The sequence below is a fragment of the Lissotriton vulgaris genome, chromosome 2_1 (assembly GCF_964263255.1).
Source record: "Lissotriton vulgaris chromosome 2_1, aLisVul1.2, whole genome shotgun sequence".
In the NCBI taxonomy this organism is placed as follows: domain Eukaryota; kingdom Metazoa; phylum Chordata; class Amphibia; order Caudata; family Salamandridae; genus Lissotriton; species Lissotriton vulgaris.
This window is the reverse complement of record NC_141687.1, coordinates 1,457,644,329-1,457,716,417: the sequence shown is the minus strand read 5'-3', so window position 1 is coordinate 1,457,716,417 and position 72,089 is coordinate 1,457,644,329. Positions and strand designations below refer to the sequence as shown.

Genomic DNA, 72,089 nt, shown 5'->3' with positions numbered 1-72,089 from the left:
GGATTAAACCAAGATCTGTGACTGGGGTGAATGATTTGCCATTGTGCCACATTCTGTCTATAAAGTGTTCTTTTTGCATTTTTCACCCCTAGTGGGACGGGTATGCTCCGACGTGAGTCCCGTGCTCTCCATGCCACTGGAATCAAGCTATCGTGGTTGATGATGGCTGATAGCCAAAAACTGGTCCTAGGAAGCTTGATTCTGGTCCTAGGAAGACATGGCTTGGCAGTTAGTGCTGGACTGTTCCCATGAGGCACAGGGTCAAGACTGATTTGCATATGACAATGTCTGAGCTGGGGTGGTGCGGAGACCAAAATAACGATGGCTTAAGCTCAGATCTGTGGCTGGGGGCGAATGTTTTGCTATTGTGCAACATTCCATCCATCATTTGTTGTTTTTGTATTCGTCACCCCAAGTGGGACGGGTATGCTCAGACGTGAGTCCATTGTTCTCCATGCCACTGGAATCAAGCTATCCTGTCTGATGACGGCTGATAGCCAGAAACCAGTCCTAGGATGCTTGATTCCAGTCCAGGGAAGAAATGGCTTGGCAGTTCAGGCTGGACTGTTCCTCTGAGGCACAGGGTCAAGACTGATTTGCATATGGCCATGTCTGAACTGGAGTGGTGTGGTGAGCAAAATAACGATGGATTAAACCCAGATCTGTGACTTGGGTTGAATGTTTTGCCATTGTGCAACATTCCGTCCATCAATTGTTGTTTTTGCATTTGTCACGCAGAGTGGGATGGGCATGCTCAGATGTGAGGCCCTTGCTCTCCATGCCACTGGAATCAAGCTATCTTGGCTGATGATGGCTGATAGGCAAAAACCGGTCCTAGGATGCTTGATTCGGGTCAAGGGAAGACATGGCTTTGCAGTTCGGGCTGGAATGTTCTCATGAGGCAGAGGGTCAAGACTGATTTGCATATGGCCATGTCTGAACTGGGGTGGTGTGGTGAGCAAAATAACGATGGATTAAACAAAGATCTGTGACTGGAGTGAATGATTTGCCATTGTGCCACATTCTGTCTATCAAGTGTTCTTTTTGCATTTGACACCCCTAGTGGGACGGATATGCTCAGACGTGAGTCCCGTGCTCTCCATGCCACTGGAATCAAGCTATGGTGGTTGATGATGGCTGATAGCCAAAAACTGGTCCTAGGAAGCTTGATTCCGGTCCTAGGAAGACATGGCTTGGCAGTTAGTGCTGGGCTGTTCCCATGAGGCACAGGGTCAAGACTGATTTGCATATGACAATGTCTGAGCTGGGGTGGTGCGGTGAGCAAAATAACGATGGCTTAAGCTCAGATCTGTGACTGGGGGTGAATGTTTTGCCATTGTGCAACATTCCATCCATCAATTATTGTTTTTGCATTCGTCACCCCGATTCGGACGGTTATGCTCAGACGTGAGTCCAGTGTTCTCCATGCCACTGGAATCAAGCTATCCTGTCTGATGGCGGCTGATAGCCAGAAACCGGTCCTAAGATGCTTGATTTGGGTCCAGGGAAAACATGGCTTGGCAGTTTGGGCTGGACTGTTCTCATGAGGCACAGGGTCAAGACTGATTTGCATATGGCCATGTCTGAACTGGAGTGGTGTGGTGAGCAAAATAACGATGGATTAAACCCAGATCTGTGCCTGGGGTGAATGTTTTGCCATTGTGCAACATTCTGTCTATCAATTGTTGTTTTTGCATTTGTCACCACTAGCGGGACGGGTTTGCTCAGACGTGAGTCCCGTGCTCTCCATGCCACTGGAATAAAGCTATCCTGGCTGACGACTGCAGATAGCCCGAATCCGGTCCTAGGATGATTGATTCCGGTCCAGGGAAGACAAGGCTTGGCAGGTCGGGCTGGACTGTTCCCATGAGGCACACAGTCAAGACTGATATCCATATGGCCATGTTTCAACTGGGGTAGTGTGGTGAGCAAAATAATGATGGATTAAACCCAGATCTGTCACTGGGGGTGAATGTTTTTCCATTGTGCAACATTCCATCCATCAATTATTGTTTTTGCATTTGTCAACCAGAGTGGGACGGGTATGCTCAGACGTGAGTCCCGTGCTCTCCATGCCACTGGAATCAAGCTATGCTGGCTGATGACTGCTGATAGACAGAAACCGGTCCTAGGACGCTTGATTCGGGTCAAGGGAAGACATGGCTTGGCAGTTCGGGCTGGAATGTTCTCATGAGGCAGAGGGTCAAGACTGATTTGCATATGGCCATGACTGAACTGGGGTGGTGTGGTGAGCAACATAACAATGAATTAAACCAAGATCTGTGACTGGGGTGAATGTTTTGCCATTGTGCCACATTTTGTCTATCAATTGTTGTTTTTGCATTTGTCATCCCTAGTGGGATGGGTATGCTTAAGCGTGGGCGGAAAATCCGTTCCGCTCGCGGATTTTGCGGATTTTCGGGAAATCCGCAATCCGCGAGATTTGCGGATTTCCCGCAAAATCCGCAAATTCGCACGCAGCGGATTTTTTTGGCGGCGCGCGGCGTTGGTGATACAATTTTTGCGGCGCGCGGCGTTTATCATCGTTTGCCGAGTTGTTTTTTTCGATAGTTTGCGAGTGCTGCGCCATTTTGGATCTTGCTGTGTGATCCCGCGGGAATTGGCGAGCGCGATTACGTCATCGCGGCTTGCCAGCGATAGTTTGTCAACGCGAGTACGACGAGATCACGTCTCGCGGTACTTCGCAATTGCGAGATTTGAGATGCGGCGCGCGAAAATATAAATTTGCAATTCTGCACAAGAAATCCACCAGCAAGCAGCATAAACCTTCTAGAAATGATGATTTTTATGTGAATAACTCCTTAGTTTGACATTTGCCTGCACTTTTTTAGCGAGGAGTCCATTTTGGGGAGGGGGGCAGGGGGGTGGGAGGAAGGAAGTGCCCCATAGTCTTCAACTTCCTGTTCCTGTTCAGCAGGCTCCTCCCAGTGCTTTGTCCATCTCCTGGTCACTTTTCATTCGGATGTGGACCTGGAAGGATTACCTTTTGTGGATGCTGCTGGATCTTTGGATTTGAGGCCTTTTTGACTTTCTTTGGATCACTGTTGGATTAGAAATTTTACAAGTAAGTTTGTTTGGGGCATTACAGTTGCTGCAACTAAAATTTTGGGATTTTCGATTTTTGGGCTGTTTTGGGGCCTTTTCCCAGGGGTACTCAGTGGTGGGTGGACTGATTCTTTCTGTGGGTTGTCTTGAACTTAAACATCATGGAGGCCATAGATGAATTGGGATTGTGCTGATTTTTCTGTGTTTTTCGATTTTTTTTTTTTGTAAAATTTTGTGTTTTTCGATTTTTGACCTGTTGTTGGGGCCTTGACCAGGGGTATTTGAGTCTAGCATGGGCCTAGTCTTTCTGTGGGCTGTCTTGAATTTAAACATCATGGAGGCCATGGATGGAATGGGATTGTGCTGATTTTGCAGTGTTTTTCGATTTTTGGGGGTGTTCATGGGGAGGGACATGCCATGTGGCTGGTGGCCATTTTGAGTGCAGCTACAGGCACTGGCCATGTGCTGGCAGGCAAGTGGCCATTTTGAATGCAGGCTTTGTTGTTAGGCCTCCAACCATTTTGCCTACTTTTCAACCTTTATTTATGCCAGGGGTAGTGAGTCTTGCATGGGCCTAGTATTTCTGTGGGTTGTCTTGAATTTAAACATCATGGAGGCCATGGATTGAATGGGATTGTGATGATTTTGCAGTGTTTTTCGATTTTTGGGCCTGTACTTGTGGCCTTTTCACCAGGGGTATTTGAGTCTAGCATGGGCCTAGTCTTTCTGTGGGCTGTCTTGAATTTAAACATCATGGAGAGGCCATGGATGGAATGGGATTGTGCTGATTTTGCAGTGTTTTTCGATTTTTGGGCCTGTACTTGTGGCCTTTTCACCAGGGGTATTTGAGTCTAGCATGGGCCTAGTCTTTCTGTGGGCTGTCTTGAATTTAAACATCATGGAGGCCATGGATGGAATGGGATTGTGCTGATTTTGCAGTGTTTTTCGATTTTTGGGCCTGTACTTGTGGCCTTTTCACCAGGGGTATTTGAGTCTAGCATGGGCCTAGTCTTTCTGTGGGCTGTCTTGAATTTAAACATCATGGAGAGGCCATGGATGGAATGGGATTGTGCTGATTTTGCAGTGTTTTTCGATTTTTGGGCCTGTACTTGTGGCCTTTTCACCAGGGGTATTTGAGTCTAGCATGGGCCTAGTCTTTCTGTGGGCTGTCTTGAATTTAAACATCATGGAGGCCATGGATGGAATGGGATTGTGCTGATTTTGCAGTGTTTTTCGATTTTTGGGCCTGTACTTGTGGCCTTTTCACCAGGGGTATTTGAGTCTAGCATGGGCCTAGTCTTTCTGTGGGCTGTCTTGAATTTAAACATCATGGAGGCCATGGATGGAATGGGATTGTGCTGATTTTGCAGTGTTTTTCGATTTTTGGGGGTGTTCATGGGGAGGGACATGCCATGTGGCTGGTGGCCATTTTGAGTGCAGCTACAGGCACTGGCCATGTGCTGGCAGGCAAGTGGCCATTTTGAATGCAGGCTTTGTTGTTAGGCCTCCAACCATTTTGCCTACTTTTCAACCTTTATTTATGCCAGGGGTAGTGAGTCTTGCATGGGCCTAGTATTTCTGTGGGTTGTCTTGAATTTAAACATCATGGAGGCCATGGATTGAATGGGATTGTGATGATTTTGCAGTGTTTTTCGATTTTTGGGCCTGTACTTGTGGCCTTTTCACCAGGGGTATTTGAGTCTAGCATGGGCCTAGTCTTTCTGTGGGCTGTCTTGAATTTAAACATCATGGAGAGGCCATGGATGGAATGGGATTGTGCTGATTTTGCAGTGTTTTTCGATTTTTGGGCCTGTACTTGTGGCCTTTTCACCAGGGGTATTTGAGTCTAGCATGGGCCTAGTCTTTCTGTGGGCTGTCTTGAATTTAAACATCATGGAGGCCATGGATGGAATGGGATTGTGCTGATTTTGCAGTGTTTTTCGATTTTTGGGGGTGTTCATGGGGAGGGACATGCCATGTGGCTGGTGGCCATTTTGAGTGCAGCTACAGGCACTGGCCATGTGCTGGCAGGCAAGTGGCCATTTTGAATGCAGGCTTTGTTGTTAGGCCTCCAACCATTTTGCCTACTTTTCAACCTTTATTTATGCCAGGGGTAGTGAGTCTTGCATGGGCCTAGTATTTCTGTGGGTTGTCTTGAATTTAAACATCATGGAGGCCATGGATTGAATGGGATTGTGATGATTTTGCAGTGTTTTTCGATTTTTGGGCCTGTACTTGTGGCCTTTTCACCAGGGGTATTTGAGTCTAGCATGGGCCTAGTCTTTCTGTGGGCTGTCTTGAATTTAAACATCATGGAGAGGCCATGGATGGAATGGGATTGTGCTGATTTTGCAGTGTTTTTCGATTTTTGGGCCTGTACTTGTGGCCTTTTCACCAGGGGTATTTGAGTCTAGCATGGGCCTAGTCTTTCTGTGGGCTGTCTTGAATTTAAACATCATGGAGGCCATGGATGGAATGGGATTGTGCTGATTTTGCAGTGTTTTTCGATTTTTGGGCCTGTACTTGTGGCCTTTTCACCAGGGGTATTTGAGTCTAGCATGGGCCTAGTCTTTCTGTGGGCTGTCTTGAATTTAAACATCATGGAGAGGCCATGGATGGAATGGGATTGTGCTGATTTTGCAGTGTTTTTCGATTGTTGGGCCTGTACTTGTGGCCTTTTCACCAGGGGTATTTGAGTCTAGCATGGGCCTAGTCTTTCTGTGGGCTGTCTTGAATTTAAACATCATGGAGGCCATGGATGGAATGGGATTGTGCTGATTTTGCAGTGTTTTTCGATTTTTGGGGGTGTTCATGGGGAGGGACATGCCATGTGGCTGGTGGCCATTTTGAGTGCAGCTACAGGCACTGGCCATGTGCTGGCAGGCAAGTGGCCATTTTGAATGCAGGCTTTGTTGTTAGGCCTCCAACCATTTTGCCTACTTTTCAACCTTTATTTATGCCAGGGGTAGTGAGTCTTGCATGGGCCTAGTATTTCTGTGGGTTGTCTTGAATTTAAACATCATGGAGGCCATGGATTGAATGGGATTGTGATGATTTTGCAGTGTTTTTCGATTTTTGGGCCTGTACTTGTGGCCTTTTCACCAGGGGTATTTGAGTCTAGCATGGGCCTAGTCTTTCTGTGGGCTGTCTTGAATTTAAACATCATGGAGAGGCCATGGATGGAATGGGATTGTGCTGATTTTGCAGTGTTTTTCGATTTTTGGGCCTGTACTTGTGGCCTTTTCACCAGGGGTATTTGAGTCTAGCATGGGCCTAGTCTTTCTGTGGGCTGTCTTGAATTTAAACATCATGGAGGCCATGGATGGAATGGCATTGTGCTGATTTTGCAGTGTTTTTCGATTTTTGGGCCTGTACTTGTGGCCTTTTCACCAGGGGTATTTGAGTCTAGCATGGGCCTAGTCTTTCTGTGGGCTGTCTTGAATCTAAACATCATGGAGGCCATGGATGGAATGGGATTGTGCTGATTTTGCAGTGTTTTTCGATTTTTGGGGTTGTTCATGGGGAGGGACATGCCATGTGGCCGGTGGCCATTTTGAGTGCAGCTACAGGCACTGGCCATGTGCTGGCAGGCAAGTGGCCATTTTAAATGCAGGCTTTGTTGTTAGGCCTCCAACCATTTTGCCTACTTTTCAACCTTTATTTATGCCCAGGGGTAGTGAGTCTTGCATGGGCCTAGTCTTTCTGTGGGTTGTCTTGAATTTAAACATTATGGAGGGCATGGATGGATTGGGATTGTGCTGATTTTGCAGTGTTTTTCGATTTTTTTGTGCTCTATAACTGAACTGATGTTCCTCTGTCTTCCATTTTTTTTAGGTGCACAAGACTCAAGAGAACCACCAGTGCCAGGAAGAAGTCCTGCAGCGGTGTGTGTGTGCAGCATAACGTCACGCGACGTCACGTCTGGCCTCAGACAACTCTACAATTCGTGCAACTGCGGCCTGCTGTCTGACCTGCTCTGAAGAAGATGGCCCCAAAGAAAGTTCTCCGTAGCTCCTCTAGCAAGAAAGTTGCTAGTAAGGAGCAGAAGAAGCAAGTTACCAAGGAGGCTGGTGTGCCACCCGCCACTTTTTTTGGGAGCAAAAAAAAAAGTACGCCTGCAGCAGCAGGATCTGCTGGGGACCAAGCTGAGAGCAGCACCCCTGCTCCATTGGGTTCAGTGCCTCCACCACCACGCCAACTTAAGTCAAAGCCCTTGAGTGCTTCAGAGGCAGTCAGTGTACTTCTCCAATCACCATCGACCAGTGATGTTGGCTCATCGCAAGAAAGTAGCAGCAATGTCCCTGAATCAACACAGGTTGTTGTAACTCATCTGACAAGTGTTGAACAACCACAGCCGCAACAACACCATGTGCAAGTACACGCCCAAGTACATGTGGAAGGAGAGGCAGCAAAAGGAGATGCGCAAGCAAAGGTGCATGGAGGTTCACAAGTGCCCACAATAGTTGTTCCTCCCGAAGTAGGGGCACATTTGGAAATCGACATTGAAGCTGAGGTATCATTGGAAGCCACTCCTCCTGATGATCATTCATTGTCTTCCACATCCCTAGCAAGGAAAAGATCAAGGGGGGTGTCTACATCTTCTTCAAGCCCACCTCGTTCTGGTGCAAGTGATCTGTCTTGGGAACCACAACTGCGGTCTGACAGTGAGGCAGAGGCACACCATGATCTGACACCGGCACCTAAGCGTAAAAGGAAGGTCGTCCAAAAACTCAAACCTATGGAGTGTGATGAGGCTCAACAAGAAGTGACAGATACTGCTGGTGATGAAGCCTCTCACGATGACGACGAGCCAGTCATCACAAAGGTCACTGCAGCCCCACCGGGCATGCAGCAAAGAGACATTTTGACCCTATCCCGAGAAGCTGCTGAGCGTGATGATGATGTCGGCGAGGAGGCAATGGAAATGGAATCATTAGATTTGGAGTTAAGTAGTACACCAAAACCTACCGCTTCCATATTTCTTCGCAAGAAGGTACCCACCTCGTCCTCGACCTCAATTCGTGGTGGTGAAAGTGCAAAACGTACTGAAGTTCGGCAATCCACATCCTCCACTTCATCTGTCATTAGCAGCAGGACCACCACCACCAGTATCGCCGCCTCCTCCGGCCCCCGAAGACATTTCAAGTCTCCAGTTTGGGACTTCTTTAGTGTTTGCCCAAAAAAGGAAAACGTAGCCATTTGTAGCCTTTGTAAGCTTCGATTTAGTCGTGGTAAGCTTGGTTCTAACTATGGTACCGGAGGCCAGAGAGGTCATCTTGAGAGAAGGCACCCTGTCCAATGGTTTCCGCACCTAGAGGCGATCAAGAAAGCCGGAATTGCACGTAATGAAAACGTTGATTTGTCATCTGCTGATGACGAGGAGGTAGAAGAAGACGATTCAAACACTTCACTTACACCCAGTTCCCATGTCAGCAGCACACCCCATGGGAGCCACACTAAGAGTGTGGGAGAGAGTGAGACATCAATGCGGAAAAGTTCATCAGCGAGCGTAACTGGGTCGAAGAGATCATCATCATCCCGTAAATCATTGGTCCAGGGCAACATTAAAAAGATGTTGTTTACAGAAGCGCAATATGAACGCAACCACCCAATGACCCGTCTGTATAACACTAAGCTGGCTAAAATGCTAGCTCTGGACCTTCTCCCTTTTTCTTTTGTAGAAGGGGTTGGTTTTCTAGAATTAGTGACAGCGCTCTGCCCTAAATGGAAGGTTCCTAGCCGGTTCTATTTTGCCCGAGTTGCGGTTCCAGCACTACATGAAGATGTTCTGAAGGTGATTGGGGCAGCTTTGCAGAAGAGTGCTGTTCACACTATACATCTGACAACAGACATGTGGACCAGTGGCGCAGGCGCTGATTACATGTGCATCACTGCACACTGGGTCTCTTTTTCAGGGGCTAAAGCAAAGCTAAACTCAGGTGTTGACACTAACATTGTTTTTAAAGGTGCTCGGAAACATGCAACACTAGCCATGTTTGGTTTGGAGAAATGTCACACAGCAGAAAACATTTTGGATGTCTTTAACACAAAGGTCCTTAACTGTCTGTCCCCACTAAAACGCAAGGTTGGTTATGTTTCCACGGACAATGGCTCCAATATAGTTAAGGCCATGAGGGACGGTTACTATTTCAGAGTGCCGTGTTTGGCGCACTGTATAAACCTGGTTGTCCAAAAATTCTTGGGTAATAAAAGCAGTGCAGCGTACAGTGTATTGGAGAACTGCCGAAAAATTTGCAAGCATTTCAGGCATTCTTTTAAGGCCCGCAAGCAGCTGAGGAGCATGCTATATCAATGTCAAATGCCAGTGAAAGCACTCATCCAGGAGGTGGTAACACGTTGGAACTCAACCTTCTACATGCTTGAGCGTCTGTATGAGCAGTATACGCAACTCGATCAATATTTCTTGAAAGAGGGTATAGAGGAGCTGAGGATGGGTGGGCCGCAATGGAACATAGTTGAAAGCCTAACACGCATGCTTCGTCCTTTTGAGGTCTTCACGCGTGCAGTCAGCAAGGAGGACTCTAATTTGGGAAAAGCTATCCCATTGTTGTACATGCTGGAGGACCAACTGAAGGAGGTGTGTTCTGTGTTTCGAAAAGATGACAAAAAGAAAGACTCTTTGCTTCTGGCTGAGCAATTATTAGAGCTCCTACAAGGTGATGAACGTCTTCAAAAGATCCACTCAGAACAGCATTACATTTGTGCTACTATTCTGGATCCACGCTACAAAAAGGCGCTGGCAGGCAGAGCATTCTTTCCTTTTGGTGATGAAGATGTTACAAAGTACAAACGTTGGCTAGCCTTGTCAGCCAAGAAGTTTGAAACAGAACGGCTGGAAATTGAAGGAAATGGCAGTACATCAGCAGGCCATCCCCAGTCAAAACAATCCACTTCTGCACCTGTGGCTGTGGCACAAGTGACCTCTCAGCCGTTAAAGACACCGGCAACCGGATCATCTGCACGAAAGACAACAGAAACATTGGAGGCTGAAGAGGATTGGCTAGCTCTGCGTGGGTTTGGTTCTCAAAAGGTCAGAGGCACAGCAAGAGCTACGCAAAGTGGAGGAACCTTGGAGGAGGACCTTGAGTCGATGGTGAAGGACTATCTGAATGACTCCACAGAGGTCTATGTTAATTCTGACCCATTGGCGTATTGGCATGGGAAAAAAGAATTGTGGCCACAGCTCACCAACCTGGCTATAAACTACTTGTCTTGCCCACTCGCAAGTGTGTCTTCTGAACGGGTTTTCAGTGCGGCTGGTGGGATTGTAACTCCCAAACGGAGCCGCCTCTCGCCCAAAAATGTGGAGAGGTTAACAATGATCAAGATGAATCAGCACCTCATACCACCAGATATACGAGTACGAGAGAGCGTGCCGGATGAAGAGGAGGTGGCCAGCACCATAGATGAGGGAATTTCTACTCTGTCAGGTGGCACTGACCTCACCCGGGCTGAATTCGCAGAGTATGATGACGAAGCCTTATTCTTATTCCTGGACCGTGATACCGACTTCGAGCCCTGAAAATGAGACAACGAATCAATAACTTTCTTTTTCATCCTTATTCACTTTTATTCCTGTGTGTCTGTCTTTCTTTGTTGTGCACAGTTAATATAATTCAAACTTTAATCAGATAATCACAAAGACAAGCCCATCAGCAGAACTGTCTTCACTTGTTTGCTAATTTATTTGAAGGTGCCGCAGTCTGCATTCCTCAGGTTCACAAGTTCAGAAGAACATGCTCCTCTATCCTCCTCCTCCAGACTCCTATTTCCATCAAAGCAGAGGGCTGGTTTACGCCCAATGAAGAAAGACTCAGCACTTGTGGGGGTGTTGTTCTACCTCTTTGCAGGTGAGTTGACGGGTCTGGGGCCATTGCTGGGAAGCACTAAAAGTGGTTTGTGCCAAATCCGAGGCGGAAAATTTTTTGTGTTTTTGATGACTTGCTTGCCTTTGAGGTGCTCTTAGGGGGGCTTCCTGGTGTTTGTGGGTGAGTTTCGTGGTCTGAGAGCATTGCTGGGACACTCTAATCTTGATTGCATTTGCTTTTCAGGAAATCCGTCGTGCCAACCCCGACTTATGGCCTAGCTACGCAGCGCGTTTGGACCGAAGGCCCAGAAATATTGCAAGTATGAGATTTTGCTTTTGGCCTGTTTGGGGGTGTTATGCTTCTTGGCGGGTGGGTTGCCGGGTCTTGGGGCATTCCTGGGAAGGTCTAATACCGGGTAGAAGTGGTTGGGACAAAATCCAGGCCGATTTTTTTTTGGGCTATTTCAGACATTTTGCTCTATGTAGCGTTTTCGGGGGCCTGTTTGGGGGGCTTCCTGGTGTTTGTGGGTGAGTTTCGTGGTCTGGGAGCACTGCTGGGACACTCTAATCTTGATTGCATTTGCTTTTCAGGAAATCCGTCGTGCCAACCCCGACTTATGGCCTAGCTACGCAGCGCGTTTGGACCGAAGGCCCAGAAATATTGCAAGTATGAGATTTTGCTTTTGGCCTGTTTGGGGGTGTTATGCTTCTTGGCGGGTGGGTTGCCGGGTCTTGGGGCATTCCTGGGAAGGTCTAATACCGGGTAGAAGTGGTTGGGACAAAATCCAGGCCGATTTTTTTTTGGGCTATTTCAGACATTTTGCTCTATGTAGCGTTTTCGGGGGCCTGTTTGGGGGGCTTCCTGGTGTTTGTGGGTGAGTTTCGTGGTCTGGGAGCACTGCTGGGACACTCTAATCTTGATTGCATTTGCTTTTCAGGAAATCCGTCGTGCCAACCCCGACTTATGGCCTAGCTACGCAGCGCGTTTGGACCGAAGGCCCAGAAATATTGGAAGTATGAGATTTTGCTTTTGGCCTGTTTGGGGGTGTTATGCTTCTTGGCGGGTGGGTTGCCGGGTCTTGGGGCATTCCTGGGAAGGTCTAATACCGGGTAGAAGTGGTTGGGACAAAATCCAGGCCGATTTTTTTTTGGGCTATTTCAGACATTTTGCTCTATGTAGCGTTTTCGGGGGCCTGTTTGGGGGGCTTCCTGGTGTTTGTGGGTGAGTTTCGTGGTCTGGGAGCACTGCTGGGACACTCTAATCTTGATTGCATTTGCTTTTCAGGAAATCCGTCGTGCCAACCCCGACTTATGGCCTAGCTACGCAGCGCGTTTGGACCGAAGGCCCAGAAATATTGCAAGTATGAGATTTTGCTTTTGGCCTGTTTGGGGGTGTTATGCTTCTTGGCGGGTGGGTTGCCGGGTCTTGGGGCATTCCTGGGAAGGTCTAATACCGGGTAGAAGTGGTTGGGACAAAATCCAGGCCGATTTTTTTTTGGGCTATTTCAGACATTTTGCTCTATGTAGCGTTTTCGGGGGCCTGTTTGGGGGGCTTCCTGGTGTTTGTGGGTGAGTTTCGTGGTCTGGGAGCACTGCTGGGACACTCTAATCTTGATTGCATTTGCTTTTCAGGAAATCCGTCGTGCCAACCCCGACTTATGGCCTAGCTACGCAGCGCGTTTGGACCGAAGGCCCAGAAATATTGCAAGTATGAGATTTTGCTTTTGGCCTGTTTGGGGGTGTTACGCTTCTTGGCGGGTGGGTTGCCGGGTCTTGGGGCATTCCTGGGAAGGTCTAATACCGGGTAGAAGTGGTTGGGACAAAATCCGCGTGGAAAAGCCTTTAGTTTTGGCACTTTTTGTAACTTAGGGTTCGTTAGGGTTAGCCCTAGCAGCAGGATTGCATGTGTTTCGGGGTGTTCTAGATTTTTCAAACTGAGTTCTGGGGTCTTAGAGCACTCGTGAGAATGTGTAATTTTGGTTGCAAGTCATTTGAAGAAAATCCATGGTGGGAAAGGGGGGATTTGGCATAGTTAAAGAAAGCCTTTGCCACTATTCTTAACTTAGGGTTCGTTAGGGTTAGCAGTATTTCTATTGCATGTGTTTGAGTGGGGGGGATTTCGAGTCTTGGAGCGATGCTGGCTATGGCTACTTTTGCTTGGTTGCTTGCAAGTGGTTTGAATGCAATCCACGGTGGGTAATGGGTAATTAGGGTACTTCGGCCTACTTTTACTTTCAAAGTAAGTTTTGTCACCAGTTTTCTGCTAGGCCTCGTTTTTTGAGATTTGATTGGGGGTCTTCTACATTTTTGCGACTGGCTTTAGTAAGGGTCTGGGTGGGAGCACTGCTAGGAAGATCTAATTTTGTTCTAAAACACAGTTTACGGTACACCTAGCTTGAGGGGCAAGATCCGATACATTAATTTGCCCATACATCCTTCAAAAGGTGACTCAGAGTACGCACTTTCAAAAACATTGTACTGTCTACTAGGAAAAACAAATTGTGACTTTTTGCACTCCACAGCCTACATGCCTTATATTTATTTATCAGTGGTGTTGTAATATTATATCACTTCCTGTTTTTCGTTGAATAATTACAGGCCGGGTTTCAGTCTCTGCAATGGGGAAAAAAGGATGGAGTCAGGCTTCACAGTAGCGAGCCACAATTCAGCATCAGGCAGGCAGTGGACAGGGTGTCTTCTGGTGACCAACATCGATGGACGAAGCGTCGGCTGCAATGGAGGAGTGCCGCTAATAGGAGGATTTTTTTTCTGCGGGCAACTTACTTACCACTTCCAACAGGACCACTACAACCACATAGATACAGTATCCCTTGCCTTTTTCTCTGACTGTGACTGCATTTCTTGGCTCTCTCTCTGCTTCTACATTGATCCCTTAACACATCACTTAGTCCACTCCACTATCACATCTGCACCACACATAGTCATTTGTAAGTGCTCCTACGTAATTCGCAAGTCGCAGCACGCCCCAGGCCGTAGAGGACTGGGATGGCCCCAATGATGAAGCATGTCACCAAGGGGCAACCCTGGTGAGTGAGGGGACACCTAGAAAAAAAGCAATTTCTCCTTTTCTATCTACTATACCTTCTTCTTGTATGTTAGGACAGCACTTCACTGATGCCTGTCTTGTCTTCTGTTACAGGTATCCTTTCCCTGCTGACCCTACCTTTACCCATCCCACATTTTTTATTTTAGTTTGTTATTTTTCTCCCCCGCCTAATGCCTCGAACACCCTGTGTTTACACTTCTGGGTGTTGGTGACATTTGGAAGTGGAACCATATTTGCATCGACTGGATCACGGGGAGTAAACCGGACACCTTCCAGACCAACCCCATTGAGTGTTGTTGTGAATGGATTTATAGTGACCAGCAAGGCTCTCGGGTATCTGGCTACAGAGACCTTATGTTGAATATCGTTATCAATAATTCCACACAGGCCCTGTACTGTCGCATTCTTTCTTTCCACAGTTGTCGATGATATATTCTTACTCAGCTTGACAAAGAACCATTGCTAATGTGAAAGAACTTCAACCGAATTAGTAGTTATACTTTACCATTTGTTAGGCTACAATGTGGCACTGCTCTACTGTACTTCTGTCACATGCTATATTCTCAGTTGTACCGTTGAATTGCTCAGGAGGAAAAACCAGATTTCATTTTCTTTTTTTTCATAGGCATGCAACTGCCACTGTGTCACAACAATAGTACCACCGCTATGAGGAAATTTTATCCGACCAAGATTGCCAACGTTATTCGGTGTTTCCCGTGGAGCCAGCCCTGGGTCTAGCCCTACTTTCAAACACAAATTACAGGTAAGATAAGCGTTTGGTGGTTTGGGGGTATAATGGAGTATTAGTACGAGAGACGAGAGACTGAAGGTAGTACTACTAAAGTCCTAGGACTCTTGGATTCACTTCACTGAGTCTGTGAGAGGCACTTAGTGTTGAAAACATTTGGGCATTTACACTTAAAGGAAGAAAATGGAACTAAACTTTCAGGAAAACAGTCAACGTTAAACCCCCACCCACCAGGCAAGCAGTAAAAAACAGGTATGCTCAGATAATGTTTGAAAAAGTATATTTATATCCCTAACAAAATAATCTCCCGCAAGACCCTCCCTAACCCCAACGATTGTCCTTCAAAAGTCCCCAAAAACCCAACTCCCAATTCCCACCCCCCAAAAGTCTCTAAAAAAGGGGCAAGGGACACTATGGGTGGATGCTGTTCACTTTTTGGGCCAGGGCATCATGCTCCTCGCGGAGCAAGGCGAGCTCCTGCTGAAGGCGGGACACCATCAGGGTGGTGCGGCGCAGGCGTGCCTTCACTGCCTTGCAGGTGCAATGCCTGTGAGAGGCAGCTGTTGGCCTTGCTGCTCGGTGGTGGCGTTTGCCTTTGGCAGCCCGGCTCAGTCTGGGTGGACCACTGTGCTGGGTGGCAGCCCGTGGGGCCACGGAGGCCGATGCAGACGACGTTGTTGTAGTTGTCGACTGCACACTTTCCACGTCCTCCAGGGCCACCAGCCGCCGATATTCCGCAACAGTGGCCTCGATCCTCCGTTGCCGGGCCGCTCTAGCCAGCTCCTTCCTCCTTGTCCGTTTGGAAGGAGAACCTATATGAAGAAAGAAAGACATAGTCTGTAACCAATGCTCTTTTAGATTAACTCAATCATTCAGCAGAAATTTGTGTTGCAGTACAACTAGCAACTTGCAAGCGCATTACATAACTATTGAGGCCAGTATCTATCTAACCTCACACTTCTTCATCCTTGCTCTAACATTAGTGGGAGTTTAAGGAACAAAGTCTACGAGCACTGTGGACTTCCATTGGAGTCGACTATGAAAGTACACCAGTCTTATTCTTCTTCTTATCTCTTGTTTTGGAAAATTGGTACGTTATTTTCTGCAAGCCGGCATAATGCCAGCGCGGTAAACTTGCACCCGAGAAAAAGAGACGCACGCCATGAGGAGTGACCTAGACTTGCGTTGCCGTTGCGTTACTGTACCCGTCCAGTACATGCAGGTGGTGAATCTCTTACTTTTCTAGTACGGGTGGCACTGAGAATACTCTGTTACAACTCAAGGGCTACTGCTTAATTAATTTAACTTTCACCCTACAGTGGAAATGAGTACTAGAAATGGAAAATTGAAGAAGATAAATAATCTGATTATCTATCACTTCACATGGGATGTTTTTGCTTATATATGGGATGACTTTAGGTGCTTTGCTTTTTATTGAGTGACCAGTGATACATCCACACATGAATGACTGAGTACTACTAAACTTATTAAGAGAGGTAGGGAGTGGCCACCATAATAACCGGATCTATGCAGTGCTTGCAATACAAACTACTGCTACTATTTATGGTAGTATTTGGACAAAATTAAAAGTTCTTTTCCTTGCCTTTCCTACACTGGAACGGACGTGCGGGTGCAGTGTTAGTGTTACATGCTCTTCAAAGTTACACTTAGTTCATCCACTGACCGTCTACTCTCTCTAGATCATGGGTACTCACAAACTTTCTCTCAGGGGCTACATTTACAGTGTAGTTTGGGGCCGAGGGCCGCACTGGTGGGGGCGGAGTCAGAGGGGGCGGGGCTAAAGCAAAACGATAACTTGTGACCATGAGGTTGCACACAGGTCCCTGCAGCAGATGCCCTCATCCACTGAGCCACCAGACCCAGCATTTACATACATCTCTCTCCCTCCTGCTCTCCCTCCTGCCCTCCCTCCATCTCTCTCTCCCTCCTGCCCTCCCTCTCCCTCCCCCTCTGTCATCTCACTGTGTGTGTGTCTATCTGTGTCAGCCTTCAGCCCGGGTTGAGACCGCTTCCTCAACGCGCACACACAGACAACAACACCAAAGTACTTAACAGGTCTTTAAAAGACCATTAACATATTATTGAGGCTTTGTTTGTTTTAGCGCCCCTGCTTCTCCACCCTGACAATCACTGCTTGCCCGGCCCCACAGAGCAGAGGCTTAGTTCTATTTCACCTCTTTGTGGCCTTGCATCTCCACTCTGCTCTGTGGGGGCCGGGGGAGCAGTGATTGTCAGAGTGGAGATGCAGGGGCGCTAACAGGTGAAATACAAAAAAGCCTCTGCTCTGTGGGGGCCGGGGGAGCAGTGATTGTCTGCAAGGTCAGCGCACCGCCAACGAAGGCTTGCCGGGCCACCACCGGCCCGCGGGCCGTACTAGGAGTACCCCTGCTCTAGATACACATATGCTATCTAAGAGTCAGATAGTAGCATGATCCAGGTATATGGACACATACAGTTTCAGTGTCACCCACCCAGGCTGTTGTCCTTCCACCCATCATTGCTTCATCATTCACCCAGCCATGCATCTCATATTCTTGCCTTCCCAGCTAGTCTTCAATCTCAATAAGTAAGTAATATATAAGAGCTTACCTCTGGCCGCCACCACCACCGTCTCAACTCTCACAGCTGCCGCCGCCGCCTCCTCCCCTGAAGCATCGCCCGATTCGCCCTCCGCCTCGGTGTCGAGCACCACCACCTCCACACTGGCCCCGCCACCAGATGTTCCACCTACAAAGTACATTTAAGAATGTTAGAATAAAGCAGTCACTAGTATTTGGTCTAGGAATGAAGACATGTGAAAACAATGTAATTTGTGACTGTCGTTAAAGTTAAAAAAAAATGTCCCTTTTTCCAGGGAAGGTTGTCTTGCTGCACTTTTTGGCACAACTGATGAAGGCTGTTTTTTTAACACGCACCATTTTTCTCCACACAGACAGAAGATGGACTTCTAACAACAAGATCAAGTTGAAACCAGGTGAGAGCTCGGCTCGACCACAAGAAATGTCTTCAATTAATCGTCAGCACTAACCACTTTTCCATTATCAGTTAAACGTTTAGTTTTATTATGACTTCATTTTAATAAATGTGTTTACTTTTAATAAAGCTTTTAAACTTAAATACAATCTGTGTTTTTTGGTCCAGACTAGAGTGACTGAGCGAAAGGTTTTGCAATTTTTGCAAGCATGAGTCCAGATAGAACACTTCAAAAGACATTATGGACAATCCCAGAGGACTGCACTAAGTTGATAGAGCTATTGCTGACTAGAATCATGGGAGTTTCGCCAACCGTGCAATCTTAGTTAGCTACACAGACAGACTAATAAGAATAATCTAGTAATACCACAGGGAGTCATAGTAGAGGCAGGATAAGAATTTAGATACAGTCTACAAGAAGAGCAAAGACAATTTTGAAAAAAGTCAAATGAGGAACGCTAGGAAAAATAGGTACTAGTCTAAAATGAAAACTTACTGGGGCCAGCAGAGGAGCCCTCGCCTGCCCGATCCTGGCCCTGTTGATGAACAGCATCCGCCGCCTGCTGCTCCTGTGTCCTCCTCTCGCCCCTGGGGGGAGCTGACGTACAACATGAAAGAAAGAACAGAAAACATGGATGATTGTTGCTTGTCAATGTCAACCAAATCAAACATTTCAAAAGAACAATAACAAAATATTTCTGCGAAATTATATTGATTATGGTTACTTTTCATTTATATGCGGACCTGTGACTTCGAAAGTCACGTAACTCACTAAACAAAGTACTGAAACGTTCACCTAGGACTGGCAGGCAGCAGTCCGCAGGCAAGACGCAAAGTGACAGACAAACTCCATTGTGATTTCAGTCAGATCAGTGACAACACTAACAGTTGCCTGCTACATTACCAGTCATTTAAATAGTCAAACTATCAATCCACCGCCACTATTTTTCTTATTGTCAGGGTTACAAAGGAAGGGGCAGATTTAAGCCCTTGCGGCTCTTTTGCGCCGTTCTTGCGTGACTTTTGTGACGCAGCAGCTAAACAAAAAAGGGCGCCATGGTGCGGCGTATAATATTATAACAACGTGACGCATTTGGGAGATGCATCCCGTTATAAAGCCCTGCGCCATCAGGGGGCGTTCCGGCGCAAGGGAGGGCATTCCTGCGCTGGAACACATCCTAATAGTGGCTGAGGGAAATCTACAAAATATCAATCAGTCACCTTTAGGACAATGATGCGTCACACAAACCCTGCACCTGCTTGAAGCAGACGTACGGCTTGACCCAGCATTGGGGAGATAGGGTACCCCAGAGCATTGATGGAGCTGCGCCATCGTTGCGACGCAACTCCAGCAGTAAAGCTTCGGTGACGTTTTGGGCCCATGGGGCGCCGCATTGCAAATACGGCGCACCATGTTTGGTGGTGGTAGCGGGCCGCACAATTAATGGCGCATCCCTGCTACTTTGCAGGGATGCGACGGTAATTGCAATTCTGCCCCTTAGGGGCATACTTACTTACGCGTTCTGGCGCATCTCCAGAGATGCGCCAGATCAAATGCGTCACGCAAAACTACCCTTGCGACACGGCAGATGTGCCTCATTTACAATGCGGCGCGCCCTGGCGCAAGGGTAGGCACTTGCGTGACGCATCTCGTCACGTAAGAGCGGCGCATCGCTGGAGTCACGTCGCCAACGCAATGCAACTCCAGTAATGCTCAGGGCCACCCAATACTTTACATGCTGTGTCAGTCCTTTCGCCTGCTTCGAGCAGACATAAGGAATTGAATTGACGTAGCAGCGTCGCAGAAGTGCCTGCGTTAAATCTTGTAGATTTCACGCAGGCAATTTTGCGAGGCGCACAGCCGCTGGACCGCCCACCCTGCGTACTAGGAACGCACCCATTGTGGTGCAGGCCCATGGCTTTATAACGTGACGCATCTCCCTAGATGCGTCATGCTGTAAATGACTTGCAGGGATGCGGCACGTTTACGCCGCTGTTGCGTCACGCAAGGCAACGTAAACGTGGCGCAAGGGGCTTGTAAATGTAATCTGCCCCCTAGTGTCTAGCATTACGCAGTTCTGTTAAGTACACTCATACATAATAGTTACTCAGGCCAATGAGACCACGAAATAGAAAACAAATAAGCATAGTAGCAACCCCACTGAGAAGGAGAGCAGTGCACCTGAAATGCACAGAAGATTTTGAAATATAATTTAACTACAATGTAATCGTCATCAGCGGCATTATTGGCTTGCTCCATGTAAAAAACAAATATTTGCAATACAACAACACAGAGCAGGAGAAAACATCATAGTAGTGAGTGATTAAATGCCAATGGCTACTACTACTCACCAAGCCCGGGGATCTCCAAGCCGAGCTGGTCCAGCAGGTCGCGCTCGCGGTCCAGGAGGTCCGTCCAGCGATGGGTGACCTGGCTGTAGGTGCGCTGGACCCCGTAGAGGTGGGATATGGCCCAGCACACCTTCTCCCACCGCTTCCGGCGCTCCCGCATGTTGTAGCCGCCGGCCGCGATCCTGCCGCCTCCCGCGATGGTCCTGGGCAGGCGGCGCTGGACGAAGTAGACCAGCGCGCCCACTTCCTCCGGGCTGAATATCTCCCGGCGCGTCACCTGCTCCCCCCTCGATCTCACGCCTGCTGTCCTGCCACTGGGTCCAGCACTACTCCCCGCCGCCGCTGCGGCCCTCAAGTGCCTGGGCAGCTTCACGGCGCCTGGCTTGACCATGGTCTGGGCAGGTAAGGTAGGAAGAAGTAGAAAATTAAGAAAGAATAGGATAGGGAAGAAGAAAAGAAAAGAGTTTACAAAAGTAGTTTAAAAGTAAAGAAAAATAGCAGAAAAGACAAAAATATACAGCTAGGAAAAGAGAGGGATAGATAAGAAGCAAAATCGTAAAAAAAAAACTGAAAACAAGCAAAGGATGGGAAAGATATCAAGAGGATTAAACACCATGCCCAGACACAGGAAATGAATGAAAAACAAGATGGCCGGCGCCCGTTTCCGAGCGCGAAAGTCAGTTCACGCGAGATTTTCCTCGCGATCTCGTGCGAACCTCTAGATTTCCCGCGCGATCTCGTGCGAACCTCTACTCGCAATGTGCTTACTGCGCGAGATTATACATAGCGGGCGGAAACGGAAATACGTCACGCAAACAAAATGGCCGCGCCCGTACTCGACCTTGGGGTAAATTCGCGTGTTGCGCTGCAAGCGGCTCGCGAATACTGCAAAAAAACTCGCGAAACAACAAGCCGCAAAAAAATAAAATGCTCATTCGCACGAATTGGCGGCTTCCGCGGTCGGTTTCGCACGACGCCGCGCCCCGCGAATAGCGCGAAAAAAACCGCAAAACGATTTCAGCAAAAGCAAAAGCAATGAGCAGGTGCAAAAGGTCAACCTCATGATTTGTAACGATTCTTTGTATTGCTTCCTGAGGGGGCCCTCCAGAATTCGGTTGCCTGCTTGCAACTATTGTGTGACCCTGCTCTGACCTTAACTGTATGCCACAAAGGTCCTGATTTACAGCTAAAGGAGCAGACAAGCAGGTGCCAGGCTGGAACTTTAAATTCTTTCAGTGACACATTAATTAGCCCCTAATTCATTATTGTCAGTTGGGGCAGGGCAGGTGTTGTAACTAATTTTGCAACAATGAAAGCACTTAGCAAGTGCAAAAGATCACTAATCAGGGCGCACTAAGGAAGCAGGTGCCAGCTAAAAAAATATTCTGTGACACATTAATCAGCCCCAAATTAATTCAGGTCACTTGAGGCAGGGAAGGTGTGCTTTGCTTTGCCGAAAATAATGTACACTGGACAACCAGAGGGTGTGGTGATGAAACAGAGGGTGGCATGGGTGGGCCAGAGGGTGGCATGAGTAGTCAGAGAGTGGCAGTGGTGACAGAGAGTGGCAGTGATGAAGAAGAGTGTCCCAAACAGGCTGGACATGTAGAAACAACAAGTTCGCAAAACTTGCGACCCGACAGGTAAGTTCGCAAATTGCGAAATTGTAAAAACCCTCGCGAACTGGCAGAAACACGGGCGAACACAAAAAAAAAAAAAAATCCGCAAATTCGCGGGAATTCGCGGATTTTGCGGATTGCGAATCCGCAAATCCGCAAAATTCGCGAACGCGAGATCCGCAAAATTCGCCCATGCTTTTTAATGCTCAGACATGAGTCCCGTGCTCTCCATGCCACTGGAATCAAGCTATCATGGTTGATGATGGCTGAGCCAAAAACTGGTCATAGGAAGCTTGATTCAGGTCCAAGAAAGACATGGCTTGGCAGTTAGGGCTGGACTGTTCCCATGAGGCACAGGGTCAAGACTGATTTGCTTATGGCCATGTCTGAGCTGGTGTGGTGTGGTGGGCAAAATAACGATGGCTTAAACTCAGATCTGTGACCTGGGGTGAATGTTTTGCCATTGTGCAACATTCCATCCATAAATTGTTGTTTTTGCATTCGTCACCCTGAGTGGGTAGGGTATGCTCAGACGTGAGTCCAGTGTTCTCCATGCCACTGGAATCAAGCTATCCTGACTGATGACGGATGATAGCCAGAAACCAGTCCTAGGATGCTTGATTCCAGTCCAGGGAAGACATGGCTTGGCAGTTTGGGCTGGACTGTTCCCATGAGGCACAGGGTCAAGACAAGACTGATTTGCATATGGCCATGTCTGAACTGGGGTGGTGTGGTGAGTAAAATAATGGTGGCTTAAACCCAGATCTGTGACTGGGGGTGATTGGTTTGCCATTGTGCAACATTCGGTCCATCAATTGTTGTTTTTGCATTTGTCACCCCAAATGGGACGGATATGCTCAGACGTTAGTCCTGTGCTATCCATGCCACTGGAATCAAGCTATCCTGGCTTATGACGGCTGAATGCCAGAAACCGGTCCTAGGATGCTTGATTCCGGTACTGGGAAGACATGGCTTTGCAGTTTGGGCTGGACTGTTCCTATGAGGCACAGGGTCAATACTGATTTGCATATGGCCATGTCTGAACTGGGGTGGTGTGGTGAGCAAAATAACGATTGATTGAACCCAGATCTGAGGAAATCAACACTCCTTCTCAGGGGTCTTGCTGATAACAAAAGTTGACACAGAAGCTGCAATATCAAAGAAACATTTATTAAGCTCACATGAGCTGAGGCTGCGTCACACAGAAGCTGTGGCAACTGAATGAGGCAGTCTGCAGAATACAGAAACCTGGGGCTTTTTATATGTTTTAGAATTACATAGTAAGCATAAATGCAAGGGGCAGTCCTGGCTCATGCAAGCACACAAAACATGCCTTATATGGACATACAAGTTCTCTTTGTTCAACCAAGTGGGAGGAGCTAACAGTTTTCAGAACGTAGTAAACACATTCCTATGTGAAACTAATCAGTAACAGCTGCAGAACCTACCGGGCATTTCTGAGCATGCGTTAAAGTGGAGGAGGCTAAAAATATCCTGTTACTGGGCAGACTTCAGGCGCAGCTAACAGGAAAGTAGGACAAAGCACATGGTGGGTGAGCACATGGCAGCACATGGCAGACAAAATGGTTACCAGAAAGACAAAATGGCTTCTGCTAACGCTAACCCATTGCTGCTAATTTACGACAGACGGCCGTTTTAGCGTTAGCTGAAGACATTCCCATGATTCAGTAGGAAAATAGAAAACATGTGCTCATTAATTTTAACACAATTTCATCAATTTCCTAATTCATTGCTAGATGAGCATTTTCCATTCTAAACATTTCATGAAGAGTATGAGCAGGAATACAAAAGAACAGGACATTAGGTCATAAACATACATACAGACAGTAGGAGAAAGTAATGACCACTATTACAGACAAAATTAGCATTTTCACAACCCTAAGCAAAAGCAAATCCTAAAATCTTTCAGAAAACACTATATACTCAGGTGAAACAGTGGCAATCCTTCAATGCTCTCAGGTTGAATAGGAATACTCTTCCACAGAGAATGAACTTTATTCTACCTTTACTAAACAGAATACTACTCTAAAACACTGCCAGAATCAGTCTCCTAACACCCATTTCAGGTAACTACAACTGTGCCCAGAGTCCGTTCGAAGCCTCTCTGGCAGGCTTCTATCTTCCTTCAAATTCCTCTTCTATCGTTGTATGGGCCTCTTGATTCAGGCCTCCCATGGAAATGTGTCTCAGTATCCGTTGGAGTAACCTCCTGGCAAACACTCACAGTCGAAAGTCTCAATGTCTCAAGGCAGTGCATCAGTGTCTCTCATCTGTGGCAGACACTACAAATATTGTGCTCTTCACTGATCATGGGCACAAATCATCTTGTGCAAACCATCTCGTGCAGACTCGGGTCTACATTCTCAAGCTCCAACACTCATTATTCAGTGTCAGAGGATGTTCAGGCTGCTCTTTCATGGGCACCATAATGTAGTGCCTCTTGCCAATCTTGGATTCTCTGGTGCACTGCTCTTCTGTTGGAGCAAAGGGAAAAAAAGGAAGTGTGTGGCCAAAACTCAGGCCAAGGGGCTCAAGGGACTGCACACTGTCAGAGGTTACCAGCACATGACAGGTAGCTTTTGCTCTTTTGCACTAAAACTGTGGTTCAGTGGCAAAACCAGATCCTCCTTTTTCTCTAATGTTCAACGCTGTCCGATGAAGCAAACACAATACTTGAAGATACCATTTATAGCGTGCAGGTGCCTTGCTACTTTCTGGGTGCTGGGACTGTAGGCCAATGCCTCCTGCTTTCATCAGTAGCTGTCAATAATAGGAGTTAGGATTCGTCTTGGTCACTTGTTCTGCAGGGTATCATTCTCCCTTTGACTCTGGAAGATCCTGCAGAACCTAGTGATGTAGGAAATGTGACATAATTGTTAATTTCTTTCAATTTAGTACAAAAAACTATTCAATATTTAACAAGGGGACTGCAAACAGGTGGCCTGCAATCTTCAAAAGAGTGGCCATACGCCATGGGACTATTATGATCTAAAATACACTGTCATTCTCATAGAATACAAAGACAAAGGCAAAACAATGACTCTAGCCTCTTCATTTGGATATCCTCTACCATCTATGGGTAGATATTTACATAAGAATTCTATATGAATTGATGTTCTCACACATAGTGACATCGTCTAATGGGTAAACATTTTCCTCAACGATTAAGTCTAAGTGTTCCCAAATTCCTCATCTAGAACACCTCAAAAGCGAAATCACATAATATAGATTATCAGGGACATGTAGACAAAGACTAATTATCAAAATGTGGAAACAAAAAGACAAGAACCAGAGAGTCCTGGTGCTTCCATTATTAAAACACATCTGGTCTATCAAAGATTAAAGCAGCAGAAAAAAAGAACTGAGAACCAAATTAGAATAGGCATTGAATTTGTCATATTCAAAAATAAACATAAGGTATCTCCTATTGAGATGGAAAACTTTTCTTACTATATTATTAAGTCAGTTAACCAGTCCATCACTACCCTGACAGTCAGACTGGAAAACATCAAAATAGGAAATCTATGGGAAGAACAAAAAATTACTCAAGTGATAGTCAAGTTTGTGACATAATACCAAGAGTATGGGTGGTACACAAAAGTCACAGTAGTGCAGAAATGTGAACTCTACCGCTGGCCCCTACACCATATACGGTAATCTCAGTTAATGGTCCAGTTCCTTCTTCAAGGGAAAAATGAAAAGTTTAGTTCACCTTTAGCAAGAGCCACAAATCTATAATTTCATCCTTAGGTCCAATCAAGGATACATAAATCTAGGCCTGCCTATTCCTTGAGGGAGAAGGGCAGTAACGTGACTACAGATGACACAATTCGAGTTTATATATCTTTTTCTGTATTTTTCTTCAATACTCATAGCCAAATCTGACATACACTGGTAAAGTGCTGTCGGTCTTGTTCACAATATGAAAAAAAATCATATCTGTGGAATTTAGTATCAGCGAAAATTTACCCAGCTGTTGTGTAGAGGCTTGCATCGTCATGAAAGATCCCTTCACAACACAGGGGAACTTGTGATAGTATCAAGAGCAACAACATAAAACAAAAACATGCAATAACATAAAAAACACACACATGCCAAGCCATCAGATATACGCGCTGTATATCAAGCACAGAAAGCATAGACTAAGTACAATAGGATATGTAAATAGGCGGTGACACACAACACCATTGCATACACTTTATACACTGCCTGCTTAATTTGTCAGGCTTCAAATCTGACTTACACCAAAATACCTTCCTTTACTTCATCACCGGCCGTTTGACAGCAGATCACCAGTTAATGGAGATCAGCTGTCAAATACAGCACTGTGTCGCTTCTGACACACAGGACCAGCAGGAACAATTCATAAAAGGATAAAATGCAAAATCATGAAAAAATACACGAACATTTATTTTCAAAGAAGTCATAATAAAAAACATCTCTTTTCAACATACTGCTGACACAGCACATAAAACACAAAATCTCAACTGTTAACCAACCATCCTTTTTTAAAAACATGCTAACCCACTTTAATATTGACTGTCCAAAAGTAAAACTCTTTCACAGACGCTCTGCGTGTCCCGTGCGTCAACCCCCTTTAAGGCCCTGCTATTTTTCTCTCAACAAGGCTGGTCAGGAATGCACTTCTCGGAGACAAAGCCCTAATGTAATGAGCTGAAGATGTGGACGTAAAAGCCTCGCACAATCCTTCTAATGTGCAAGCTTGAATTTCTGTTAGTCAGAGAAGCTTTACCAAGCAGTCATTTCTTCATCTGTTTTCACTTACTGCTAAACACCCATCTCACTGACCTTAAGGTCAAAATCTGCCTGGCGCACTCCACGCTCCTCAGCCCCCCTTCCTATTCCCTAACTCAAGCTGACAAAGGCAAAAAGCCTTCACCACTCTTTCTAGCCTACAATAATCAACCCTATTGAAAAACACATGTTATATAAATGACTTCTTTTAAGGGCTAAAATTCATTTATTCTTATATTATAAAACATTTATTGTGAACAATTCGCAGAACATAATAACATAACATACCAGCTTTAGAATAAGTGTTTGCTACCACCCTATGCAATGGTACTCATTTTATCAACCTTACATGGATGAACGTCTAAATGGGCCTTGCTAAAGTTAGAACCTTCAACCCTGATATTAAACACAAACCTCTGCACCGGGCACATTGGCTAACTGAGCTATGAAAAACAACCTCAAATAATAACAACCCACAAGTTTGTATTATACACAAATGTATGCATTTACTGAAGCCTGAAACACTTTAAAGCTATTGTAGATGGCAAGAATGCTGTTTAAAAGGCTATTTAACTCAATTTCGACTTTGATCTTTGGGGCACTCAAAAATAAAAATCCTACAATTGCATTACTTATTAATCATCCTTAGAATGTTCTTAACATATTGCAAACATTGGACATTAGACATATCTCATATAATGCCTTAGAAATATTAGTTTTTTACGCCTGCGCCAAGTGAAAATCAACATGTAAATGTTCTGATTATGCAGAAACACACAACTTACATTAAATTTTAATGCTAGGAGGTCATAGTATGAGTTTAAGCTTCATAAATATCAAAAAACGAATTTAGAAGCGATTAATTTTTAACAATTATTTTTTCATAATTCATTATTATTTTTACTAAACCCAATCATTTGTGATAAATCCACATATAAAAACAAGCTGCATCCTTTGCCTATCATTTTAGACGCAGTCATGTATGAGCCTAAGTACAAAAGCCTAACTTAAAACAAGTCAGATTTTCGCGCCACTTTTTTAAAAAGACAATAGTTATTGAGCAACAGAACCAAGAATATACTTTGAAAAAATGCTTAAAGAGAGGAAAACCGCAATTGAAATGTCTTCTGTGATACAAAATAATGAACCTTATTTTTGTAACCTTCTAAAACACTATTCTGAAATGCAAAATTCAAACCGTGATTAACTAACAGCTAAGCCCTGGCTAAATAATCATTCCGATGTTATTCATGGACTTTGAAAAACAACATCTGTTTCCTTAACGGCAGTCAGAGCCCTTCACATCTGAGCACGCTTTCAATCTTACTGAAAACAGACATTTCAAGTTTTAAAATGCGTGTGCAATAAGATGCATTTAAATGTAGCAAAGATTCACTTTAGCTGAAGTGTTTGCCTTTTTACCTGTAGTACAATGCACGTAGGTACAAAAATGCTATAAATTCGTTTTTGTACAAAACTCACAATTTATCTTTGAGGCCTTTCATATTCCTAGTGAATGTGAATTTTAATTTTATCTATTTTAAGCATTTAAAATTTTGCACATATGCGTTTTTGCTTAGTCTATAAATTAAATAGCAACATATAGCGATTTGAGCTTGTCGCATGGCAAATTGATGCATTCTCATTTAATTTCCACCTAATATTATTTAATCTAACATTTCACTTAACAGACCAAAAACATCAAGAAATCCACAACCACACGTTTAGCTCATTTCAGACAGAAACAGAAAGGGTTCAAACATTCAGGACACACAATACAGCGCTTTAGGCATCTGTTTCATAAATCGCGCCAACGCTATTCACATACAGAAGTTACACTAATGGGAAAAAACACAGACATTTAAACACACATTGAACCCACAGATCAACACATAATACTGAAACAAAGGACAGCCCACAGACTGTACTTAAACCAAACCATTTGTAAATACTAGTTGTAAGTCATATTTACAAGAAACGCTTTTCAATAGTGTTTCAAAAGACTGCAAAAAACAGGCCAACAGACTGCTATGTAATTCACCAGTTTTGACTGGCAGAGCACCAAAAATCGCTCTGCATTTCTCCTATCATAAAATTGCACTGAACAAAGGATCCTTTTATGTATTATGTCCATATTTTAATTCCCTGGGGATACAAAATCACCAAGGAAGAAATATCTTTTTAAAACCCAAACCTATTCAGGTTTTCCCTCTAGGGGAGCTAGATAATTTTAATTCACATCACCCTATGGAACCATCCAAAAGCTACACATTTTAACATGTGAGCTTGACAACAGGCATGACAAAATATTGCAAAATGTACAATATTATACCCAAAATAGTGCTTAAAGTACCTTTCGTACGTGCACCGCTCAAATTTCATACAAAGTAGAGAAAAGTCTCTTCATTACCTGCCTACATGAGTTGCAACGCATATATCTTCAAATTCAAACCAAACATATGACTAGTCACTTCAAACAAACAAACAAATTAGTCACGGCAAGCGTATCCTAAAACTGCCTAGCCAATCAAGACTACCAAAAGCTCGCAGCAAGTACTGTAGAACAGTTCTTACCAATCCAGAGGGTCCAGATTCTAACTGCCAAGTTTTGAATGACCTAACGGTCTCTCTTTTTTTTAATACTCACGCCAAAAATGTTCTCAGTCAGGGGTGACATCAAAGTAGGACAAAGCACATGGTGAGCACATGGCAGCACATGGCACACAAAATGGCTGCCAGAAAGACAAAATGGCTTCTTCTAACACTAACCCATTGCTGCTAATTTATGACACATTTGTCACCCCGAGTGGAACGGGTATGCTCAGACGTGAGTCCCGTGCTCTCCATGCCACTGGAATCAAGCTATCCTGGCTGATGACGGCTGATAGCCAGAAACCGGTCCTAGGATGATGGATTCTGGTCCAGGGAAGACATGGCTTGGCAGTTCGGGCTGGACTGTTACCATGAGGCACAGGATCAAGACTGATTTGCATATGGCCATGTCTGAACTGGGGGGGTGTGGTGGGCAAAATAACGATGGATTAAACCGAGATCTGTGACTGGGGGTGAATGTTTTGCCATTGTGCAACATTCCGTCCATCAATTGTTTTTTTGCATTTGTCACTCCGTATTGGACCGGTATGCTTCGACCTGAGGCTCGTGCTGTCCATGCCACTGGATCAAACTATCCTGGCTGATGATGGCTGATAGCCAGAAACCGGTCCTAGGATGCTTGATTCCGGTCCAGGGAAGACATGGCTTGGCAGTTGGGGCTGGACAGTTCCCATGAGGCACAGGGTCAAGACTTATTTGCATATGGCTATGTCTGAACTGGGGTGGTGAGGAAAATAACGATGGATTAAACCCAAATCTGTGACTGGGAATGAATGTTTCGCCATTGTGCAACATTCCGTCCATCAATTGTTTTTGCATTTGTCAGCCCGAGTATGCTCAGAAGTGAGTCCCGTGCTCTCCATTCCACTGGAATTAAGCTATTCTGGCTGATGACGGGTGATAGACATAAACCGGTCCTAGGATGCTTGATTCCCGTCCAGAGAAGACATGGCTTGGCAGTTTGGGCTGGACTGTTCCATGAGGCACGGGGTAAAGACTGATTTGCTATGGCCATGTCTGAACTGGGGTGGTATGGTGAGCAAAATAACGATGGATTAAATCCAGATCTGTGACTGGGGGTGAATGTTTTGCCATTGTGCAACATTCTGTCCATCAATTGCCACATTGAAATTTACTCTTACATATTCGTGTCGCCCTATGCTCGCCGACTCCCCGGTCCACCACAGCTATCCCTATGCTGGTTAAGTGGAGGGAGGTACCGAGCTCATCACTTCCTGGTTGGTACGTTATTGGGCGGCCATCTTGGCAGGGTGACGCTCCAGTTTTTCTTTGATCCAATCTATTTCAGGGCAGAATGGTGCTAACACGCACCGGACGCACAGAACGGGCGTGCCGCTGGCACGCCAAAGGCAAGTGCGTCTGCGCCCGTCCGCGCCCAACTGGGCCCAGGGGCCACAACCCCTGGCAATTACCCTGAAAATTGCTTAACCTACAGTTCTTACTCCCTGCTCGAGCTGAGAGGGGTTACTAATTCCAACTGTTTACACTTCCAGAACATTGCAATTAACCCCTCCCACTCCCCAGCACTGTAACTTTGAGTTAATGCCCCATCAACACTATAGGCTTCATACTAGCACACCCGTAAGAATGTTTCTTATAAATTGCAGATCACTTCCTAAGCATTCTGTGGAATTAGTGTTGCTAATAGACGAGCTTGAGCCAGATGCTCTTTTTATAACAGAAACCTGGGTCCAGATTGAAACAAAACCTGCTATTACTCAAACCCTACCCCAAGGTTAGTCGATCGCCTGTCCGGCAGAGGCGAAGGCCTTGCTATTATATTCAAAGATACTTTTAATTGTCATACCACACTGACCACGCTACCAGACTGTGAGAGCATGGCCTTCTCCCTAGAGTTCTCGCCTACGAGCATCTTTTCCGGTATGCTTATCTACCGCCCCCCGGAAGCCTTGGGGGGCAATTTTTCCCTAACCTCTACACTTTAGTTGCCAATGTAGCACTTGCTCAAGCCATTTTTACGGTAATTTGTGACTTTAATATTCATCTAGATGACCCCTCCAACCATATAGCCAGTGAACTATTATCTAGCCTCCTGGCGATCCAACTCAAACAAAAAGGATTTGCCTCCACACATGTTACTGGTCACCTTCTTGACCATGTATTTAGCAATCTGCATAACCTTGTTGTAGGCACTCCTACCCCACTCCCCTGGACAGATCGGGAGGCTGTCTTGCTATTGACCCCCCAGAGAGCAGTACCAACTCTGGAAAGAAAGTGGTCGAGGCTCTCCCCTAATCGTTGGAATATAGCTCTTGATAACACACGACCGCTGAGAGATCCTAATCCTAATCTGGCCAGTAGTAACTTCAATGCTTGGATCCAAAGCTCCCTTGACCTAGTCCTCCCTAAGGAGCCCACTTACAAGAAAAACAGACAGGAAACAGCCCCATGGTTTCCCCCCAAATTGAGGGAATAAAGCAATCATGTCATAGACTGGAAAGAAGTTGGAGACAGAATTTCTCAGTGACTAGGAAAGTGGAATACAGGAATACAGGAAAGCAAACCACATTTTATGAAGAAAAAATAAGCATTGCTGCAAACTCACCCAAGGAGGTTTTTTCGCATTGCTAAACCATTGGACCCTGCTCCCCCACAATACCTCACTTCAGTCCTCAATGCCATTTGCCCAGTTATCCTTGATACTCTGAATTCCTCCATCACCTCCGGTATGGTACCCCGGCTTGGAAATGCGCGATGGTTAGGGCCCTTCTGAAGAAACCCAGTTTGGACCAATCCAATCCAATCTGGCCAACTATCACCCAATTTACCTCCTCCCTTGGCTGAGTAAGCTGGTTGAGAAGCACATCAACACCATATTGGTTGACTATTTGGAATCCAACGGGCTGTTGCATGACTCTCAAACAGGCTTTTGTCCTCAGCATAGGACGGAAACGGCATTATTAGTAGTAAGAGAGGAGGCAAGAAGGTTACTGGACCAAGGAGGAACAGCGGCAATCATCCTCCTGGATCTAAGTGCCGCGTTTGACACTGTTTTTTTTTTTTTTTTTTTTAAATTCTGTTTATTAGCATAGTAGGTAAAGCAGTTACAAATACTTCCAATCCCGAAGGGATACAGAGTAATACACATATAAGGTTGCTTAGAACATATAATTGCATAGTTGTCTCAATTTTTCATTTTGTTGGTGACATTAACCGTCACAGTTTATGCAAACCCCTGTCAAAAACTATCCCTCCCCCCACCCTCAACAAATCCATCCGACACTCACACAACAACTTATCATTGATTAATCAGTAGACCGGGGCACTCAGAGAATCACAACATATGGCTCTATTCAACTGTCCACATAGATGGAACTAGACCAATACAGAAAATACAAAATGGGGGGGTCCCCCCTCATTTCTCCGCAGCGCACCACGGTTAGTGGCCATGCATGTCAGTCCGACCAAGGACACCTTTATCGTGCAATCGAAGAGGCACTTGTACCCTCGTCTTCCCCGTCTCCCCCAGTTTCAAACATACCTAATATGGTATACCAGTCCAGTGAAATTGGCTTTTTCCTCAGCCCCCTGTATTCCTCCCTCTGTAATGCAACTCCCTCCGCCTTACCCCATCTCACCACTTCCGCCCTCCACAACTCCGGGTCAGGAGGCCTAGCTGATTTCCACCTCATAGTGATGGCACGTTTCGCCAGCAACAGGGCCAGATCCGCGAAACGTGCCGCCACGGTTCTAGTGCGCTGTGAGGGCCCCAACCCCAGTAACGTGCATTCCAGTGTTGGGGATCGGGTCAAAGCACCTGCTTCCTGTAGCGAAGCATGGACCGTGGTCCAGTAGTATCCTAGTTTGGGGCATTGCCAAAGCATGTGTATTAGTGTTGCGCCCTCGGCGTCACAACGGGGGCAATTACTGTTCGCATCAGGAAACATCATGTGTATGCGGCGTGGGGTCAGGTAGGCTCTGTGTAAAAGCATCAACTGAATAAACTTGAACTTGGGGTTCCTAGCTACTTTTTTGGGGAACTGAAGGATACGTTCCCACTCCTTATCTCTCAGGGGCCTACCAATGTCTACCTCCCATGCTGCCCGGAGTGGCGACAGATCGAAAGCCCTCCCCTTCTTAATACTAGCAGTGAGCCACTTAGTAAGGTGGGCGCCCGTGCCCATCAGGTAGTGCATGGTGATGAGAGGATTCGTAGCTGGCTCTAGGCCCCTAGGGGACCACTTATGTGTGATATAGTGGCGAAGGCCAGAGTGTAGCAGGAAGGCGCCTCCCGGGACTCCATGGGTAGTTCTAAAGTCTGCAAAGGACAGTAGGCGCTCTTCCGCGAACAGGTCACCCACGTGCGACACTCCGGCGTCATGCCATTGCTCCAGTGAGTCCGCCGACAGAGTCCCCGCAGCCAGCGGGATACCCAAGAGCGGGATCGTGGGGGCATAGGACGACTCAGGGGAGGTGTACTTTAACGCCTTCCGCCAGTATGTTATCGCCAGTTTGAGGAGAGGTGGGACGTCCCTGGGTACAATTGAGTTGGGCAAAAGTAACGTGTGTATTCTCCCCAATGCATGATCCCTGTCCGTCATGTTAATCTCCTGAAGATTGCGACCCGCCACCCAGAAGGCCAGCCATTGCAGTTGACACGCATAGTTGTAGGCCCTAAAATCAGGCAAGCCCATGCCACCGGCTTCAGAGGGGAGCTGCAGCTTGGACAGACCTACACGCCTGCGGCCGTGCCCCCATACAAGTTCGGTGAGTAGAGTGTCTAGGACCTTAAAGGTAGCTGCCGGGATCAGGTGTGGCAAGTTAGTGAAGTGGTAGAGAAGGCGGGGGAGCATCACCATCTTGGATATCGCCACTCTTCCGGGTATAGAGAGTGGCAGTGTGAGCCAAAATTGTATCTGCGACTTCAGTGCTCTAATGGCCCTCCCAAGGTTACCGTCGATCATCTGACCTGCTTCCCTGTAAATCTGCATCCCCAGATATCTGAAGGTGGTTTCAGCTATCTGGAACTCGTGGGAGGCGAAGGGCAATGGAGTAGTCAGACCAGCGGCTGCAAATGTGAAGCCATATGATTTGGACTCGCTTATGGTCAGGCCTGAGATCGACCTAAAGACCTCAAATACCTGGGCAACAGGGCTCAGGTCGCTCCTCAAGTCTCGGAAATATAAGATAATATCATCCGCATAGGCGGACACTATATGCGCCGTCCCATGCCGCAGAATGCCAAACCGGGGGGCCATGTGGCGGAGCCTACAGAGCATCGGCTCAAGGGCAAGGACAAATAGGAGGGGGGAAAGTGGGCAGCCCTGTCTGGTGCCCCGTGCAATAGCTATAGGAACTGATATATGACCTGAGGTGCGCACTCTAGCAGTGGGATCTGTATACAGCAATCTGACCCAATCGAGGAATTCGGGGGGTATCCCAAATTTTGACAGTGTGTCAAACATGTAATCCCATCTAAGGGAGTCAAATGCTTGTTTCAAGTCCAGTGAGATGCAACCTTCAGAGCTCGTGCCCTCTCGATCACCGAGCATGAGCTGGGCTAGTCGCCTGAGGTTCATGGCTGTATTGCGGCCCGGGACAAAACCACATTGATCCGAGTGGACTAGTTGAGGTACATATTGCACGAGCCTAGATGCCAGCACCTTGCTCAATATCTTGGAGTCAGTATTGAGAAGGGACAGGGGTCTATAGTCAGCCATCTGAAGCCCTTCTTTATTAGGCTTTAAAAGGGACGTGATTAACGCCTGCATAGACGACTGCGGTAGGGTGGTTGTTCGCAGCGCTTCCAAGTAGATAGCGTGTAACCGTGGGGCCAGTAGGTCTATGTATGTTGCATAAAAGTCGGCCGGTAGGCCGTCTGTCCCAGGGGTCTTGCCCTTAGGAAGGGCGCGTATTGCCTGTCTGATTTCAGCTACGGTAATGGTGCGCTTAAGGTCTTTGATCTGCCCTTCTGTAAGCCGAGGCAGGGCTAAGTCCCTCGTAAAGGCCTCGAATGCGACCTCTGGAAGGGGCTGTGGGGGACTGTACAGCGCTGTGTAGTATTCCCTGAACGCAGTGTTGATCCCGACCTGGGTGGTGACTGGATTTCCTGCTTGGTCCAAGATTCTCAGAATGGGGTGGCTCACTGGGGAGTCCCTTAATAGGCGGGCTAGGAGGGGGCCAGCTCTATCTGCCTGTGCATGCTGCCTGTTCGTATACTCCCTATAGTCTAGGAGCCTCAGGTCTTCCAATAGCTCTGCGTGTCGAATGTGAGCCTCCTGTAGTGGTGTGAAGGGCGCATGTGTGCCGGCAGCCTCACTTTCTAGGGAAGCCAGGGAGCCCTCTACCTCCTTCAATTGATTAATTATCGCCCTTTTCCTGCCCATTCCAGCGGCCATGGCCGCCCCCCTAAGACAGACCTTAAATGCGTCCCACTCCACTTGACGGGTGCTGGCTGTGTTCATGTTTGTGGAGAAATATGTTCCTATAGCGTCGGACAGGGAGGCCCTGAACACTGAGTCTTCAAGAAGATCTGGGGACAGTCTCCAAGTAGGGATGGGGGCCAGCCGCCTGCCCCACTGCCATGTGAGTTCTACAGAGCTATGATCTGACAGAGTTTTCCCCATGTGTTGGGCCTTAACAATTGTATCCGCTACGGAGCGGGAACAGAAAATGTGGTCAATTCTAGTATGAAGCTGGTGTGGTGGGGAGAAAAAGGTATATTCCCTCTCCTGTGAGTGTGTACTGCGCCATACATCAGTCAGGTCCCAGCCCTCAGCCCATCGATTAAGAGCATCCGCTTGTTTCCTACTCTCAGCTGCCTGTAAAGGGGGATGTGACCTATCCAACGTAACATCAAGCACAGCATTAAAATCACCCCCAATAAACCATCGATGATCAGCCCACCCCGTCAGCACCCCGTTCACCGTCAACAAGAACTCCGATTGATTAGAGTTCGGCGAGTAAACACATCCAAATACAACAGCATCCCCGTCCAACATCCCCCGCACAAATACATATCGGCCCTCTTTATCAATTCTATGCTCTAACATCTGAAAGGGGACAGAGCCACGGAACCAAATCGCCGCCCCCCTTGAAAACGCAGAATAAGAGGTAGCAAATAATTGTCCCCTCCATTTTTTGCGCAGTTTCACAGCTTCAGAGGCGTTCAAATGTGTCTCTTGTAGGCATGCAATCTGGGTTCCCCTGCGGTTGAGCTGGGCCAAAATTCTATGGCGTTTCTGGACTGCTCCCATGCCACGCACGTTCCAGGTGCACATTTGGTAATTATTAAATGGCCCCATATCCAATCATGTGGTGCGACTCAGTGAAACTCCCTGGGCCCCATGTCAGCTTTGCGTTGAGATAAGGTGAATGTGTCGTGGAAACAAATAACCCCTTAACAAAAAGGTCCCCAAGCCAACGTGCCCGGGATCCAAACTGTGGTGCCCAACGTGGGCATAAGTCATTGGAGTCCGTGTGCAGATCGGGGGGTGACAGGCCTCTGTCAACTGTCATTGAACGGTCTGCATAGGCTTGGTAGTCCTCAACAAAGTGGGTTCCCCATGCAACCCACCACTAGCGAAAGGAGGGGGAGGGGGGGGGGGGGGGAAGTTCAAGTATACATTACCACCCGGAGGGGATCATATTTCCAGCAATTCAGAACTCCTCTGCCATTTGGGCTGTAATTTTCGGGAACAGCGGCAAGCTGTCCATTGAGCCAGACACCTCTGTATGGGTGTCAGTGGTTGCGGAGAGCCTGTCGTTAAGTGCTTGGGCGTCGTGTGCTGCTAGTGCCTCCTCCGTGAGCTGTTGCCGGTGAGATGACGATGGGTTGCTCGTCCCTCGAGCATCAGGTGGGTGCGTCTTCGCAGGGGGTCCATGGGATGAGTGGAGTCCAGGGCCTGGAATGTTGTGTCGTCTGTCCGGTGAATCTCCGCGTTCGTTGCGGCCGTCCCCCCGGTGCTCCCCGAATGGGTCCTGTGAGGTCGGCGGTGTCAGAGTGACCTCCATCCATTCCTCCGCCTCCTCTGGTGAGTCGAAGAAGTGGGATCTGTTGTCATGCAGGATTTGGAGCCGAGCAGGGAACAGCAGCGCGTATTTCATATTTCTGTCCCTTAACTTGCGTTTGACACCCATGAAGGTGGACCTGGCGCGCTGCACAGTGGGCGTGAAATCAGGATAGACTGAAATGTTTTTATCTTCAAATCGTATCGGTGCTTTTTCCCTGGCCGCACGCAATACAGTGTCTCGGTCTCTGAAATGAAGGAGGCGCGCGATCAGGGGACGAGGGGGTGCCCCTGGTTTGGGGGGCCTAGGAGGCATCCGATGAGCTCTCTCCACGCTGTACAGGGCAGTGAGATCTTCTTGGCCCACTAGCTTCCGTAGCCAGTCCTCCACGAATTGGGTGGGGTTCCTCCCCTCACTTCTCTCCGGAATGCCTAAGATGCGAACGTTGTTGCGGCGCGCGCGTCCTTCTGCCTCATCCACTTTATCCCAGAGATGTTTAAGCTGTTTCTCTACTCCCTCCAGCCTCGTGGAATGCTCCGTCTGCTGTGGCACCAGGTCATTCAGTGCTAGCTTCTGCTCCGCCACTCGTTCCGCCAATTTGTTATGGTCCGCCCTTAGTAATGATAGGCCAGTCGCCATATTGTCAATACGCGATTCCAGGGCTTCACGAGTCGCTCGTATCTCATTAAGGATAAGGTCCAATTTTGCGTCCTGGGACCTTTTCCCAGTCGGCGGGATGATGTCCATGTTGGAGGAGGCCAGAGGGTCCTCGGAGCCTGTGGACTGCAGGTCCGTCACAGCGCCCTGTCCATGTGTCTTGCCCCTTTGCTTGCCCATGGCTCTTGTTAGCAGGGTGGCGCCGGAAAGGGCACAGCAGATCGCCGCCGCCTTCTCCCGTATCTACTCCGGGCGCTGGGTTGCGTCCGCCGCAGGATCAGGGAGTGGAGTTCAAGGGTGGGAGCAGCACAGGCCTAGGGCCGGCAGGGAGCGAGTAGAATCCCTGTCCTCGCCGTCCGTGTCAGTATTGGCGACTTACCCAGGGAGGCCCCGTGTGCAGAGTCGACTATAGCTTCCCGCAGTACAGATGAAGGAGGTAAGGTGGCCCGCTGCCAGTGTCTGATGAATCGGCCCTACGCAGGTGCACTCTCGTAGTCTGGGCCAGTGTGTGGTGGCAGGCTCGCAGGGTGGGGGTCCCACTCTCCCGTCGTCACTCGTGGCCGGTCACCCCGTTAGCCAGATCCTGCAGCCCACCGCCCCTTGTCATCGCCGGGCACACCGCCCTCCGCAGGGCGTTGCACCTCGTGGAATCCTAATCGCGGTTCCACCAATCGACCAGTGTATGGGCCAGAGGAGCTCTTCCCGGCCGGGTCCCAGCAACAAGATGGCGCCAAAGGACTGCCAATGAGGCCTGCAGTGTCGGGGGGGGGGTCCGGAGCAAGCGGCGCTTGTAGCTGGTGTCCGGCGCTGTCCGCCTTACAGTCCCGGGCGGCGCAGCAGGGAACGGGCGTCCTGCCCACCGCGTGAATGAAGACTGGCAGCTAGGTGGAAGGAGCCTCCGCCCGATCCGCAGTGCGCCCAGAAGGATGGCCGTGCAGGGCCCCGCAGCGTAGGCGGGGGCCGCTGGGTCACCGCACGATCAGGACACCCCCCCACAGGCAAGGTCCGTCGCTGGTGACCGTCTCAGTGGCCCGGCGCGGGGTCCGGTCTTACCGCGCCAGAGGCTATGGGGAGGCCGGGGAGGACGTCCACTCGAGCCCGGGGCTTCTCCTTGCGCAGTAGGCCGCTTCCGGGACAGCCGCGCCGAGTTTCAGCAGAGCGGGCAGACTGGAGAAGCACCGCTCTGCTTCTAGGATGACACCCTCGGGGACCTCCGGTACAAGTATGAGGTGGGTTGCAGTGGGGGAAAGCAGGATATTTCGCTAATGTGAGGGATTACGGACGGAGCTCTCGGGCTACACGTCCACCATCTTCGGCTGCAGGCCACGCCCCCGGGTACCCCTCAGGATATTACCTTTCTATCGCAGCTTTATGGCCATCTGGCTGCCTTTGTTCATTATGGTGCAAATGGAGAATGTACCTCAGTCTTTAGAGTTATGAGGGAGATACGGCAAGGGTGTGTTCTTGCACCACTGTTATTTTCGTTATATGTGAATGGGGCAGGTGGTTACTTACAACAGCTGTTGATGGCCAACTCCAATCCTCTTATACACTGATGACACAGTCTTACTATCACACACCGCTAACGGCCTAAAGTGTTTAATTGATGGATTTGCCACATTTATGGAGAACAAAGATATGAGCTCAAGCTTGACTAAAACCTTTGTCACGGCCTGCGAGACAGGTAAAATGAAGAGGAAAACTTATTTTGTCAAGGGACGGGCATTAAGCGAAGCAGATAACTTTTCCTATTTGGGTGTCCAGTTTTCTAAATCTGGCTCTTGGAGCCCCCATCTAAACAATAAAGTACTGAAATGTATTAGAACATAAAAAGCAATATTCAGGTTTGCATCTAAAATTGGAAATAAACCCTTAAGAGATGCTACTCTTGTACAAAAGTAAATGTATTAATAGTGTATCGTATGGGGCAGGGCTGTGGGAGCTTTCAAACAGCAAAGGTTTACAAACAGTTGAGAATATTTTTTTGCTTGACAGCACCAAAATCTACACCCTCTAACATCATTCATAGTAAATTAGTAGTTGCTCACATGTTAGCGACCATTTACATTAACACACTTTTATTTTGGTATAGTCTTTGGACTTATTCTGGAATCAAGTTCACTTAAGAAATGATTAATGATTGCCTAGCCCTTGGCGGTAAAGACAGCATTTCCTGGTCTGGTCATTTGAAGAGCCTTTCAGCCCATTAACTGCTGCCCGCCTGACCCCCACTCACTGCTGAGCTTTTTTTTGCCTATTTGAATAGTTTGTGCTTAGGGCTTCATATCTTTTTTCCACATAACCTACCCATGCCAAATTTGCATCCTTATTTTCTGGCAAATTTATTATCGCTGTGCACTCTTTTCTTCAATTTTTCTCTTATCTTTCTCCTATGTTAAGGTTTGTGCTACTCCATCGTTGGCACTGTGTCTGTCAGTACTAAAAAACAGTATTATTTCACACAAGTATCAGATTTGGAAAACCAATCCCTGGTGGATAGGTACACCTTATATCTGAAACTGGTTAGTTTCTCCTCAAAAATGTTATCTGACCCTCTAATCAAAAATGACACTTTAGTGCAGTTTTCTTCTGATATATCTAGAATTTATTATGCTTTTCTTTGCAATATATCATTCTTCATTTATTAAATGAAATCCAAACACCTTAATCAAGCCCAATGCATTTCTGGCCGAAGCTGACCCTTCATCAGGGGTCTCTGGAAATGACATAAACAAAGAGCAATCTCAATCCTGACAAAATACTCATGTGGTTTTATGCACCATCTTTACGTTCACCAAACAAAACCTATCCATCGAAGTTGAACTCGGCACCTTAAACTAAAAAAACGGTTCTACAAATGTGCCTGTGCTAGCAATTACAATAACCAAATCGTGACTACCGTATGATGACATGCGCCATAGTTTTTGTCATGTAGTGTTAATCCATCATACTATCACATGCCAGACAGTATTTAAAATTGTTTGTGCACACAGACGCGTTAAATATTTTGAAGTATCGAGTAAAAAGAAGGAAGCCAAGGCTAAGCTGCACCCAGCACCAAAAATAAACATACCTACAAAATGTCTCCTCTGTTCAATATGAAAGAAACAAGAACTACAAAAAAAACAAAGATAATCCACAACCAGTGTTAAAAATTACAGTGACTATGAAGTCTGTCCTTCGCTCCTCACCCGTTAGTACTGTAGAATGTCTATGAAAAGGAATCCGTATTCATTGGTGACTGCGTGCCGAAGTTTTGCAGTCCTGGTTTAAACCCAACGTGAATGTTAGCGTTGTGAAATATCAATATAGCCGAAAATAACTAGATTCTTAAAGTGAAAGTGTGTGGTTGCGAAAATGTTAATGGCAGCCAAGTGGGTGTTAAAGTTTATCGATTCAATTATCCTTATTTTCCAACATCCAGTGTATTCTAAAGGTACCCAGGGTTTGTGGATCGTTGTGAAGAGGACCGAGAACGTAGCCAAAATACAGCAAAACTTTGGGGGATATTCTTAACATTTGGCGAAAACTAATGCTAACTGCATTTAGCGCACTTTTTTTATCACTGTGTACCGTGGGAAATTATCACTGTGTTCACGGCATATTCACAACATGCCGCTAACAGGCGATAGTTTCAGGGAACGGTGGTGAAAACTGCTGCTAACATCACCGAGAAGGTGATAGGAAATCCGGTGTTAGCTGGCGAAAACTACTGATAGGCTCATTAGTACCAAAAAACTCACGTTTGCCAGCCCAATGTGAGTTTTTTTTTTCTCTAATGCTAAAAGTTGCATATCAGTCAACATCCAATTGAAAATAGGTATAAAAAACAAAAAAAAATGCAGAAAGGAGCAGCCTGGGGCAAGTGTAGCACACATCAACAGCCCTCTGCAAGCCAGCCAGCATCCAGGATGAGAGCCTGGATGCCTTGATAGACCTGCGTCTGGAGCCTGAATGCCTTGCTGGACCTGCGTCTGGAGCCTGGATGCTTCGTTGGACCTTCGTCTGGAGCCTGGATGCCTTGCTGGACCTGCGTCTGGAGCCTGGAATGGGATGCAGAGGAGCTGTGTGGTTGATGAGCCGTGGCGGTTGACATTGAGCAGCGACGATCACCCGTACCTGGTGGTGTAGTCTGGCAGGTCGCATGGAGACACGTTGCTGACCTGTGTGAGAAGACGGCCTTGCACACCTTAGAGCTGTCAATAGTAGAGGCGGTCCTGCGCCCAAGGGTAGGGAAGTCTGCATCATATACTACGATCCACCACTACACCGGGGTGCACAGAGGGGATTACCAATGATGGGTGCCGCCTCTCTGCATCACAGGCCAGATGATGTTGGGCTGGCCAGACACTGTGGGGGGTGAGGCCTCTAAGCTGCACAGAACTTGTGTGGCAGGACCGCTGCAGCTTCACGCCTTAGGGCGGTCTACTACATTAGGAGGGTTACCAGCGGACTTGGCGGTGACTGCTGTACCCAGGCTTCTGAAATCCCTGCTGGCTGAGTCACAGATTTAGAGAGAGTGCAGTGGATTGCGTCACAGTGTCAATGTCCAGGTATGGAAAAGGTGGGACTCGTAGCACAGGACACCTGGCGGTCGAGTTTCCCCAGGCCTGGCACACGTTGATGGCAGAAGAGCATCGCCCCACTGCTTTCAAGCAGTGCAGAGGAGGAACAATCATCACATGATGCTAACTTACTGATGTAACCGTGCTATGCTTCCCTTGCGGGTGGGAGGGTGGGTAGCACTGCTCCAAGCATTGAGCAAGGCATGGTCAGATTGGCATGCCCACTCAAGTGCGCAATGGTTGTTTGGTCGGCCCACTCAGGCCGCCCAAAGCAGTCATACACACTTCCCTGTTGGTAATGCAGGCTACATTAAAGCCTGCATGTAGAACATGCCCACACCTCCAGCCCCTGGCTGCAAGCCTTGTCCAGTTGACAGTTAACAATTCTACTGCCGCATTACAGCGTTGTGATTGGCTCAGGGGAGGGAGCCTGGCTGCCTACTTCCTGTTCCTGGAAGCAGATGCAGGAGAGCAGGAGCAACGAAGAAACATGACCCAGCTTTGTGGTAAATCTTCCCTAATTAAATGTTCACAACACCCGCTCATACACACATCCCCGTGTCCACACCCCATTTAGTGTTCTTTCCAGCGTTTGCTACGTCACAACTGTCCAGCCCCCCCAGCACATCTCAATGGCAGCCTCTGTGTACCCATGCACAGCGAGCGCACCACCCGTGTGCCAAAGGCATATACATGGTTGCGACGCATCCCATAACATCACATTCCATTCCCATGCATATTAATACTAAGCACATTGCAACAGTAGAGTAGGTGTTGCATAGCGGAGACATCAATATCACTATTACCACATCAGTGAGTGCAACCCAAAACGTACCTTTGCACCCCAAACTAAACCGTGAACTCTGGAAATCCTTTTTGAGCCCCCATAACACATCCAAAAATCAGATTTGACCCAAATGCACACCCCAAATTCCTTCCTTATTTTACCCCATAACACTCCCCAATGTTCATATTTTACCCCAAAACACACCCCAATTTTTATATTTTACCCTGAAACCCATAACCCGCCGAAAAACATTAAATTACCCCATTACTGACCTCACAATGTGTTGTAATCAAATGCGATGTAAACCTGCTTTGTCGGAGTTGTGTTGTTAACGATGTACAGCCTGTGTTGTACTGGTCGTCTCTTGTGCCAAAGGCAACCCATAGGCTACGCCGTTTGTGTCCGTCTTCCCCTGGACCGCTCTCAGCACCAAGGAGCCTTCCTCTTGGACACTCCACCGCTACAAGGCCAGCACCCTCCTCGCCATCAACCCTGGACGCCCCCTCACCTGCCAGGACCAACCTCTGCTCTGGACCGGACATCGCCATAGCCTTCACTGACGGCTGCATTACCACCTGCAAGGAGCACCCCGACCATCAAGGAGGAGGCATTGTCATCCCCTACAGCAGCACAGTCTGACTGCCCACACACTCTAATGAACCAAGGGTGACCATGGACCACCGACACTCCCAGATCCGGACCAAGTCCAAGCACATCCTCAGCGGCACCCTCATGTGCAGGCCCCTTGGACCATGGCCCCCCATTCTCTAATACAATTGTAGACCTCATTGCACCCCAGGGTCTCCTATCCACCAACAACATCCTACTCAGTGAACTTAAGTTCCACCTGTACCACCCCTTTGACCAGGACACCACCCCCTTGTGGGGAAGGTCACCTACATCAGACGCAATCAGCAGGTTACCTCAACAAGCCACATAGCAGGACACATGGTCGAGCACTTTACCTCTGCCAGCAGGAACTTCAACTACAGACACAACAGTGGACTCTTCTGGACCGACCATCATTTGTAACATCACGTCTTCACCTTGGCCTCCGGATTCCACCGCCATCATCACATCCCCTTGCAGTTAGATCAAGGCCACCGAAGAACGTCTTGTTAACTTCCCCCGCACCAACACTTCACAATTGCTTTCAAACTATCACATTGCAGTGCACAACCACCACTGATGTCAGTACCTTCCGCCTGCCTGAAATCAGGCGTGAGGGTGATGCATGCAACAGGGATAGGCTGACCCCATGCATTGCTGGAGTTGCGTCATGGTTGTGAAACGACTGCAGCAATGCGCGACTTAAGCGCAGACAGATATGTCAGGATTCCTGATGTATCTGTCATTCGTTGCGTCATGGAGCGTTGTCCAGTGAAGACAGTGCAGCCATGCTGTCGCAAGAAGGGCACAGTAAGAAGTGTTGCAATGCTGTCTTGTCACAGCGCTGCAACACTTTTCATTACTGGGGACCAGGAATGCCACTATCTTATTGATGGTGCGCATTCCTGCACTGTAGTTTTGTCGCAGGGCAGCACTGCAAAATTGCTTCCAGTACTGTCCTGCACCAAAACCTGCTGAGATGTGGCCCCAAGTGTTATCCCCATTTTTAAGACCAGCTATTTTCTGGTCTTAAGTTACTGGCTCTAACTCCAGTTAAAGCCAATTTTCTTGGTCTTCAGAAGTTCAAAGATCCCCTTGTGAATATGGAGTAGTGGTGTTTGTGTACGTTTTTGCATGGGTACGCCTCTCCTGCATATAATTATCGCTAACAGAAGTAGCAATCTTTAAAACGGACGCCTTTGCCTAAAAACTGTCGCTAACGGCTGTTAGCAACAGCTTGATAATAAGGCGATAAAAATATTGCCGCTACAGCTGCAGAAAAGTGCCGCTCACGCAGCGATATGGCTTTGAGAATATGCCCCTTTGTTTTTGGAGGAAAAATTGGAAAAGAGAGCTGGAGAAGAAAGCATCTGTTTTTCCCCTGCAACTGGAATCGGCACAGGGTTTGCAGTACTAAAATCACCATCTTCCCAACTTTTGGAAAGAGGCAGAATTTTGTCAGAAAACTAAAGTATTCTTCACCGTTTTGGCATTTTAGTGGGATATAGCCTATTTTTTGCACTTTCAACCTCCTTCAGTTAGTGGTAGAAATTGATGTGAAACCAATAATTGATTCTGGAAATGTATACATTTCTAAGAAGTAGACAATATTTGGAATTTAGCAAAGTGTCATTTGTGTACATTTTTCAAGGTTTTTCTATAGAAAGTAACAATTGAAATTAAAAAAATTGAAAATTTTCACCTGTAACAATTTCTAAGTATGGCAGATGTTTAAAAGCAGTACACAGTTACGTCTATTGGATGCTTCTGGTTGCGGGGGTATATGGGACTTGCAGGTTATAACAGAGCTGCACCTTGCAATGTTTTTTTATTGTGTACCTGGGCAGACAGCAATTCACTTTCTAAAATATAAAGAGTGAAAAATAGGTATCAAGGAAAACAATGTGTTTCTGAAATGGGAACAACATATGGAGTTTAGAAGCAGTGGGTATTTGCACAACTACAAATATGTGGGACCTGTACTTGCATGTGAATTAGAGGCCATTTTTGAAAATGACTTGTTTTTTACACACTGTCCTACATTTGGAAGGCAGAACTGCATAGAAAGTCAATAGGTAATGACACTTGTTCTACTATTCAGTATTTCCCTAGGTCCCCAAATAAAAATGGTATCTCACTTGTTTAGGTAAGCCTAGTGGCCCGACAGGACACAGGCCAAAACACAACGTGGACACATCAAATTTTTTCCAGTGAAAACTGACCCTTTCTTTCGCAATGTGCCTAGGTGTGGATTTTGGACCCTAGCTCAGCCGGCACGTAGGTAAACCTAGCAAACCTAAACATTTTTGAAAACTAGACATCCAGGGAAATTCAGGATGGGGTGACTTGTGTGGCTCTCACAGGGGTCTGTTACCCAGAATTCCACGTAAACCTCAACATTTGTATAAAAAACACATTTCTATGAGGGAAATACCTAGTATCTGAGAGGAGCCTGAAATTTCCTTCAATCCAGCATTCCCCCAAGCCTCCCAATAAAAATGGTACCTCACCTCACTTGTGTGGGTAGGTCTAGTGGCCACAACAGGAAACGTCCCAAAACGCAATGTGGACACATCACATCTTTCTAGTGAAAACTGACAATTTTTTTGCAATGTGCCTAGCTGCCCATTTCGGACTGTTGCTTAGCCGCCACCTAGGGAAAGCTTGCAAACCTTTACATTTTTAAAAACTAGACACCCAGGAAAATCAAGGATGGGGTTGTTTCTGTGGCTCCCACCAGCTGCTGTTACCCAGAATTCCTTGCAAACCTTTGAAAAAAACACATTTTCCTGACATCTCTGAGATGAAAAGCTTTAGAAACTGCGGGAGCCACAAACTTTCACCCACCCAGCATACCCCAAAGTCTCCTGATATGAATGGTACCTCACTTGTGTGGGTTGGTCTAGAGCCCGTGACAGAAAACGTCCCAAAACGCAACGTGTGCACATCACATTTTTCCAGTGAAAACGGACCCTTTTTATACAATGTACTTAGCTGTGGTTTATGGAACCCGCCTCAGCTGGTACCTAGGGCAACCTAGCAAACATGTAAATTTTTTTGAACTAGTCACCCAGGGGAATCTAGGATGGGGTGACTTATGTGGCTCCCACCTTGTTCTGTTACCCAGGATCCCTTGCCAAACCTCAAACTTTGTATACAAACACATTTTCCTCACATTTCTCTGATGGAAAGTGCTGGAAACTGTGCAGAGCCACAAACTTCCATTCACCCAGCATCCCCCCAAGTCTCTCAATTAAAATGGTACCTCACTTGTGTGGGTGGACCAAGTACCCGCGACAAGCAAGGGCCCAAAACGATCTGATTTTGCAAGGGGGACACCTGCGTTTTTGATCTTCGGTTCGGTGGCCAAACCTGCACATTTCTAAAAACTAGAAACCAGGGGAGCCCAGGGAGGTGTAGCGTGCATGGGGCCTCCAACGGTTTCCTACCCAGAATCCCCTGCAAACCTCAAATTTAGCCGAAAAAAACACATTTTGTGTCTAGTCTTCTATAAAAAAAATATGTGACCCCCACAGAGCGTCGGACAATGAGCAGGAGGGCCAACCTCCTATCAATGTTGCTGATTTTATTTTAATATTATATTTTGTAGGGCGATCACACCTGCCCAGAGAAAAACAATACTTTATTTTTTTAAATATAAGCCACCGGGGGAGGAGGGCGGTCAATTCCCAGGGGGGCCGACCCCCCAAGATTTCATTGGTGTCTAGTGGGGTTTCCTGGCTGTGGATTGCAGCGTGGCCTCGATCCACAGCCAGGAAACCCTTTCAGGAAGACCTCGTTTGAAAGGGGAGACTCTCTCCTTTCAAACAAGGCCTCCCTAAAAGCTGGGGAGGTGTTTTTCGGCCTGTTTTCCCAACCGGAGTTGAATGCTGCCTTACCTGGGGCAGTCCTTGACTCTGGTGGGGAAAATGGCGACGTCAGAGCACCTCGCAGTGTGCTGACATCACAGATGGGAGGTAGAAGGTGCAGCCATTCGCGTCTTCCTTGAACCTCTGGTCTATGGACCGTAGCATTAAGGGGGCCCTCCCTGATGTCTGCCAATGGACATGTGCCACACCATGGAGATAGTGCTTGCGTCGGCAATAAGCCAACAAAAAAAAACCAAAAGGGTTAGCAATAATAGATACAAATTCTTTCATGGATAATCTGATGAACATGGTGTGTTACAGCAAAAAAAGAAAGAAAGATAAATACATCAAGACTTTGGCCAACAGTATTGCTGCAGGGACTCCCATACTACTCTAATGGAAGTGGGCTGAGGTGATCCCAGTTTTCAAGAAGGGTGAGTGCTCCCAAGCAACTAACTATAGTCCCATCAGCCTGATCGATGGCGCTCAGAAAGTTTTCTTTCAGGCACTTCTTTCAAAGATCAGGAGGAGAATAATATTCTATCCCCCTTCTAGGCAGGTTCAGAAAGAGGATCAGCACCATCGATTAGGTTTTTTTGTTTTAGTTTATTGGCCTTTTGATCTTATACCTGGGTGCAAGCTGTGGTATGTCCAGCAGGGGCTGGTCTTCCCCTGAGATGTTGTCTGTCTTCATGAGGACAACTACGCCAGGGTCCGTTGAGGAGACCTGGGCCAGTTGACAGATCTGATCAGTGTGGACAGAGGGTCAGACAGGGTTGTGTGTTTGCCTCCACTTTATTTTCATTATTTATCAATGGTGTAGTCCAATAACTGGCTGAAGTACCAGCTTTCGCCCCTGTGTCAAAGTAACAACCTTAATATTTGCAGACAACACATTGATAGTGTACAAAACACCCAGTGGTCTGCAACTGCTCTTGGATCGCTTCAAGGCCTTTTGCGATCACCGAGGTCTCGAGGTTAATACCTCGAAAACCAAACTTCTGCTAATGAACCCACATAGAACATTCAAAGGTAAAATGCTGCTAGGGGAGATCCCTCTTGAGAGAGTGGACACTTTGGATTATTTGGGCATAACCCTATCTGAGAAATGGCATGGAAAGATCATGTTGCAAAGCAGAATCTATAGCATAGGCAGACCATTGGGGCAACTTCCAAAACTAAGCCAATCGCTGCCCCTCTTCAGATTTATGACCACAAGGTCGTGAGTTCAGCTCTGTATGGGGCTGAACTCCGGGGATTCGAAAACATTGAAAGCCTGTTAATTACAGATAATAAATTATTAAGAATGTTATGATCACTTCCCCAGAGAACACCACTTCAAACACTACGGCTAGATATGGGTAGACGCTCAATTGCGGATAAATCTAGACTCCGCCCCCGCTTTTTTTGGCTCCGTCTCAAACTAACCCCGAGCTCTCCCATTATGCTGCTGCACTTGATGAGGTTTCCAAGCTTGACCACTTTAAAAAGATTGGATGGTTCAACGAGGTCAAATTCAAATTCAAATATACTTTATTCGGCTTTTGAAAGACAAAACCATAAAAGTTCATGATAAATACAATTTACAATCTATATAAAAACATTTTAAGTGACTAGAGTACAGTAAGGAAGGGTCCCTGACATAAAAAGTTATTTTCCGCTACAAGGTTATGGCAGTATCAAAGGAGTTCGTGGTTTAAACACAGGAGTTCATGATTAGCCTTTGTTATATGTCCAGATATTCAGGGGGGAAAGCCCGGGATTATGGGGTAAAAGTCATGTAGGTCCCATATTGATATTGGGCCATCTCTTACTTGAGGCGAAAAGGTTTTCAAATAAGGTACTATGTTTCGGTCCCTAAATCTCACGAGTACCAGGTCCCCCACAACGTCTTTGGGAAGAGAGCCCAGCCAACCAACCCTTCTAACACTCCTTATTACTCCGTATAGATTTGGAGGCAATGGTCTATTTTTTGACAGCCAGAATTTGGTTTTATTGACTAGATCATATTGTCTCTCACTTTTTCCCGGTGGGAGAGAAGGTACGCCCGCAAGGATGCACACGTATGGGGCCGCTTCCGGAGGTAGATGGATAGAATTAATTTTATTTTGACCTACTCTCGGTGCGGTCAGCTGTGGGAGGGAAACTTTAGTGGGGAATTTAGGTGTTTGTTGCCTTGAAGCAGTAGGGCCAGTGGGTTTTATTTGATGCCTTTTATCCAGCACAGGTGGTTTTGAGCCTAGATGTGTAGGAGAAGTCTTAGGGCGATTGGGTGTAACACTGTGTTTGCCAACCAGCGGGTTTAAGAGAATGGCTTTCTCTATCTCGGAAAGCCGTTCCCCTAACAAGTTCATTTTTTCTAGTAAGGGTGCTATCATGGAACTAAGCAGTTGTTCGATAATGGGTATTATTTGCAGTTGGGAAGGGGGTGCTATGGCTTCTGGAAACTCCACAGACGGAGGAATCATTGGGGAGTTTGCAGTGGATGGACACAGTTTTTGAATTGTAGGATTATTTCCACCTTTAGTGACATCGATATTTTTCCTTTTTGTAGATGGGATCTGAGGGGACTCATTGCTTTGTGTATTCGGACTGCAAGATTTATTAACAAATATGGGTGAGTCTAGAAGGATAGCCTTGTGTGAAAGTAAACTCACATTTGTGGGCAGAAGGGGAGTTTCTAATGAGGCGTATGTGGTTTTGCAAAGGAGGTTCAGCTCATCTAACAGGGAGCACGTTTGCCCACTGCTGTCTACGTAGGTAAAATGGTCCACCTTGGTGGTCATGATGGTATAGGAATGTAGGACCTTAATATGTGAGAGAGTCCACTAATAGGAACACAAAATACTTACAGGGGGTCTATATCTATTATATAGTATGCCTAGGAAGTGGCAACCAAGGGGGGTGGCCCGTCCCGTCCTTTTCCGGCCTTTGAGGGCCGTGGAGGGCCCGCCCTTTGCCCGGGCTTCGCCCCGGGCTATGTCCCGCGCGCGTCCCGCGTCGCGGGATTAGGAGCTAGATTTAAAACACTCCAGGCAGGGGGGCGGGAACGCCGAGGGAAGAGGCAGCAGCTGGTGAGCACAGAGACTGCTGGACCTCGCAGTCCCTCGGCGTGTGCAGCAGTCTTTCCCCTGAAAATGCCCCACTCGGATTTCCAAGCACTGGCAGAGCGCACAGGTCCCACGTCGTCCCTTCAGGCACAGAACCCTCTGTGAGCGGCTCCCGCGAAGCGGGGGCCGCGATAGGTAAATGAATCACCAGGCAGGGGGGCGGGAACGTCGAGGGAAGAGGCAGCAGCTGGTGAGCACAGAGACTTCTGGACCTCGCAGTCCCTCGGCGTGTGCAGCAGTCTTTCCCCTGAAAATGCCCCACTCGGATTTCCAAGCGCTGGCAGAGCGCACAGGTCCCACGTCGTCCCTTCAGGCACAGAACCCTCTGTGAGAGGCTCCCGCGAAGCGGGGGCCGCGATAGGTAAATGAATCACCAGGCAGGGGGGCGGGAACGCCGAGGGAAGAGGCAGCAGCTGGTGAGCACAGAGACTGCTGGACCTCGCAGTCCCTCGGCGTGTGCAGCAGTCTTTCCCCTGAAAATGCCCCACTCGGATTTCCAAGCGCTGGCAGAGCGCACAGGTCCCACGTCGTCTCTTCAGGCACAGAACCCTCTGTGAGCGGCTCCCGCGAAGCGGGGGCCGCGATAGGTAAATGAATCACCAGGCAGGGGGGCGGGAACGCCGAGGGAAGAGGCAGCAGCTGGTGAGCACAGAGACTTCTGGACCTCGCAGTCCCTCGGCGTGTGCAGCAGTCTTTCCCCTGAAAATGCCCCACTCGGATTTCCAAGCGCTGGCAGAGCGCACAGGTCCCACGTCGTCCCTTCAGGCACAGAACCCTCTGTGAGCGGCTCCCCGAGGTCAGGTCACTAGTATCAGAGATAGGTCTGGGAAGTTCATGGCAAACTAAAGACGTTGTCCAACTGCCAAGTAAAGAAGTGGTTAAAAACCAATAATGGAGCTGGGTATCACAATCTTTTGTTGCTCAATCACTTGTGGGATGCCTCGGGTTAGAATTCATGGAATTCAAACTACTAAGCACTTTCGAACAGTATATGGAGCTTATTACCATCCCACAGGATATGAAACTTTATATCCAATTTAATTTTGGATCCCTTCCTGTGAACTCCTTTTTAGCTGCTTGGAGGCAGCCCCTGGCTATAACACAGCACTGCCCGGGCTGTTTTACAATGATTGAAACAATTGGCCAGAAGTTCTTTGTTTGCCCTCTGTACAGACTCCCGAGACATAAGTGGCTAGCCCCTGTTTGTAGATTATTGGGAAATTGTTGCAACTGGGAAGCTCTTGGCATCCCAAAATCAGAATATAGGACTTCTGTAGCATGTGGAGTTGCTAAATTCCTTGGAAAAATGTGGAATATCAGAAGGTATGCGTCCAAGACGGGATATTCTGCATTTCATAATTGTATTAAGTATTTATTTCCAGTTGTAACAACTATGTAATGTTTTATCTTTCTAAATTGATCACATTTTGATGTTCAGTGGAATCCCTTTTATAATATGGTATATGTTTTACAAATACTAATAGATTTGATCCTTTTATAACTGTTTTTAATATTTTAAACAGTATACTATTTAATGATTCTCATATATGCATATATTGTTCGATAATTGTACTGCAAGCACTCGCACTTTTATGGTTGTAATGACAAAATAAAGTTTATGAATGACTGAATTAAAGAAATTCCTCTTGAGTTTCATGGAGGAGAGGAGAGATTCCAGGTAAAGGTGTAAATCGACTATACAAAAATATATATTAGGCAATCCATGTAACGATATCCCAAACTATTTGTTACTTGTAAATAATATGTAGGAACGGTTTTATCTTACAAGGTTGTGATTAGGTATTTTACTTTTTGCTGTTGCATTTTCAAAAACTGGCGTTTTGGCAAAGAAATTACAGCAATGGAACTTTTGCGCAATCAACTGAACATGATATTCTGTTTTGTAAATGCTACCAAGATATAAGGAACCACTATTTAAACCCTGTATTTTTAAAACAAAATTTGTTTTTTTTTAGGACGGCCTGAATTTTTTATGTAATTTAAATACATTAGAATTGTGCTTCATAGTATTGTCATTCAATTCTCATGCATTTAAGCAAAGGAAAATCTATGCCCATTTCAAAATATTGCACTATGAGACAGACTAATAACCTCATGCCTTTTTGCACAGTACTCTGTTCTAATAATCAGTAAATGACATCCATCTTTTTATGAGATTACTGTAACAAAACTGTATTTGCACATCATTTTAAATTTAATTCATGCACTATAGATTTTAATCTTTTTATTTATAGATTTGTGTTTTACATGTGTATATCTTTTATGGAAACTTTTTCTGAATAAAGATTATTTGAATTGAATTAACTTACAATGTATTTCAAAAACGCTAATGAAGATGTCAGAAGTAGTAAATCTGGCACAAAAAGCCACAAGACCTCCTGGAAGGTCTGACAAAAGCTCTACAAATTTCAAGTGATGGGCTTATTAAAGTGTAGTAATCAGTCAAGGGGTAATCACAACACGTCTTTTGCAGCAGAATAAGTCCTTCTGATTTTGCCCACTAGACTTATTTCTTACCCATAGGGCCCAATGTAAAGAGTTAACATGAATCTATTTCAGAATTGTATCAGGAAACATGACTGGTTGTTTCTCTTCTTTGCATGTACCTAAATCAAATCCTCATTAACATGAGGAATGGTCCAATGTGATAGCATATGAAGCAGAACATTGTTGTTTGGAATAATACAGTTCTCATTCTTGGTTTGGTCTTTAATTGTGTGTTTTCTAGCTAATGTATATCTTATGAAGAAACGTCGCATATAATGTTAACATTAATATGCCAGGCTAACGTTGTGCAGCTGTTGCCATTGAATGTCACACCGGCATGATTGTTTTTCTCTTGTTAAACTTCACAGATGCTGGGATTTCCAATTATATTGCCCAGACTGAGAAGTTTACTACGGCAGCAACAGATGGACCAATTTACAGTACAATTGATCGTACTAGTGATGATATACAAACATTTAATGGGGCTTTCTCCCCAAACAACCCACTGCACGCAACCATACCTGTGATCCCTTATGGGGCAAGAATCCTGCAATCACCAGAAATAGAGGTGAACCAGTGGAATGACCAGCCAGGACCTTCAAGAGCCCAGGATGCACAGCCAGAACGAGGCAGAACTGAGAATGGTACTCTTCTTTCTACTAATTCACCTTGGTTCAGTAAACATTTTATCTTATACTTTGCCCTGAAAAACCCAGCATTACAATAGATGCCATGTCTAACCAGTTAAGTTAATAGTGGTGCATCCGCCTTACGCTATTTCAGATGATATGAAGAATGTTAAAGGAAATAGGTATTGTGCTACACTCTTAGGCTTCATTGTGCGTGTTTAGAGGATGCAGCCATACTAATACAATCCCATTTTGGACAGGGCACCTCAAACGCTACCAAAAATCACAAATTGTCCTTGCATTTATGTGATGTATACTTCTGAAATACACAGCGATCCACAAAATTCCTACTGCCCAACATTCCCCCACTTGTGCTGATTAAACGCTACTCTTTTTTTTATGGGTGGGCCTAGTATACACAACTGGAAAAGCCTCAAACCTTAATGTGGAAGTATCAACATTTCCTGTAAAAAAAAAAAACGAACCTGAGTCCTGTGCTATCCATGCCACTGGAATGAAGCTACCCTGGCTGATGACTGCTGATAGCCAGAAACCGGTCCTAGGATGCTTGATTCCGGTCCAGGGAAGACATGGCTTGGCAGTTCGGGCTGGACTGTTCCCATGAGGCACAGGGTCAAGACTGATTTGCATAAGGCCATGTCTGAACTGGGGTGGAGTGGTGAGCAAAATAACGATAGATTAAACCCAGATCTGTGACTTGGGTTTGAATGTTTTGCCATTGTGCAACATTCCGTCCATCAATTGTTGTTTTTGCATTTGTCACCCTGAGTGGGACGGGTATGCTCTGACGTGAGTCCTGTGCTCTCCATGCCACTGGAATCAAGCTATCCTGGCAGATGATGGCTGATAGCCAGAAACCAGTCCTAGGATGCTTGATTGCAGTCCAGGGAAGACATGGCTTGGCAGTTTGGGCTGGACTGTTCCCATGAGGCACAGGGTCAAGACAAGACTGATTTGCATATGGCCATGTCTGAACTGGGGTGGTGTGGTGAGTAAAATAATGGTGGCTTACATTCAGATCTGTGACTGGGGGTGAATGTTTTGCCAATGTGCAACATTCCATCCATCAGTTGTTTTTGCATTTGTAAAGCAGAGTGGGACGGGTATGCTCAGACGTGAGGCCCATGCTCTCTATGCCACTGGAATCTAGCTATCCTGACTGATGACGGCTGATAGCCGGAAACCGGTCCTAGGATGCTTGATTCCAGTCCATGGAAGACATGGCTTGGCAGTTCAGGCTAGACTGTTCCCATGAGGCACAAGGTCAAGACTGATTTGCATATGGCCATGCCTGAACTGGGGTGGTGTGGTGAGCAAAATAACAATGGCTTAAAACCAGATATGTGACTGGGGGTGAATGTTTTGCCATTGTGCGACATTCTGTCCATCAATTGTTGTTTTTGCATTTGTCACCCCGAGTGGGAAGGGTATGCTCAGAGGTGAGTCCCGTGCTCTCCATGCCACTGGAATCAAGCTACCCTGGCTGATGACTGCTGATTGACAGAAATCGGTCCTAGGATGCTTCATTCCGGTCCAGGGAAGACATGGCTTGGCAGTTCGGGCTGGACTGTTCCCATGAGGCACAGGGTCAAGACTGATTTGCATAAGGCCATGTCTGAACTGGGGTGGAGTGGTGAGCAAAATAACGATAGATTAAACCCAGGTCTGTGACTGGGGGTGAATGTTTTGCCATTGTGCAATATTCGGTCCATCAATTGTTTTTGCATTTGTCATCCCGAGTGGGACGGGGATACTCAGACGTGAGTCCCGTGCTCTCCATGCCACTGGAATCAAGCTATCGTGGTTGATGATGGCTGCTAGCCAAAAACTGGTCCTAGGAAGCTTGATTACTGTCCAAAGAAGACATGGCTTGGCAGTTAGTGCTGAACTGTTCCCATGAGGCACAGGGTCAAGACTGATTTGCATATGGCAATGTCTGAGCTAGGGTGGTGCGGTGAGCAAAATAACGATGGCTTAAGCTCAGATCTGTGACTGGGGGTGAATGTTTTGCCATTGTGCAACATTCCATCCATCAGTTGTTGTTTTTGCATTTGTCACGCAGAGTGGGATGGGGATACTCAGACGTGAGGCCATTGCTCTCCATGCCACTGGAATCAAGCTATCCTCACTGATGACGGCTGATAGCCAGAAACCAGTCCTGGGATGCTTGATTCCAGTCCAGGGAAGACATGGCTTGGCAGTTCGGGTTGGACTGTTCCCATGAGGCACCGGGTCAAGACTGATTTGAATATGGCCATGTCTGAACTGGGGTGGAGTGGTGAGCAAAATAACGATAGATTAAACCCAGATCTGTGACTGGGGGTGAATGTTTTGTCATTGTGCAACATTCCGTCCATCAATTGTTTTTGCATTTGTCATCCTGAGTGGGATGGGGATACTCAGACGTGAGTCCCGTTCTCTCCAGGCCACTGAAATCAAGCTATCTTGGCTGATGACGGCTGATAGGCAGAAACCGGTCCTAGGATGCTTGATACGGGTCCAGGGAAGACATGGCTTTGCAGTTCGGGCTGGAATGTTCTCATGAGGCAGAGGGTCAAGACTGATTTGCATATGGCCATGTCTGAACTGGGGTGGTGTGGTGAGCAAAATAATGATGGATTAAACCAAGATCTGTGACTAGGGTTAATGATTTGTCATTGTGCCACGTTCTATCTATCAAGTGTTCTTTTTGCATTTGTCACCCCTAGTGGGACTGGTATGCTCAGACGTGAGTCCCGTGCTCTCCATGCCACTGGAATCAAGCCATCGTGGTTGATGATGGCTGATAGCCAAAAACTGGTCCTAGGAAGCTTGATTCCGGTCCAAGGAAGACATGGCTTGGCAGTTAGGGCTGGACTGTTCCCATGAGGCAGCGGGTCAAGACTGATTTGAATATGGCTATGTCTGAACTGGGGTGGTGTGGTGTGAAAAATAATGATGGCTTAAACCCAGACCTGTGACTGGGGGTGAATGTTTTGCCATTGTGCAACATTCGGTCCATCAATTGTTGTTTTGGCATTTGTCACCCCAAGTGGGACGGATATGCTCAGACGTGAGGCCCATGCTCTCCATGTCACTGGAATCAAGCTATCCTGACTGATGACGGCTGATAGCCAGAAACCAGTCCTAGGATGCTTGATTCCGGTCCAGGGAAGACATGGCTTGGCAGTTTGGGCTGGACTGTTCCCATGAGGCACAGGGTCAAGACTGGTTTGCATATGGCCATGTCTGAACTGGAGTGGTGTGGTGAGCAAAATAACGATGGATTAAACCCAGATCTGTGACTTGGGTGAATGTTTTGCCATTGTGCAACATTCTCTCCATCAATTGTTGTTTTTGCATTTGTCACCCCGAGTGGGAAGGGTATGCTAAGAGGTGAGTCCCGTGCTCTCCATGCCACTGGAATCAAGCTACCCTGGCTGATGACTGCTGATTGACAGAAACCGGTCCTAGGATGCTTCATTCCGGTCCAGGGAAGACATGGCTTGGCAGTTCGGGCTGAACTGTTCCCATGAGGTACAGGGTCAAGACTGATTTGCATACGGCCATATCTGAGCTGGTGTGGTGTGGTGGGCAAAATAACGATGGCTTAAACTCAGATCTGTGACCTGGGGTGAATGTTTTGCCATTGTGCAATATTCCATCCATAAATTGTTGTTTTTGCATTCCTCACCCCGAGTGGGTAGGGTATACTCAGACGTGAGTCCAGTGTTCTCCATGCCACTGGAATCAAGCTATCCTGACTGATGATGGCTGATAGCCAGAAACCAGTCCTAGGATGCTTGATTGCAGTCCAGGGAAAACATGGCTTGGCAGTTTGGGCTGGACTGTTCCCATGAGGCACAGGGTCAAGACAAGACTGATTTGCATATGGCCATGTCTGAACTGGGGTGGTGTGGTGAGTAAAATAATGGTGGCTTACACCCAGATCTGTGACTGGGGGTGATTGGTTTGCCATTGTGCAACATTCGGTCCATCAATTGTTGTTTTTGCATTTGTCACCCCAAGTGGGACGGATATGCTCAGACGTGAGTCCTGTGCTATCCATGCCACTGGAATGAAGCTACCCTGGCTGATGACTGCTGATAGCCAGAAACCGGTCCTAGGATGCTTGATTCTGGTCCAGGGAAGACATGGCTTGGCAATTCGGGCTGGACTGTTCCCATGAGGCACAGGGTCAAGTCTAATTTGCATATGGCCATGTCTGAACTGGGGTGGTGTGGTGAGCAAAATAACGATGGATTAAACCCAGATCTGTGACTTGGGTTGAATGTTTTGCCATTGGGTAACATTCCGTCCATCAATTGTTGTTTTTTCATTTGTCACCCTGAGTGGGACGGGTATGCTCTGACGTGAGTCCCGTGCTCTCCATGCCACTGGAATTAAGCTATCCTGGCTTATGATGGCTGAATGCCAGAAACCAGTCCTAGGATGCTTGATTCCAGTCCAGGGAAGACATGGCTTGGCAGTTTGGGCTAGACTGTTCCCATGAGGCACAGGGTCAAGACTGATTTACATATGGCCATGTCTGAACTGGAGTGGTGTGGTGAGCAAATTAACGATGGATTAAACCCAGATCTGTGACTTGGGTTTGAATGTTTTGCCATTGTGCAACATTCCGTCCATCAATTGTTGTTTTTGCATTTGTCACCCTGAGTGGGACGGGTATGCTCTGACGTGAGTCCTGTGCTCTCCATGCCACTGGAATCAAGCTATCCTGGCAGATGATGGCTGATAGCCAGAAACCAGTCCTAGGATGCTTGATTGCAGTCCAGGGAAGACATGGCTTGGCAGTTTGGGCTGGACTGTTCCCATGAGGCACAGGGTCAAGACAAGACTGATTTGCATATGGCCATGTCTGAACTGGGGTGGTGTGGTGAGTAAAATAATGGTGGCTTACACTCAGATCTGTGACTGGGGGTGAATGTTTTGCCAATGTGCAACATTCCATCCATCAGTTGTTTTTGCATTTGTAAAGCAGAGTGGGACGGGTATGCTCAGACGTGAGGCCCATGCTCTCTATGCCACTGGAATCTAGCTATCCTGACTGATGACGGCTGATAGCCGGAAACCGGTCCTAGGATGCTTGATTCCAGTCCATGGAAGACATGGCTTGGCAGTTCAGGCTAGACTGTTCCCATGAGGCACAAGGTCAAGACTGATTTGCATATGGCCATGCCTGAACTGGGGTGGTGTGGTGAGCAAAATAACAATGGCTTAAAACCAGATATGTGACTGGGGGTGAATGTTTTGCCATTGTGCGACATTCTGTCCATCAATTGTTGTTTTTGCATTTGTCACCCCGAGTGGGAAGGGTATGCTCAGAGGTGAGTCCCGTGCTCTCCATGCCACTGGAATCAAGCTACCCTGGCTGATGACTGCTGATTGACAGAAATCGGTCCTAGGATGCTTCATTCCGGTCCAGGGAAGACATGGCTTGGCAGTTCGGGCTGGACTGTTCCCATGAGGCACAGGGTCAAGACTGATTTGCATAAGGCCATGTCTGAACTGGGGTGGAGTGGTGAGCAAAATAACGATAGATTAAACCCAGGTCTGTGACTGGGGGTGAATGTTTTGCCATTGTGCAACATTCGGTCCATCAATTGTTTTTGCATTTGTCATCCCGAGTGGGACGGGGATACTCAGACGTGAGTCCCGTGCTCTCCATGCCACTGGAATCAAGCTATCGTGGTTGATGATGGCTGCTAGCCAAAAACTGGTCCTAGGAAGCTTGATTACTGTCCAAAGAAGACATGGCTTGGCAGTTAGTGCTGAACTGTTCCCATGAGGCACAGGGTCAAGACTGATTTGCATATGGCAATGTCTGAGCTGGGGTGGTGCGGTGAGCAAAATAACGATGGCTTAAGCTCAGATCTGTGACTGGGGGTGAATGTTTTGCCATTGTGCAACATTCCATCCATCAGTTGTTGTTTTTGCATTTGTCACGCAGAGTGGGATGGGGATACTCAGACGTGAGGCCATTGCTCTCCATGCCACTGGAATCAAGCTATCCTCACTGATGACGGCTGATAGCCAGAAACCAGTCCTGGGATGCTTGATTCCAGTCCAGGGAAGACATGGCTTGGCAGTTCGGGTTGGACTGTTCCCATGAGGCACCGGGTCAAGACTGATTTGAATATGGCCATGTCTGAACTGGGGTGGAGTGGTGAGCAAAATAACGATAGATTAAACCCAGATCTGTGACTGGGGGTGAATGTTTTGTCATTGTGCAACTTCCGTCCATCAATTGTTTTTGCATTTGTCATCCTGAGTGGGATGGGGATACTCAGACGTGAGTCCCGTTCTCTCCAGGCCACTGAAATCAAGCTATCTTGGCTGATGACGGCTGATAGGCAGAAACCGGTCCTAGGATGCTTGATACGGGTCCAGGGAAGACATGGCTTTGCAGTTCGGGCTGGAATGTTCTCATGAGGCAGAGGGTCAAGACTGATTTGCATATGGCCATGTCTGAACTGGGGTGGTGTGGTGAGCAAAATAATGATGGATTAAACCAAGATCTGTGACTAGGGTTAATGATTTGCCATTGTGCCACGTTCTATCTATCAAGTGTTCTTTTTGCATTTGTCACCCCTAGTGGGACTGGTATGCTCAGACGTGAGTCCCGTGCTCTCCATGCCACTGGAATCAAGCCATCGTGGTTGATGATGGCTGATAGCCAAAAACTGGTCCTAGGAAGCTTGATTCCGGTCCAAGGAAGACATGGCTTGGCAGTTAGGGCTGGACTGTTCCCATGAGGCAGCGGGTCAAGACTGATTTGAATATGGCTATGTCTGAACTGGGGTGGTGTGGTGTGAAAAATAATGATGGCTTAAACCCAGACCTGTGACTGGGGGTGAATGTTTTGCCATTGTGCAACATTCGGTCCATCAATTGTTGTTTTGGCATTTGTCACCCCAAGTGGGACGGATATGCTCAGACGTGAGGCCCATGCTCTCCATGTCACTGGAATCAAGCTATCCTGACTGATGACGGCTGATAGCCAGAAACCAGTCCTAGGATGCTTGATTCCGGTCCAGGGAAGACATGGCTTGGCAGTTTGGGCTGGACTGTTCCCATGAGGCACAGGGTCAAGACTGGTTTGCATATGGCCATGTCTGAACTGGAGTGGTGTGGTGAGCAAAATAACGATGGATTAAACCCAGATCTGTGACTTGGGTGAATGTTTTGCCATTGTGCAACATTCTCTCCATCAATTGTTGTTTTTGCATTTGTCACCCCGAGTGGGAAGGGTATGCTAAGAGGTGAGTCCCGTGCTCTCCATGCCACTGGAATCAAGCTACCCTGGCTGATGACTGCTGATTGACAGAAACCGGTCCTAGGATGCTTCATTCCGGTCCAGGGAAGACATGGCTTGGCAGTTCGGGCTGAACTGTTCCCACGAGGCACAGGGTCAAGACTGATTTGCATATGGCCATATCAGAACTGGGGTGGAGTGGTGAGCAAAATAATGATAGAATAAACCCAGATCTGTGAATGGGGGTGAAGGTTTTGCCATTGTGCAACATTCGGTCCATCAATTGTTTTTACATTTGTAATCCCGAGTGGGACGGGTATACTCACACGTGAGTCCCGTGCTCTCCAGGCCACTGAAATCAAGCTATCTTGGCTGATGATGGCTGATAGGCAGAAACCGGTCCTAGGATGCTTGATTCGGGTCAAGGGAAGACATGGCTTTGCAGTTCGGGCTGGAATGTTCTCATGAGGCAGAGGATCAAGACTGATTTGCATATGGCTATGTCTGAACTGGGGTGGTGTGGTGAGCAAAATAACGATGGATTAAACTCAGATCTGTGACTGGGGTGAATGATTTTCCATTGTGCCACATTCTGTCTATCAAGTGTTCTTTTTGCATTTGTCACCCCTAGTGGGACGGGTATGCTCAGACTTGAGTCCCGTGCTCTCCATGCCATTGGAATCAAGATATCGTGGTTGATGATGGCTGATAGCCAAAAACTGGCCCTAGGAAGCTTGATTCCGGTCCTAGGAAGATATGGCTTGGCAGTTAGGGCTGGACTGTTCTCATGAGGCACAGGGTCAAGACTGATTTGCAAAGGGCCATGTCTGAACTGGGGTGGTGTGGTGAGCAAAATAATGATGGATTAAACCCAGATCAGTGATTGGTGTGAATGTTTTGCCATTGTACAACATCCTGTCTAACAATTTTTGTTTTTGCATTTGCTACCCTGAGTGGGACGGGTATGCTCAGAAGTTAGTCCCGTTATCTCAATGCCACTGGAATCAAGCTATCCTGGGTGATGATGGCTGATAGGCAGAAACCTGTCCTCGGATGCTTGATTCGGGTCCAGGGAAGACATGGCTTGGCAGTTTGGGCTGGACTGTTCTCATGAGGCACAGGGTCAAGACTGATTTGCATATGGCCATGTCTGAACTGGGGTGGTGTGGTGAACAAAATAATGATGGATTAAACCCAGATCTGTGCCTGGGGTGAATGTTTTGCCATCGTGCAACATTCTGTCTTTCAATTGTTGTTTTTGCATTTGTCACCACTAGCGGGAAGGGTTTGCTCAGACGTGCGTCCCGTGCTCTCCATGCCACTGGAATCAAGCTATCCTGGCTGACGACTGCAGATAGCCCGAAACCGGTCCTAGGATGCTTGATTCTGGTCCAGGGAAGACAAGGCTTGGCAGGACGGGCTGGACTGTTCCCTTGAGGCACACAGTCAAGACTCATATCCATATGGCCATGTTTTTACTGGGGTAGTGTGGTGAGCAAAATAATGATGGATTAAACCCAGATCTGTCACTGGGGGTTAATGTTTTGCCATTGTGCAACATTCCATCCATCAATTGCTGTTTTTGCATTTGTCACCCAGAGTGGGACGGGTATGCTCAGACGTGAGTCCCGTGCTCTCCATGCCACTGGAATCAAGCTATGCTGGCTGATGACTGCTGATAGACAGAAACCGGTCCTAGGATGCTTGATTCGGGTCCAGGGAAGACATGGCTTGGCAGTTCGGGCTGGAATGTTCTCATGAGGCAGAGGGTCAAGACTGATTTGCATATGGCCATGTCTGAACTCGGGTGGTGAGCAACATAACAATGAATTACACCAAGATCTGTGACTGGAGTGAATGTTTTGCCATTGTGCCACATTTTGTCGATCAATTATTGTTTTTGCATTTGTCATCCCTAGTGGGACGGGTATGCTCAGACGTGAGTCCTGTGCTCTCCATGCCACTGGAATCAAGCTATCATGGTTGATGATGGCTGAGCCAAAAACTGGTCATAGGAAGCTTGATTCGGGTCCAAGAAAGACATGGCTTGGCAGTTAGGGCTGGACTGTTCCCATGAGGCACAGGGTCAAGACTAATTTGCATATGGCCATGTCTGAACTGGTGTGGTGTGGTGAGCAAATTAACGATGGATCAAACCCAGATCTGTGACTTGGGTTTGAATGTTTTGCCATTGTGCAACATTCCGTCCATCAATTGTTGTTTTTGCATTTGTCACCCTGAGTGGGACGGGTATGCTCTGAATTGAGTCCTGTGCTCTCCATGCCACTCGAATCAAGCTATCCTGGCAGATGATGGGCATAGGATGCTTAATTCCAGTCCATGGAAGACATTGCTTGGCAGTTCAGGCTGGACTGTTCCCATGAGGCACAGGGTCAAGACTGATTTGCATATGGCCATGCCTGAACTGGGGTGGTGTGGTGAGTAAAATACCAATGGCTTAAAACCAGATCTGTGACTGGGGCGGAATGTTTTGCCAATGTGCAACATTCCATCCATCAGTTGTTTTTGCATTTGTAACGCAGAGTGGGACGGGTATGCTCAGACGTGAGGCCCATGCTCTCTATGCCACTGGAATCTAGCTATCCTGACTGATGACGGCTGATAGCCGGAAACCGGTCCTAGGATGCTTGATTCCAGTCCATGGAAGACATAGCTTGGCAGTTCAGGCTAGAATGTTCCCATGACTGATTTGCATATGGCCATGCCTGAACTGGGGTGGTGTGGTGAGCAAAATAACAGTGGCTTAAAACCAGATATGTGACTGGGGGTGAATGTTTTGCCATTGTGCAACATTCTGTCCATCAATTGTTGTTTTTGCATTTGTCACCCCGAGTGGGAAGGGTATGCTAAGAGGTGAGTCCCGTGCTCTCCATGCCACTGGAATCAAGCTACCCTGGCTGATGACTGCTGATTGATAGAAACCAGTCCTAGGATGCTTCATTCCGGTCCAGGGAAGACATGGCTTGGCAGTTCGGGCTGGAATGTTCCCCTGAGGCACAGGGTCGAGACTGATCTGCATATGGCCATGTCTGAACTGGGGTGGAGTGGTGAGCATAATAACGATTGATTAAACCCAGATCTGTGACTGGGGGTGAATGCTTTGCCATTGTGCAACATTCGGTCCATCAATTGTTTTTGCATTTGTCATCCCGAGTGGGACGGGGATACTCAGACGTGAGTCCCGTGCTCTCCATGCCACTGGAATCAAGCTATCGTGGTTGATGATGGCTGATAGCCAAAAACTGGTCCTAGGAAGCTTGATTACTGTCCAAGGAAGACATGGCTTGGCAGTTAGTGCTGAACTGTTCCCATGAGGCACAGGGTCAAGACTGATTTGCATATGGCAATGACTGAGCTGGGGTAGTGCGGTGAGCAAAATAACGATGGCTTAAGCTCAGATCTGTGACTGGGGGTGAATGTTTTGCCATTGTGCAACATTCCATCCATCAATTGTTGTTTTTGCATTCATCACCCCGAGTTGGACGGGTATGCTCAGACGTGAGTCCAGTGTTCTCCATGCCACTGGAATCAAGCCATCCATCAATTGTTGTTTTTGCATTCGTCACCCCGAGTGGGACGGGTATGCTCAGACGTGAGTCCAGTGTTCTCCATGCCACTGGAATCAAGCTATACTGACTGATGACGGCTGATAGCCAGAAACCAGTCCTAGGATGCTTGATTCCAGTCCAGGGAAGACATGGCTTGGCAGCTCAGGCTGGACTGTTCTTATGAGGCACAGGGTCAAGAATTATTTGCATATGGCCACGTTTGATCTGCAGTGGTGTGGTGAGCAAATTAACGACGGATTAAACCAAGATCTGTGACTGGGGGTGAAAGTTTTGCCAATGTGCAACATTCCATCCATCAGTTGTTGTTTTTGCATTTGTCACACAGAGTGGGATGGGGATACTCAGACGTGAGGCCCTTGCTCTCCATGCCACTGGAATCAAGCTATCCTCACTGATGACGGCTGATAGCCAGAAACCAGTCCTAGGATGCTTGATTCCCGTCCAGGGAAGACATGGCTTGGCAGTTCGGGTTGGACTGTTCCCATGAGGCACCGGGTCAAGACTGATTTGAATATGGCCATGTCTGAACTGGGGTGGAGTGGTGAGCAAAATAACGATAGATTAAACCCAGATCTGTGACTGGGGGTGAAAATGTTGCCAATGTGCAACATTCGGTCCATCAATTGTTTTTGAATTTGTCATCCTGAGTGGGATGGGGATACTCAGACGTGAGTCCCGTTCTCTCCAGGCCACTGAAATCAAGCTATCTTGGCTGATGACGGCTGATAGGCAGAAACCGGTCCTAGGATGCTTGATACGGGTCCAGGGAAGACATGGCTTTGCAGTTCGGGCTGGAATGTTCTCATGAGGCAGAGGGTCAAGACTGATTTTCATATGGCCATGTCTGAACTAGGGTGGTGTGCTGAGCAAAATAACGATGGATTAAACCAAGATCTGTGACTAGGGTTAATGATTTGCCATTGTGCCACGTTCTATCTATCAAGTGTTCTTTTTGCATTTGTCACCCCTAGTGGGACTGGTATGCTCAGACGTGAGTCCCGTGCTCTCCATGCCACTGGAATCAAGCCATCGTGGTTGATGATGGCTGATAGCCAAAAACTGGTCCTAGGAAGCTTGATTCCGGTCCAAGGAAGACATGGCTTGGCAGTTAGTGCTGGACTGTTCCCATGAGGCACAGGGTCAAGACTGATTTGCACATGGCAATGTCTGAGCTGGGGTGGTGCGGTGAGCAAAATAACGATGGCTTAAGCTCAGATCTGTGACTGGGGGTGAATGTTTTGCCATTGTGCAACATTCCATCCATCAATTGTTGTTTTTGCATTCATCACCCCGAGTGGGACGGGTATGCTCAGACGTGAGTCCAGTTTTCTCCATGCCACTGGAATCAAGCTATCCTGACTGATGACGGCTGATAGCCAGAAACCAGTCCTAGGATGCTTGATTCCAGTCTAGGGAAGACATGGCTTGGCAGCTCAGGCTGGACTGTTCCTATGAGGCACATGGTCAAGAATTATTTGCATATGGCCACGTTTGATCTACAGTGGTGTGGTGAGCAAATTAACGATGGATTAAACCCAGATCTGTGACTGGGGGTGAAAGTTTTGCCAATGTGCAACATTCCGTCCATCAGTTGTTGTTTTTGCATTTGTCACGCAGAGTGGGATGGGGATACTCAGACGTGAGGCCCTTGCTCTCCATGCCACTGGAATCAAGCTATCCTCACTGATGACGGCTGATAGCCAGAAATCAGTCCTAGGATGCTTGATTCCAGTCCAGGGAAGACATGGCTTGGCAGTTTGGGCTGGACTGTTCCCATGGGGCACCGGGTCAAGACTGATTTGAATATGGCCATGTCTGAACTGGGGTGGTGTGGTGTGTAAAATAATGATGGCTTAAACGCAGATCTGTGACTGGGGGTGAATGTTTTGCCATTGTGCAACATTCGGTCCATCAATTGTTGTTTTTGCATTTGTCACCCCAAGTGGGACAGATATGCTCAGACGTGAGGCCCATGCTCTCCATGGCACTGGAATCAAGCTATCCTGACTGATGACGGCTGATAGCCAGAAACCAGTCCTAGGATGCTTGATTCTAGTCCAGGGAAGACATGGCTTGGCAGTTTGGGCTGGACTGTTCCCATGAGGCACAGGGTCAATACTGATTTGCATATGGCCATGTCTGAACTGGAGCGGTGTGGTGAGCAAAATAACGATGGATTAAACCCAGATCTGTGACTTGGGTGAATGTTTTGCCATTGTGCAACATTCTGTCCATTAATTGTTGTTTTTGCATTTGTCACCCCGAGTGGGAAGGGTATGCTCAGAGGTTAGTCCCGTGCTCTCCATGCCACTGGAATGAAGCTACCCTGGCTGATGACTGCTGATTGACAGAAACCGGTCATAGGATGCTTGATTCCAGTCCAGGGAAGACATGGCTTGGCAGTTTGGGCTGGACTGTTCCTATGAGGCACATGGTCAAGAATTATTTGCATATGGCCACGTTTGATCTACAGTGGTGTGGTGAGCAAATTAACGATGGCTTAAGCTCAGATCTGTGACTGGGGGTGAATGTTTTGCCATTGTGCAACATTCCATCCATCAATTATTTTTGCATTCGTCACCCAGAGTGGGACGGGTATGCTCAGACGTGAGTCCAGTGTTCTCCATGCCATTGGAATAAAGCTATCCTGACTGATGACGGCTGATAGCCAGAAACCAGTCCTAGGATGCTTAATTCCAGTCCAGGGAAGACATGGCTTGGCAGCTCAGGCTGGACTGTTCCTATGGGCACAGGGTCAAGAATAATTTGCATATGGCCACGTTTGATCTGCAGTGGTGTGGTGAGTAAATTAACGATGGATTAAACCCAGATCTGTGACTGGGGGTGAAAGTTTTGCCAATGTGCAACATTCCGTCCATCAGTTGTTGTTTTTAGGTCTCGCGACCTATCGATGCGCGCAAGCGCATCGAGCGTAGCGAGAATTCATGTGGCGAAAACATCTTCAAACCAAAGGGCTTTCAGCCCCGCGGTTTTCATGCAGAGCCCGTGTACATGCACGCGCATCGCATGCAAGCCCAGCCCAGTCCTCCCCTTATTCACGCCCACCCACCAGGCTCTCCCGCCCCCATCAGGCTTCTCTCCCAATCCGCCTGCCTCCCCTCGCGCATTCACGCCTCCCACCAGGCTTTCCCGCCCCATCCGGCGTTCACGCCTCCCACCAGGCTTTCCCGCCCCCATCCGGCTTCCCTCGTAATCTGCCTGCCCATATTCGCCAACGGCCTCACCTCCCTGTTGGATGGGGGATGGTTGGCAGCCCCCTGTCTCTTTCTGCACTCCTCAGTCCCACCAGGGAGCTCCACCCGATGCTTCCCTCAAACCTCCTGTGTTTTCCGGACCCGTCCAGCCCACTCAGCCTGGCCCTTCCTCCGTTGATGCCTGGGGCTCACACTGGGTCTCCCACCATCACGTTCTCCAATTTCACACTCCACTCCGTCCATTCTCGCACTGGCCGGTATGGTGTCTGAATTGTCTCCTTCATTACCCGTTTCCCCGGTCTGTATCTTGAGCTTGTCGTGGGCCCTCTCACTCCCCTCCACAGTCTCTTTCTCCGGGGTTCTCCATGCTTTACCAGCATGCGACTGCAATCGTTGGCCCTGGGGCGCTTCCCACTATCCCCCTCCGCAGGCTGCACTACAGTCTTGTATTGTGCCCCCTCTCATCCCTCCGGATGAAGGTCAGTCCTCCACTTGCGGAGTCGCCTCCCACCTGAACTGCTGAAGGCCCCTCACCACCGCCGTCCTGTGCACTTTGCAGCTCCTGCTATCCTACGGCAGAGTCTCTATTTCTGCTCCTAGGCTCCTCTTCCGACTACGTTATTCACTTGCGCCTTCTTTGTGATCCCTGCACTGTTTCGGGCTGCAGAGCGTGGCAGGCAGGGCCATGAGTTCTCTCAGGCCTGTGGTTGCTCCAGCTCACCTGCAACACCTCTCCATTTCAAGCACCACTCGCGTTCTCCCATTCATCACAACCTCCTCAGCTCTTCCTATACTTGCGCGTCTTAGGGATATCTGTAATCCCTACCCCCGTTATTACCTCTGGACTCAGACATCCAGTGCACTCCCTGCAGCCCGCCTTCGCTGCTGTGATTGCGCCGTCTCCACGCCTCCGATCTCACTGAGTACTCTGCCCGCGGGCTCTCGACTTCAGCACTCGTTCTGCATGGCGGGGCGCCATTTTGTCTGCGTCCGACTACGTTATTCACTTGCGCCTTCTTTGTGATCCCTGCACTGTTTCGGGCTGCAGAGCGTGGCAGGCAGGGCCATGAGTTCTCTCAGGCCTGTGGTTGCTCCAGCTCACCTGCAACACCTCTCCATTTCAAGCACCACTCGCGTTCTCCCATTCATCACAACCTCCTCAGCTCTTCCTATACTTGCGCGTCTTGGGGATATCTGGAATCCCTACCCCCGTTATTACCTCTGGACTCAGACATCCAGTGCACTCCCTGCAGCCCGCCTTCGCTGCTGTGATTGCGCCGTCTCCACGCCTCCGATCTCACTGAGTACTCTGCCCGCGGGCTCTCGACTTCAGCACTCGTTCTGCATGGCGGGGCGCCATTTTGTCTGCGGCCTCCCGGGATCTTCCTTTACCTAATCCCGCTTTTCTCGCAATCTGCGGCACGAGACTCCCCCAAGGCCTATATTACTTGCTCTGGGGCTCTTCCACTGCTGTTCCATCAAGGGTTTAGTGAGGCTTGGACTCAGGATTCTGGTGGATTCCTAGGGCAGAGCTCCGCGGTCTACTCCCGGCTTCATCAGGGCCTAGCCAAGCCCTTGAGGAAGAGGGCCTACTGTGGCAGCCATTAACCATGTATTCCACTGGGTGGCCCTCAAGTAACATACAGCCATGCTGATGTCTGAATGAGCTTTGAATCCCTCCAAGTCACCCTGGACTCCTTTATTCCATCTTGCTATTGCTGCTGCCATCATAACTTTATCTGGTTCAAATGTAAAATTAACAATTGCTCCTCATCGGTTGTCTGTACTCCTCCATTCTAATTGTTTATATTGTTGCATACATGCAATCACAAAAGTGTGGGTTCTCTTCTCTCCAAACCTCAGGGAAATAATCTCATTCATAGTTTTTGCTCTCCTCAAAATCTGAAGCAAAGCCCCGCCCAGACTGCAAAACCTGCTTCTCAGCTACAATCAAAAATACATGAAACACTTCAAAGTTGCCAACTTCAAATTAATCTCACACAAACTCAAATACTTATTACATAGTTTAAAAAAACATTACCTCCATCTCAAATAACTATACCCAGTCCTTCTTTGCCTACTTTAATATCATGCTCTTAGGCACTCTGCGAACTCAACTATTCTTATTTATCAACCTGTTTCTAACAAAGAATGACTGGCCACTACAGTGAACGTATAACAAGTCACAGTCTTAGAACTCAATCCGTTACTATACAACTCAGAGAGAAAATTAACCAGATTTACCACAGAAGCCTCAAGAAGAATCAAATTCCTCCCCAAGCACCAGGGTACCCACGTTCTCCATGCCTGTCCTTATACCTTCAACTGCTTAATTCCAGATATCCTCTAAGAAAGAAGATTCTGTGTCTCTGTTCTCTTATAAGTTAATTTTTATTCCCCATCTACACCTCTTAAAAGCTCTTTGTCAGCTCCGATTAAACATGTCTCCTCCTGCACCATCGTCATCACACATTTGTAAATCATGGCTGTGACATCCAAAATGGTGTCACCACCATCACTCAACACACTCCCTGCCTCATCAACAGACTCTGAATCTAATGGAGGAAAAGGATAACCCATGCTTTTGCTCCAATCCTTAAAAAGTATCTCTCACCAACACGGCACTCAGGGACACCAACACAGCACTCAGGGACACCACCACATCACTGATGTACACCACAAAATCAATCAGGGACACCACCACATCACTCAGGGACACCAACACACCACTCAGGGACACCACCACACCACTCAGGGACACCACCACACCACTCAGCACCATAACACCATCACTCAGCACCGTCACACACCAGAAAAGTCACACACCCTCACTCACCCTCACCCTCACACACCCTAAAAATAACACACCCTAACGCTCCCACCCCCTTACACTCACCCCCTCAACCTCACCCCTCACACCCTCACACTCACTCCCTCAACACCCCACCCTCACCCCCCTCACCCCCCCTCATTCACCCTCATTCACCCTAACACACCCTCACCCTCTCACACACCCTCTCACACACCCCTCACACACCCCATCACTCACGCTCTCACACACCACATCACACACCCCCTCACTCACCCTCTCACGCACTCCCTCACTGACTCTCTCACACCCGCTCAGCCTCACCCTCACTCTCCCTTACACTCCCTCACCCCCTCAACCTCCCTCACTCTGCCTCCCCTCCCCTCACACTCACCCTCACCCTCAACTCCCTCATACTAACACCCCTCATCCACAACAATGCCACGAAAAGACGCAACACTACTCAACTACGCAACGCCACTCAACTACGCAACGCCACTCAACTACACAACGCCACTCAAGTACGCAACGGCACTCACATACGCAACGCCACTCAACTACGCAACGCTGCCCACTCACCTACGCAACGCCACTCACCTACGCAACACCACTCACCTACGCAACACCACTCACCTACGCAACACCACATACCTACGCAACACCACTCATCGACGCAACGCCACTCATCTACTAAAAGCCACTCAACTACGCAACGCCACTCAACTACGCAATGCCACTCAACTACGCAATGCCACTCAACTACGCAACAACACTCACACATGCAACGCCACTCACACATGCAACGCCACTCACACATGCAACGCCACTCACACATGCAACACCACTCAACAACGCAACTCAACTACGCACACATGCAATGCCACTGCCACATGCAACGCCACTCACACATGCAACGCCACTCACACTGCCAACCACACTCACACAGGCAACGCCACTCACACAGGCAACACAAATCACACAGCCAACGCCTCACACACAGGCAACACCTCTCACACAGGCAACGCCACTCACACAGGCAACGCCACTCACACAGGCAATGCCACTCACACACGCAACGCCACTCACACATGCAACGCCACTCACACACGCAACGCCACTCACACACGCAATGCCACTCACACACGCAACGCCACTCACACACGCAACGCCACTCACACACACAGCGCCACTCACACACGAAAAACACTCACCTTGCCAATAGATCGCGCAGTACGACAGGTGGAACTATTACAATGGCAAATAACAATGCCTTTCACTGTTGTTATCATTTTGAATACATAAAGGGCTTTGTCATTTACACAACCAATAGCTCAAACTTTCCTACTGCGAGACCTATTGGCAACGCCAGTGCTTGTTGCATTTGTCACGCAGAGTGGGATAGGGATGCTC

The 72,089-nt window shown here is 47.5% G+C and overlaps 1 protein-coding gene across 1 annotated transcript; it reads right to left on the bottom strand.

Moving 5' to 3' along the window:
• Window positions 1–15,048: 15,048 nt before the first annotated feature.
• On the bottom strand, window positions 15,049–68,154 carry LOC147732752 (uncharacterized). The gene is made up of 4 exons (XM_086954317.1): window positions 68,063–68,154; window positions 18,200–18,348; window positions 17,320–17,457; window positions 15,049–15,521 (listed from the first exon to the last, which is right to left on the bottom strand). Exons 1-4 carry the CDS (start codon window positions 68,152–68,154, stop codon window positions 15,121–15,123), a joined length of 780 nt encoding a protein of 259 aa, XP_086810443.1. The 3' UTR covers window positions 15,049–15,120.
• Between the last annotated feature and the right edge of the window lie 3,935 nt (window positions 68,155–72,089).

What these genes read in the sequence shown, in the direction of transcription:
- LOC147732752 (XM_086954317.1), bottom strand. Translation starts at nt 68,154, where the DNA reads ATGAAGGAGACAATTCAGACACCATACCGGCCAGTGCGAGAATGGACG. An exon ending in GTGATGGTGGGAGACCCAGT is followed by an intron (nt 18,349 to 68,062) that starts GTGAGCCCCAGG and finishes GACATTGACAAG; the next exon opens with CAACAATCATCCATGTTTTC. An exon ending in GGTGGTGGTGGCGGCCAGAG is followed by an intron (nt 15,522 to 17,319) that starts GTAAGCTCTTAT and finishes TTCTTCATATAG; the next exon opens with GTTCTCCTTCCAAACGGACA.